The following is a 71,569-nucleotide window of genomic DNA, read 5'->3' as shown; positions in this document are numbered from 1 at the left end:
TCCAGACCTTCAAATTTATCTTCTAGTTTCCGGACAGCAGTGCAGTATTTTCCCATTGAATCGCTCGAACAGTCCCATTCTTTGTTTATTTGGCTTATGACTACCAGAGAATCTCTGTATACCATCAGTCTCTTGATGCCCAGTGATATAGCAATGTTCAGTCCATGAATCAGAGCTTCATATCCGGCTGCATTGTTAGAGGTTGGAAATAACAACTAGAGGGCATATCTGAAGTTGAGGATATTTTTTCTTCGAGGGACCCAGAACTTCACTGATGAAATAAACAGGATGTTGCACTGGGTAGGCATGTCCTTCTTCTGCTCGCTCGACTACCAACACGGTGCTTACCACGTGAGTCGTGCAAGAGATATATAGCAGCAAATCTTCAGCTGGTTGAGTTGACGTGGCCCGTCGTGGCGGTTTCAGCACTAGTGGTGTTGTCAAGAACCTTTTTTAATGCGTCTAGGGCTTCCTGTGCTTCTGAAGTCCACTGAAACTTGTCCACCTTCTTGAGTAACTTATAAAATGGTAAGCCTTTTTCTCCTAGCCTGGATATGAATCTGCTCAGGGCTGCCATACACCCGGTAACTCTTTGAACCTTCTTTTGTGATCGCGGTGCCTCCATCTTCATGATGGCTTCGATCTTCTCCGGGTTAGCTTCAATTCCCCGGTGGCTGACAATAAACCCGAGTAACTTTCCTGCTGGTACCCCAAAGACACATTTTTCGGGATTAAGCTTCCATCGATATCGTCGTAGACTGTTGAAAACTAGCTGTAAATCTTCGATGAAATTTTCCGAGTTTTCCGTTTTGATTACCACATCGTCCACATAAGCTTCCACACGCTTGCCCCAGTGATCGACTAAGCATGTTTGAATGGCTCTCTGATAAGTCGCTCCAGCGTTTTTGAGGCCGAACGGCATGGAGGTATAGCAGAAAGCACCGAATGGAGTGATGAACGCTGTTTTTTCCTCGTCTTCTTTTGCCAAGCTAATCTGATGATACCCAGAGTAGCAATCCAAGAAAGACAGCACAGAACATCCAGCGGTGGAATCTACCACCTGATCTATCCTAAGGAGCCTGAAGGGATCCTTTGGACAGTGCTTGTTGAGATCCGTATAGTCGACGCACATGCGCCAATCCACTTTATTCTTTTTGAGTACAAGAACAGGGTTGGCTAACCACTCGGGATGTAACACTTCTCTAATAAATCCAGCCGCGACCAAGCGAGTCAGCTTGACGCGAATGGCCTCTCTCTTGTCGGGCGTGAAACGACGTAATTTTTGCCGAATCGGCCTTGTTTGGGGATAGACTTTCAATTTGTGCTCGGCCAGTTCTCTCGGGACTCCCGGCATATCCGCAGGTTGCCATGCGAATACGTCTCGGTTATCTTGCAAGAACCGGACGAGCACGCTTTCCTATTTGTCATCCAGGCTGGAACTGATGATGGCGGTCTTGCGTTCATCAGCGAACCCGAGGTTGATCCTCTTGGTTTCTTCAGTCGGCCGCATAGAGGTCGCGGCTTGAGTTTCATTTGCAGGTACTGCAAAGTCTTCCTCAGGCTTAGAGTTTGCCTGTACCGAAGAAGTTGCCGATGGTTTGGTGGAGAGGGCCGCCTGGATGGCCACTCGGAAACATTCTGCGGCGCCTTGGAAGTCAGCGCGCACAGTTATGATTCCTTGCGGTCCTGGCATCTTCAATATCATGTATGTGTAATGTGGAATGGCCATGAATTTTGCCAATCCCGGCCTCCCGATGATGGCGTTGTACCCGCAGTCGAAGTTCACCACTTCGAACCTTAGGAACTCGATTCGGTAGTTCTCCGGAGTTCCGAAGGTGACTGGCATGTAGATGTGGCCCAGCGGGTATTCTCCTTCAGTCGGCACGATGCCGAAGAAAGGAGTATCTGACTCGTGGAGCTCTTTGAGGTGAACTCCCAAGCCTTGGAGTGTCCGGGGGAAGGTGACGTTGATGCTGCTCCCCCCGTCCACTAATACCTTCTTCACCCTGCTCTCTCGGATCACCGGATCGACAAGGAGCGGGTATTTGCCTGGGTGGTCGAAGTTGAGCCATTGATCTGCCCGAGTGAAGGTGATCGGGTGCTCCGACCATCGGTACGGAGCGGGAGGACCGGTGGTCGCCACCAGTATTTGGCGATCGTTGAGCTTTTGCTGTCTTCTGTTCTCCTGCGATCCGTGTCCGCCGAAGATGATGTTGACCTCTCTATCGACGCACGGGAAGGCTCCACCTCCTCCCTCCTCCTGTTGCTGGGGTTGTCGCGGTTCTCCTGGTCCTCCCCGCTGCAGAGGAGGAGGTAGAGGTTGGAAGGGCCGGCCGTGTCCGACGGAGTGCTTGAAGTCTCTGCAGTTCAGAAGGGTGTGGCGCATGTCCTTGTGGTACGGGCACTGGGCGTCGAGGATGTCGTCCAGCGTGCGTTCGCCTCCACGAGGCCCTCCCCGGGCGCGAGAGGCAGGTGGTCCGGCGGCGTGCACTTCTTCGCGAGGCCTCTTCTCCTAGCGTTTGTCGGGTTGCTGGTTCGTATCGCGTCGTGGTGCTGCTGGTGCAGGCTTCGCTCCTCCGATGAGGTCCTGAGCTCGCTCGTCGGTGGTGATGTAGAGGTCGGCTTCCCGGAACAGTTGCTCGGAGGTAGTCGGCGCCTTCTGTAATATGGTTCGGACGAAGGCCGAGTCGTTGGATCCTCTGTAGAAGTCCTCGATCACGGCCGCCTCCATGACCTCGGGGATACAATTTCTCATGGTCTGGAACCTTTTGAGGTACGACCGGAGAGTCTCGTCTCCCCGACGCTTGATGGATTTGAGGTCCCATGGTTGCGCTGGTTTGTCGGAGAGGGACTGAAAGTTGGCGGTGAAGCACCGACTGAAGTCGCCCCAGTCGTCGATGCAGTGTCGGGGTAGATGTCTTAGCCATTGCAGCGCGTCTTGCCCGAGGACTATGGGTAAGTATGCGGTCATCACGTCCTCGGATGCCCCAGCAACTCGAGCAGCGGTGGTGTAGACGGTCAGCCAGCCTCCTGGATCCTGCTTAGGTTCATATTTGTCGACATTGGATACCTTGAAGTTAGGGGGCCATTGAATGGCCCTAAGGCGTGGAGTAAGTGCAGACACTCCACACGTGTCTTCCTGTCGTCGGGGATGGTGTCTGTCCCGGGGAGGGGAGTGGTTATCGTGGTGCCTCGACCGTCCCCGGGTGGTACCACCAGTCGAGGCCGTCGCCGACTCAGCTCTGGTGGCCTGACTCTGGACTGGGATGTCGTGGTCCCTGTCGTACTCTTCCCGGCGGCGGATCTCGTTCTCATGTCGTCGTTCGCGCGAGGCATTGATGGAGCTCCGCGCGTCCCGGCGACTGTTGATGGCGTGTCGTAGGTCGTTCGGCGGGTGAGCGAGAGGTAGAAGATGGTTGGCTACTTGAGTGAACAGTCGTCGATAGCCCTCGGCGTCGGGAGTCCGAGGGAGCCCATCAGCTATCCGAGCCAGTACCCCTCCGACTTCACTCGGCGTGTTCATGGCTCGGGCGAAGTCGGGGTTCAGGTTGCGCCCGAAGAGTGGATTTTCCCGATGTTGTCTGGCCTCCTGCTCGGCTTGTTCCTGAGCTCGTCGGCGATCACGCCGTCGAGAATTCCTTCGTTCCCTGAAGACACGTTCCTCTGGAGTCTCTCCTATTTCTGAGACCTCGTCTCGCGATACAGGCTGCTCCGGGTCCCGCTCTCCGGCCTCGTGATGTCGCCGGATATTTCGGCGTCGGTTCCTCCGTCGGCGGGATTCCCGCTAAGGAGGTTCCTCTCCAGGTGCAGTCGGCTCGTCGTCAGAGACGGGGGGCGACTCCACTCTCCCGATGAAGAGGACTTCGGGGTAGAATGGTACGACTGTCGTGGCGATCTTCTTTCCGTTCTCCTTTGAGGGTGGAGGCACAGAAAGAACAACTTGCTTCCTCCTGGTTTTATTTGTTTCTTTCTTCCTTGCGATTTGTGTCCATTCTTTCGTCGGAGAGGTAGACAGTGGAGTTCTCCGGGTCAGCGGGCCCTCGGCCCCTGGCTTGCTGAAGGCGATCTTTTTTCGGAGCGCTGGAGGTTGCGCTTTTCCCTGCCTTACTCCGATATTTTCGGAGGTTGCTGGAGGAAACTTCTTCCTTGGCGGATCTGTGATGCGATGTAGAGTTCCTTCCTCATCGGCTATGGATGAGATAGTTCCGAAGCAGAACACGGATTCGGGGCGGAGGGTGATCTTGCGCTGGAAGGTGACGGCCATTGAGCTAGCTTAGATCGGCGACACACCCCCTACCTGGCGCGCCAGCTGTCGGTGTTTTGGGTCTGACCGCACACCCGGGGTTGCCCCTCAAGGTGTTTTTAGGAGTAGGACGGTGTTGCCGACTGTAGCTAAATGGTTCGTGCTGGACGCAGGAGGAACAATGGACAGTGGTTTACAGGTTCGGGCCGCTTTGAAATGCGTAACACCCTACGTCCTGGCGAGAGTGTTTTACTTGGTGGGTTACAAGAGAGTTCTCTGACCCTGAGAGCGCAGAGAATTGGGTGGGTGGCTAGTAGTGGGTTTGATCGTTCTGAAGGGGTGCCCCCTAGGCCTTATATATTCGACCGTGGGGCAATACATGCAGATATGATAACAATGTGCACCTAAGAAATAGTGAACTGATTGAGTCTATCTTCCTATAGTTCCGCCGACTCATCCTCGCTTGGTTCCGCTGTACGGGGTTCCAGCGCGGGAAGGTCGGGTCTCTGTTGTGATTACTCGCTCGAAGTCGTTGGGCCGTCTGGATTCGCGCTGGTCCGGCCTTGTGTCAATCCGCTTCACTGGTCATTCCTCCCCAGGCCCACGAAGGGATGACCTTACGATTTATTGGGCCCTTGGGCCTTTCGTGAGGTCTTTATCCTTCCAGTGGACCCGGGGGATATATGTCCCCCACAATAACTTATATACAAAATGTGTCTTATATTGTTATAAGAAAATGTTTCATAATTCATTTGTGATCCTAGCCATACATAAATTTTGTTATTTTAATTTAGTTGTTTCACTACTACATTGCAACCATCAGTATCATGCAGACTTCGATATATATCATGATTTGCTTGGTCTCATCATTAGAGAGCACATGCCACACCTGCCTGTAGAAGTTTCGTCGTACACCGTTAGTCATCTGGCACGCACCACCATACACGTTTGCTTAAACAAAAAGACAATCGTGTGTTTGTGAAGAGAATTAAAGGCAGACCAGCACAAAAGCTACCCCGACGATGGCGAGTAGTCATTGTTGTCAGTCCTCCTCTGCGTCACCTCCGGCGCCGAGATGACGCCACAATCCTTGATATAGTAGCCGTCGAACACGCGTGACATGGTGAGTACCAATGACTACATTGCAACCATCAGTATCATGCTTTTATTGTTGGAGATAGGGACCCATTAGGGACCCGATACCTGGATGGAAATGTGGATGGGATGAATTTTATACAATGATGGGTATGACTATGGAGATGGGGATAAGTATAGTTTCATGGGGATGGGTATGTGGTGCCTAAACCCGGTGGAGAATTCCCCATTGACACATCTACACGTTATTGGCTCTGGCACAGTTGTTGCGTGTTGAGAATCAGGTGAAAACATTGTTTATTACTTTTTTAGTTCATTCTAAGAGTCAGCTAAACTGATAAACAGTTACATAAACATATTGTTTAGTATAGCTTTAGCTTAAATCTATGAATAAGTTGTAAAATAAGTTATATCAAACGAGGCCATTGTGATCTTAACATGGCATCATACAGTGACGACCTTGTAGCCATGATCCACGACGTCGATCTCGGTGCCACGGTCCAAAGCGGCGAGCTCCAATTTAAACAGATTCAACGGTCCTTAATTGAGGTCGATCTTATTCATTTCTCATCTCTTACTTTTCAATCATTCCAACCTTTTTCAATTTATTAATTCAATCTTAGAAGCTTATATTTGATTCTTAGATCTTTGAGAGAAGATATATCCTCATCCCCTCCTTAACTCATATGTGTTGACTCGGTCTATGTTAGGTGTATTTTGCATCTCTAGTTATCTAGGTACGTGAGTTGAATCAATTTTGATTTTGGTGTATAAGTAAAGTTGTTTAAGTAGATTAATTACATTTATAAACACATGTTTAGCTTCTGTCCTCAATTGTACATGTACATATCAATGCATATGTTTACATGTTTAGCTTCAACCCTCAATTGTACATGTACATGTTTGTGCATAGGTTTTATGATTATATTTTAATGGTAGTTATTATATTAAGGTATAACATAAATAATAATTAGCTATTATTTGTAGATTTTTTTAACATTTAGGGTTTAGGTTTAGTTTAGTTAGTTAGTATAGGTTATATATCTATATTAATTTAAAATGTTTAGGTTGTGGTGAAAGGGAAATAGGGTCAAACCTTTTCCTAAATGATTTTTGTGGTTGAATTGCCCAACACAAACAATTAGACTAACTAGTTTGCTCTAGATTATAAGTTCTACAGGTGCCAAAGGTTCAACACAAACCAATAAAAAGTCCAAGATAGGGTTCAAAAATAAAGGAGCAAAACCAACTGAAGGTTGTCATGGTCTGGCGCACCGGACAGTGTCCGGTGCACCATCGGACAGTGTCTGGTGCACCAGGGTGGATCAACTCGAACTCGCCACCTTCGGGTTTCTGGGAAAGCCACTCCGCTATAATTCACCGGACTGTCCGGTGTAGCACCGGACTGTCCGGTGTGCCAGCGGAGCAACGACTACAGCGCAACAGTCGACTCCAACGGAAACCTGAAAAGCGCTACAGTGCACGCAGAGTCAGAGCAGGCGCAGAAGGCGCACCAGACAGTGAACAGTACCTGTCTAGTGCGGCACCGGACTGTCCGGTGCCCCAGGCTGTCAGAGCTCCAACGGTCGAACCCTAACGGTTGGGTGACGTGGCTAGCGCATCGGACTGTCCGGTGCGCCCATCGACAGACAGCCTCCCCAACAACCATTTTAGTGGTTAGGGCTAAATACCCACAACCACCACACTTCAAGGCATCCAAGTTTTCAGCCATTGCATTCAATACAAGAGCTCTATACTTCACTCCATGACACAAAACAAAAGATCAAATCCTCTCCAAGTCCCAAACTCATTCCATAGACTTAGTGGCTTGTGAGAGAGACATTTGTGTTCATTTGAGTTCTTGTCGCTTGGATCGCTTTTCTTCTTCCTCCATTCTTGTTCTCAAGCAACTTGTAATCAAGCAAGAGACACCAAGTTGTGGTGGTCCTTGTAAGGGGTCTAAGTGACCCGTTGATTAAGGAGAAAAGCTCACTCGGTCTAGGTGACCGTTTGAGAGAGGGAAAGGGTTGAAAGAGACCCGGTCTTTGTGACCACCTCAAAGGGGAGTAGGTTTGCAAGAACCGAACCTCGGTAAAACAAATCACCATGTCATCCGCTTTCATTTGCTTGTGATTTGTTTTTGCCCTCTCTTTTGGACTCGACTTTATTTCTAACGCTAACTCTGGCTTGTAGTTGTGCTTAAAGTTTATAAATTTCAGATTTGCCTATTCACCCCCTCTCTAGGCGACTTTCAATTGGTATCAAAGCCTGGTACTTCATTAGAGTCTAACCACTCAAAGTGATGTCGGGAGCATCCGCCAAGAGGGAGATCAGGACCGGTGGCGACAAGTCTGCAAGCTTGGGGAGAACCCATTTTAGGGAGTCCGCCCACAAGCACAAGGAGGAATCCTCTTCCTCCATCAAGTCACAACAGAGAGGTGACAAGAAGAAGAAGATGAAGAAAGTGGTCTACTACGAGACTGACTCTTCGTCACCCTCCACATCCTGCTCCGAATGGGGGTCTGTCACTTCTAAGCGCCATGAGCGCAAGAAGTATAGTAAGATGCCCATCCGCTATCCTTGTATTTCAAAACATACTCCATTACTTTCCATCCCATTAGGCAAACCACTGGTTTTTGAAGGTGAATATTATTCTATGTGGAGTGATAAAATGAGGCATCACCTAACCTCACTCCACAAAAGCATATGGGATATTATTGAGTATGGAGCGCAGGTACCAAAGAAAGGGGACAAGGACTATGATTCGGAGGAGGTCGATCAAATCCGGCACTTCAACTCCCAAGCCACCACTATACTCCTCGCCTCTCTAAGTCGAGAGGAGTATAATAAGGTGCAAGGGTGGAAGAGTACCAAAGAGATTTGGGACGTGCTCAAGACCGCGCATGAAGGAGATGAGGTGACCAAGATCACCAAGCGGGAAACGGTCGAGGGGGAGCTCGGTCGATTCATGCTGAACCAAGGAGAGGAGCCACAAGCCATGTACAACCGGCTCAAGACCTTGGTGAACCAAGTGCGCAACCTCGGGAGCACAAAATGGGATGACCATGAAATGGTCAAGGTTATTCTACGATCACTTGTTTTTCTTAACCCTACACAAGTTCAATTAATTCGTGGTGATCTTAGATATAAGCTAATGTCTTCCGAGGAGGTGATAGGAAAGTTTGTGAGCTTTGAATTGATGATCAAAGGATCCAAACAAATCATCGAGCGAGGTGCCACCTCCACACTCGAGGTGCAACCCGTCGCATTTAAAGTGACGGAGGAGAAGAAAGAAGAGTCTACATCAAGTAGGCTCCCGATCGACGCCTCCAAGCTCGACAATGAGGAGATGGCGCTAATCATCAAAAGCTTTCGCCAAATCCTCAAGTAAAGGAAGGGGAGAGACTACAAACCCCATTCCAAGAAGGTTTGCTACAAGTGTGGTAAGCTCGGTCACTTTATTGCTAAATGTCCATTATCAAGTGATAGTGACAGGGGCGACGACAAGAAGGGAAAGAAGAAGGAGAAGAAGAGGTTCTACAAGAAAAAGGGCGGCGATGCCCACGTGTGTCGGGAATGGGACTCCGATGAGGGCTCCACCGACTCCTCCTCCGACGAGGACGCCGCCAATATCACCGTCAACAAGGGTCTTCTCTTCCCCAACGTCGGCCACAAGTGTTTCATGGCAAAGGACGGCAAAAAGAAGAAGGTAAAATCTAGAGCTTCCACTAAATATGCAACATCTAGTGATGAGGCTAGTTCTAGTGATGATGGGGATGACTTGCTCACTCTTTTTGTCAACCTAAACATGCAACAAAAGGAAAAATTGAATGAATTAATTAGTGCTATTCATGAGAAGGATGAACTCTTGGATAGCCAAGAGGACTTCCTTATTAAAGAAAACAAGAAGCATGTAAAGGTTAAAAATGCTTATGCTCAGGAGATAGAAAAATGTGAAAAACTGACTAGTGAGCTTAGCATTTGCCATGATACTATCTCCAACCTTAGAAATGAGAATGCTAAATTAACTGCTAAGGTTGAGAAGTTAAATGTTTGTGATGATTATCTTGTCAACCTAAAAAATGATAATGCTAGTTTGATTTCTAAAATTAACAAGTTGAATGAATCACTTTCTAGCCTTAAGATTGAGAATGATAAATTAATTGCTAAGGCTAAGGATTTAAATGTTTGCAATGTTTCCATTTCCAATCTTAGAAATGAGAATGCCATGTTACATACTAAGATTGATGAATTAAATGCTTGCAAACCCTCTACATCTACTGTTAGCCATGTTTCCATTTGTACTAGATGTAGAGACATTAATGTTGATGCTATCCATGATCACCTAGCTTTAATTAAACAACAAAATGATCATATAGCTCAACTTAGTGCTAAAATTAATGAGCATAACTTAGAAAATGAAAATTTTAAATTTGCTAGAAGTATACTCTATAGTGGGAGACGCCCTGACATTAAGGATGGCATTGGCTTCCAACAGGGAGACAATGTCAAGCTTAATGCCCCTAAGAAATTGTCTAACTTTGTTAAGGGCAAAGCTCCCATGGCTCAGGATAACGAGGGCTATATTTTATATCCTATTGGTTATCCCGAGCATAAGATTAGGAGAATTCATTCTAGGAAGTCTCACTCTGGCTCTCATCATGCTTTTATGTATAAGAGTGAGGCATCTAGTTCTAGGCAATCCACTCATGTTAAATTGCCTAAAAAGAAATCTCCTATTGCATAAAATGAACCTAATGTTTCATTTAAGACTTTTGATGCTTCTTATGTGCTTACTAACAAATCAGGCAAAGTAGTTGCCAAATATGTTGGGGGCAAACACAAGGGCTCCAAGACTTGTGTTTGGGTACCCAAGGTGCTTGTTTCTAATGTGAAAGGACCCAAGACCATTTGGGTACCTAAGAACAAGGCCTAAACTTGTTTTGTAGGTTTATGCATCCGGGGGGCTCAAGTTGGATAATTGATAGCGGGTGCACAAACCACATGACTGGGGAGAAAAGGATGTTCTCCTCCTATGAGAAAAATGAAGATCCCCAAAGAGCTATCACATTCGGGGATGGAAATCAAGGTTTGGTCAAAGGACTTGGTAAAATTGCTATATCACCTAACCATCCTATTTTCAATGTTTTTCTTGTAGATTCTTTAGATTACAATTTGCTTTCTGTTTCTCAATTATGTAAAATGGGTTACAACTGTCTTTTTACGGATATAGGTGTTACTGTCTTTAGAAGAAGTGATGATTCAGTAGCATTTAAGGGAGTATTAGAGGGTCAGCTATACTCAGTTGATTTTAATAGAGCTGAACTCGACACTTGCTTAATTGCTAAGACTAACATGGGTTGGCTCTGGCATCGCCGACTAGCCCACGTTGGGATGAAGAATCTTCACAAGCTTCTAAAGGGAGAACACATTTTGGGACTAACCAATGTTCATTTTGAGAAAGACAGAGTTTGTAGTGCATGTCAAGCAGGGAAGCAAGTTGGTGTTCATCATCCACATAAGAACATCATGACGACCGATAGGCCGCTTGAGCTACTCCACATGGATCTATTCGGCCCGATCGCTTACATAAGCATCGGCGGGAGTAAGTACTGTCTAGTTATTGTGGATGATTATTCTCGCTTCACTTGGGTGTTCTTTTTGCAGGATAAATCTCAAACCCAAGAGACCTTAAAGGGATTCTTAAGACGAGCTCAAAATGAGTTCGGCTCAAGGATCAAAAAGATTAGAAACGACAATGGGACGGAGTTCAAGAACTCTCAAATAGAAGGCTTTCTTGAGGACGAGGGCATCAAGCATGAGTTCTCTTCTCCCTACACACCTCAACAAAATGGTGTAGTGGAGAGGAAGAATAGAACTCTACTTTACATGGCGAGGACCATGCTTGATGAGTACAAGACTTCGGACCGGTTTTGGGCGGAAGCAATCAACACCGCTTGCTACGCCATCAACCGTCTCTACCTTCAACGAATCCTCAAGAAGACATCATATGAACTCCTTACCGGTAATAAAAAGCCCAATGTTTCATATTTTAGAGTCTTTGGTAGCAAATGTTTTATTCTTGTTAAAAGAGGAAGAAAATCTAAATTTGCTCCCAAGGCTGTATAAGGCTTTTTTACTTGGTTATGATTCAAACACAAGGGCATATAGAGTCTTTAACAAGTCCACTAGACTAGTTGAAGTTTCTTGTGACATTGTGTTTGATGAGACTAACGGCTCTCAAGTAGAGCAAGTTGATCTTGATGAGCTAGATGATGAAGAGGCTCCATGTGTCGCACTAAGGAACATGTCCATTGGGGATGTGTGTCCTAAGGAATCCGAAGAGCCTCCACAAGCACAAGATCAACCATCATCTTCCATACAAGCATCTCCACCAACTCAAGATGAGGATCAACCTCAAAATGATGAAAATGAAGATCAAGATGAGCCACCTCAAGAGGAGGACAATGATCAAGGAGGAGATGCTAATGATCAAGACAAAGAAGATGATCAGGGTCCAAGACCGCCACACCCAAGAGTCCACCAAGCGATTCAACGAGATCACCCCGTGAACTCCATCCTCGGTGATATTCATAAGGGGGTAACCACTCGATCTCGTGTCGCTCATTTTTGTGAACATTACTCTTTTGTGTCTTCTATTGAGCCATACAGGGTGGAAGACGCATTAAGGGATTCGGATTGGGTGTTGGCAATGCAAGAGGAACTCAACAACTTCACGAGGAATGAGGTATGGCATTTAGTTCCACGTCCTAATCAAAATGTTGTAGGAACCAAGTGGGTATTCCGCAACAAGCAAGATGAGCATGGTGTGGTGACAAGGAACAAAGCCCGACTTGTGGTCAAGGGATATTCACAAGTCAAAGGTTTGGATTTCGGTGAAACCTATGCACCCATAGCTAGGCTTGAGTCAATTCGTATATTACTTGCCTATGCTACTTACCATGGCTTCAAGCTTTATCAAATGGACGTGAAGAGTGCCTTCCTCAATAGACCAATCAAGTAAGAGGTCTATGTTGAGCAACCTCCTGGCTTTGAAGATAGTGAGTACCCTAACCATGTCTATAAACTCTCTAAGGTGCTTTATGGGCTCAAGCAAGCCCTAAGAGCATGGTATGAATGCCTAAGAGATTTCCTTATCACTAATGGCTTCAAAGTCGGTAAAGTCGATCCTACTCTCTTTACTAAAACCATTTCAAATGATTTGTTTGTATGCCAAATTTATGTTGATGATATCATATTTGGGTCTACTAACAAATCTACATGTGAAGAATTTAGTAGGATCATGATTCAAAAATTCGAGATGTCTATGATTGGGGAGTTGAAGTATTTCTTAGGATTTCACGTCAAGCAACTCCAAGAGGGCACCTTCATCAGCCAAACCAAGTATATTCAAGACATACTCAACAAGTTTGGAATGAAGGATGCCAAACCCATCAAGACACCCATGGGAACCAATGGGCATCTCGACCTCGACACGGAAGGTAAATCCGTAGATCAAAAGGTATACCGATCGATGATAGGATCTTTACTCTATTTATGTGCATCTCGACCGGATATTATGCTTTCCGTATGCATGTGTGCAAGATTCCAAGCCGATCCTAAGGAGGTTCACCTTAGGGCCGTGAAAAGAAACTTGAGATATTTAGTTCATACACCTAAGTTTGGTCTTTGGTACCCCAAGGGATCCACTTTTGATTTAATAAGTTATTCTGATGCTGATTGGACAGAGTGAAAAATTGATAGGAAGAGCGCATCAGGGACTTGTCAGTTCTTGCGAAGATCCCTGGTGTCTTGGGCTTCAAAGAAACAAAATTCAGTAGCTCTTTCTACCGCCGAAGCCGAGTATATTGTCGCAGGCCATTGTTGCGGGCAATTGCTTTGGATGAGGCAAACCCTTAGAGACTATGGCTACAAATTATCCAAAGTCCCTCTCCTATGTGATAATGAGAGTGCAATTTGCATGGCGGATAATCCCGTTGAGCACAGCCGCACTAAGCACATAGCCATTCGGTATCACTTTTTGAGGGATCACCAACAAAGAGGGATATCGAGATTGCTTATGTTAGCACCAAAGAACAATTAGCTGATATCTTTACCAAGCCATTAGATGAGAAAACCTTTACCAAACTTAGGCATGAGCTAAACATTCTTGATTCTAGGAATTTTGATTGATAATTTACACACTTAGCTCAATTATATATGTCGGCGTTTCGACCCAGGGGGTCCCTGGACCGACGAGTAAATTGTCGCTGCGTGTCCCAGCCTAGATGGGTCGGCGCGAGATGGAACACAAGGGGGAAACAATAAGGGGAACCGCAACTTCGTGTTGTCCTGCGCCCAGGGCGGATGCGCTTGTAGTAGGGGGTTACAAGCGTTCGCGAGGGAGAGAGAGAGCCGGTCCGTCAGCCCGTCCTCCCGCGTGGCCACCTTCTCGTACGAGAGCCCTGGACCTTCCTTTTATAGATGTAAGGAGAGGGCCCAGGTGTACAATGGGGGGTGTAGCAGTGTGCTAACGTGTCCGGCAGAGAGGAGCCAGAGCCCTATGTACATGCCATCGTGGCAGTCAGAGAGGTGTTGGAGCCCTGTTCATGTGGCGTCGTGGCCGTCGGAGGAGCGCTTGAGCCCTGTAGAAGCACAGCTGTTGGGGCTGACAGGACCTTGCTAACGTCTCCTTGCTTCCGTAGGGGGCTGAGAACCGCCGTCGTCATGGAGCACGCGGGGCGCCATCTTTACCCGTTCACCGGGACGAGCCAGATGAGACGCCGGTCTTGTTCCCCATAGCCTGAGCTAGCTAGGGGTAGGGTAATGTTGTACCTCCCTGTAGCGTGGTCGGTCCGAGCCCAAGGTCGGGCGAGGCGGAGACTCCTCCAAGGTCGGGGCTGAGTCCGAGCCCGGGGGTCGGGCGAGGCGGAGACCATCGTCTGAGGTCGAGGTTGAGTCCGAGCCCGGGGGTCGGGTGAGGCGGAGACCGTCGTCCGAGGTCGAGGTTGAGTCCGAGCCCGGGGGTCGGGCGAGGCGGAGACCGTTGTCCGAGGTCGAGGTGGAGTCCGAGCCCTAGGGTCGGGCGAGGCGGAGACCGTCTTCCGAGGTCGAGGCTGGGGTCGAGCCCTAGGGTCGGGCGAGGCGGAGCTTCCTATGGTGCCCGAGGCTGGACTTGGCTGCTGTCAGCCTCACCTTAGCGGGTGGCACAGCAGTCGGAGCAGCGCAGGCGGCGCTGTTTTCCTGTCAGGTCAGTCAGTGGAGGGGCGAAGTGACTGCGGTCACTTCGGCCTTGTTGACTGAAGAGCGCGCGTGAGGATAAGGTGTCAGACGATCCTTGCATTGAATGCTCCTGCGATCTGGTCGGCTGGCGAGGCGATCTGGCCAAGGTTGCTTCTCCGCGAAGCCTGCCCGAGCTGGGCCTCGGGCGAGTCGAAGGTGCGCCCGTTGCTTGAGGAGGCCCTCGGGCGAGGCGTGAATATGCCTGGGTCCGCTGTTCCTGCCCGAGGCTGGGCTCGGGCGAGGCGAGATCGTGTCCCTTGAGCGGACATAGCTTTGTCCTGTATTGCGCCCATCAGGCCTTTGCAGCTTTGTGCTGATGGTGTTTACCAGCCGAGTTTAGGAGTCTTGGGGGTACCCCTAATTATGGTCCCCGACAGTAGCCCCCGAGCCTCAAAGGGAGTGTGGGTACTCGCTTGGAGGCTTTGTCACACTTTTTTGCAAGGGGATCGGCCTTTCTCGGTTGCATTTTGTTTCGATGGGTGCGCGCGAGCGCACCCGCCGGGTGTAGCCCCCGAGCCTCGAAGGAGTGGTTTGACTCCTTCGAGGTCTTAATGCCTTTCGTGACGCCTCGGCCGGTCTGATTGTTCCCTCATGCGAACTTGTCGTAGCCCGGGTGCATAGTCAGGTTTCGAGTTCTCGGGCTGGTATGTTGACGCTGTCAACGGTTTGGCCGGAGCCGGGTTTGCGAGAGCAGCCCCCGAGCCTCCGCACAGAGCAAGAGGACGGCCAAGGACTGACTCGGCTTTTATCATACGCCCCTTCGTCGCCTTTCCACAAGGAGGAGGGGGGGAAGTGCCATGTTGCCCTCGGAGGGCGCCGAACATGGTGTCTCCAGTGAGTTGCTAACGGGTGATCCGAGTGGACGCCCGTGCCCCGTTCGATAAGGGTTGGCTAGTGGCCCAGAGGCGCGCTCCAAAAGTATTTGCAGGTGATTTGCCGGACCCGGTCCCGTTTGATAGGGTCCGAGGGCTCGATGCCTCCCTCTGATGGGATTCCGTTACATAATCGCTCCTGCTGGTCTCGGAAATGTCCTAGGGTACCTCAGGAGCGTAGCCCGAGCCTCGGCCATGTATCGGACGTACCCAGAGTCATCCCTCGCTCTGCGTGTTCTGAGGTGGCTGTCGAACCCTTCGGGGGCCAGCCTTCGAACCACTGATCAGTAGTGGGCGCGGAGCCCGAGTGGCCTAAGGCGGCTGTCGAACCCTTCCGAGGGGCCAGCCTTCGAACCTCTGACCAGTAGTGGGCGCGGAGCCCGAGTGCTCTGAGGCGGCTATCGAACCCTTCCGAGGGGCCAGCCTTCGAACCTCTGATCAGTAGGAGGGCTCAGGGCCCGCTTCCTTCACAGAGAAGGATCCCTTTCAGAGTATCCCCTTTCCCGGTCCCTGTAGCAAGAGAGAGAAAGGGGAAGAGGAAAAGGATACGAAATTGAACGATGTGGCACACCTTTTTTGACGCGGTCATTATGGCGGAGGTGAAGCGTCGTCCGCTTCGCCTGCCAAAGGTGTCGCCTGCTCTGCCGCGGAGTTAATGCGACGGGACGAGTGGTTCGCGGGGCAACTGTTGCGCGAGCCATTCGAGGAACGGAACACGGGTGCGTCGTCTTCACGCCGTGGGAGAGGGCTCTCCTGCTGCTCCAGGAGGGGACGTGAGCCTGCAGACGATTTGACCGCCGCTTCCGCTTGCCTGCTGTCGCCATTACTGTCGGCCCACTTCTGGCCATATCGACCGTCGTGCATTCTCCCGCGGCTGACTGACCCGTGACCGGCGTGCTTGGCTGGCACTGTTGGTCCATGCGCAGGGTTGCCTTGAGTCGCGGCACCGACTCCGCAGTCGAGGAGGCGCGACAATGGCGCAAGTGGCGGTGCAGTTTTTCGCACGCAGTAACCGGCGCGCCGGTTACATGACGTGTGGGCCTGGGACTCCATGCTGGACGCGTCGAAGTCGAAAGGGTGCATCCCCGTGGTGCGGTTGCATGCCGCCTGCATGGCAGTCCGCCCTTTCACCCGCTGGTTTAGGCAAAGACAGAGGAGTGCTTGTAACCGCTGGGCAGTTACACGCTCCACGCGCGGCGGTTTGGTTTCTTCTGTCCTAGGCCAGCTTGCACGTCGTGTGGGACCCAGCCCCCGTGTCGTAGGGGGAGGACCTTTGAGCGCGTTGGTGGAAACTTAGCCCGCGACGCCTGAGGACGCGAGTGGGGTGAGTTGCCTTTAAAAAGGGATTGGCCCCCTGGGTGGCAGCCACGCCTTCGCACTCTCCTCATGCATCGCGCCCTTCCACCTTCCGAGCCCCCGGATGGGGAGCGCCGTGTTGCTTTCGTCTTGCTGTTGTTGGAGGAGCGCAACTTCGCAAAAGTTGGCACCTTTCAGCCATCGCTCGGCTTCAAGGATTTTCATCAGGCAGCCTGGCTGCATCCCCTCACCAATGGTCACCCAAGATGGTGACCACCAGTTCGATGGTGGGGAGAAGCAAGCCGGGCTGTGGCCTCTGCCCCGCCCTCAGCTTCAAGGATCTTCATCATCCTTGCTGGGGAGGAGGGCGAGGTGAGACGGGGCCTGCCTTCGCGCGGGCTGGCGTCCCGCTTCTTCCTCCGGCTTCTAGGGGTGGAAACCATCCTCCAGCTCTGCGGAGGAGGCGCCCTCCAGCCATGTCGGGGAAGGCGAACTGTTGCCGCCCAGTCTAGGGTGCAACATTTTGTCCTCTGTCCGGGCGACGGTGGCCAGCCGCACCGGGGGGTCTCACAACACGTCGTACGCCGCGAGGGCGGTACTCGTGTTCTGGGACGGTCCCATTCTTGTTTTCGTGGCGAGGACGGGAGTGAGGACCTGCCGGTGCGCTTTGGGGCGGCCAGCTCTCGCTGGTGCGGTGTTGGTGGGCAGGTGGACGCCGCCGCCGGTGCTGAGGTGGTGGCAGCTGGAGAAAGCTTCTCCGCCGACGAGACCGTCAGCGCCACCCGCGGACCTACCTCCAGCTCTTTGGCTTTAATGTCTGGTTCTCGTCCCTCGAGTAGGGACGCGAACGAGAGCCTTCCAGCGGTAGCGTCCGCCCCGGGACCAACGCTGCTGCTGCAGAGGTCGCTGGCGAGTCACCCGGAGTTTGTCGTCCCGCAGGCCCTCCGATGTGGGGGGTTGTTCGTACCTACGGGAGTGGAACCGGAGTTTCGTTTGTAATGGCATTTTGAGTGCCGGTGTCTGTTCATTGTGGCTATCGGGGCCTGAACATCTGGGTATTTTTGGTGCAATACCGTGTTTCTTCCTTATTTCGAGCACCAAGACTCGCCTGTAGGCTAGCTGGACCGCTTAACCAAGTGTGAGTTGCCCTGCGCGGAAGGTGACGAGTGAGGTATCCGTATCCTGGAGGCGTAGGAGTCCCTCGGCTCGGTTGGCCTTGCCACTCAAGGCTTCTCTTGCTCAGTTAAAGAGAACCCTCGGCCGCTCTGCAATGAGCCAGAGCCGAAGGCATCGGTGTGAGCGTGGACAGAGGCGGAGTCGGCTGGAGAAGAAACTTCGTCGGCCTAGGAGCGAGGGACTTCCCAGGCCGAGGAGGCGTAGCAGCAGCGGCTGGAAACTGGCCGGGTTGTCCACTGGCGGGACCGACCCTGGGGTCGGGCTGCCGAGGCCATGAGCCGGGCTGTTGTCCCTGGGGTATAGTTGGCTGAGGCTACGGAGCGGCCAGTTAAGTCGTCTGCTCGGGCCGGGTTCCTGGAGGAGACCCTAGCAGCGATGGCCCAGGCGCGGTGCTGACATCTTCCTTCGAGGTGGAGATCCTCCGACTGTGTTGCCGTCCGAGGCCGGGTCGGATACCGCTGAAGGTGGAGTCGATGCCGAGGGTGCTGCTGCTGCCCCTATTGACGTCTGAACCTGCAGGAACAATTTATCTGTAGTGTGCGTATGTTTTTTGCGGCCGCCGAGGCCCAAACATATCATCGTCGTGTTGTAAAGCTGTGTTTTTTTTCTCCTTGTTTCGAGTATCAGGACTTGTTTGTCGGTAGCAGAATCGCTCATCGAGCGAGAGTTACTTATCGCGGAAGATGATGAGTGAGGTATCCGTATCCCGGAGGCGTAGGAGTCCATCGGCTCGGTCGACCTTCGCCGCTTACGTGTACTCTTGCCCGTCCGCGGGATTCTGTTATCGATATAGTCGAGAAGGCACGAAAAATCGTTTCGGCAGAGAAGTTTTCGAGCGTTAAGACTTGTTCGGTTAGCAGAATCGCTTATCCGAGCGTGAGTTACTTATCGCAGAAGGTGATGAGTGAGGTATCCGTATCCCGGAGGCGTAGGAGTCCCTCGGCTCAGTTGGCCTTGCCGCTTATGTGTACTCCGTCGTTTTCAGGATCCCACTATCGAAGTAGTCGAAAAGCGCGAAAGATGTCCTGGCCGAAAGACTTTTTCCGAGGAAAATTTTGACGCAGAGGGGGTTCCCCCCTTCTAGCCCCCGAGGGAGGGTCGGGCTTTGCCGAGGCAAGGCTGACCCTTCCTTGATGGTTAGACTTTACTTGTGTATGTAAACGAGGTATATGAACGACTTGAAAACATCTTAAGGGTAAAAGCGACGTAGCTGTCGGATGTTCCAAGCGTTGCTGTAGACCTCGCCTTGATTGTTGGCCAACTTGTATGTTCCGGGCTTCAAGATCTTGGCAATGATGAACGGCCCTTCCCAGGGAGGAGTGAGCTTGTGGCGCCCTCAGGCGTCTTGTCGTAGCCGAAGCACCAAGTCGCCCACCTGGAGGTCTCGGGACCGAACCCCTCGGGCGTGGTAGCGTCACAGAGACTGCTGATACCGCGCCGAGTGTAGTAAGGCCATGTCCCGAGACTCCTCCAGCTGGTCCAGTGAGTCTTCTCGGCTGGTCCGGTTGCTTTGTTTGTTGTATGCCCTCGTCCTCGGGGAGCCGTATTCTAAGTCCGTGGGCAAGATAGCCTCGGCCCCATAGATTAGAAAAAACGGCGTGAAGCTCGTGGCCCGGCTTGGCGTCGTCCTCAGACTCCAGACCACCGAGGGGAGTTCCTTCATCCATCGTCTGCCGAACCTGTTCAGGTCGTTGTAGATCCTCGGCTTGAGTCCTTGTAGAATCATGCTGTTGGCACGCTCTACCTGCCCATTCGTCATGGGGTGAGCTACGGCGGCCCATCCCACCCGGATGTGGCGGTCCTCGCAGAAGTCCAGGAACTTCCTGCCGGTGAACTGGGTGCCGTTGTCGGTGATGATGGAGTTTGGGACTCCAAAGCGATGGATGATGTTGGTGAAGAACGCCACCGCCTGTTCGGACCTGATGTTGCTTAGGGGTCGGACCTCAATCCACTTGGAGAATTTGTCGATAGCGACCAGCAGGTGCGTGAAGCCCCCGGGTGCCTTCTACAAGGGACCGACGAGGTCCAGACCCCACACAGCAAACGACCAGGTGATGGGTATTGTTTGCAGAGCCTGAGCGGGCAGGTGGGTCTACCTTGCGTAGAATTGACACCCTTGGCAGGTGCGTACAATCCTAGTGGCGTCGGCCACCGCGGTTGGCCAGTAGAAACCTTGTCGGAAGGCGTTCCCAACGAGGGCTCGAGGTGCTGCGTGATGACCGCAAGCCCCCGAGTGTATTTCTTGCAATAGCTCCTGACCTTCGGTGGTGGATATGCATAGCTGGAGGATGCCTGAGGGGCTGCGGTGGTAGAGCTCCTTCTCGTCAGCCAGCAAGACAAACGACTTGGCGCGCCGCGCCAGTCGCCGAGCTTCGGCTCTGTCGAGGGGTAGCTCTCCTCGGTGGAGATATTGTAGGTACGGGGTCTGCCAGTTTCGATTAGGCGGGACCCCATTCCGCTCTTCCTCGACGCGCAAAGCCTCACCCTCGGGGGCCGAGGGCGCCTCGGGCAGGGCCGAGGCCTTCTCGGGCTCGGGTGTGTCGTCGGTCTTGATGGAGGGTTGATGTAGGTCTCGGGAGAAGACGTCCGAGGGGACTGTTGTCCGCCCCGAGGCTATTTTAGCCAGCTCGTCTGCAGTCTCGTTGTACCATCGGGCGACGTGGTTGAGCTCGAGCCCGTAGAACTTGTCTTCCAGGCGCCGAACCTCGTCGCAGTAGGCTTCCATCTTCGGGTCGTGGCAGTGGGAGTTCTTCATTACTTGGTCGATGACCAGCTGCGAGTCGCCACGAGCGTCGAGGCACCGAACCCCTAGCTCGATGGCGATGCGCAACCAGTTAACGAGAGCCTCGTACTCGGCCACGTTGTTGGACGCCGGGAAATGGAGGCGCAACACGTAGCGGAGGTGCTTCCCGAGGGGTGAGATGAAGAGCAGGCCCGCGCCCGCTCCTGTTTTCATCAGCGACCCGTCGAAAAACATGGTCCAGAGTTCCGGTTGGATCAGAGCTGCTGGAAGCTGGGTGTCGACCCATTCAGCCACAAAGTCCGCCAAAACTTGGGACTTGATGGCCTTCCGAGGGGCGAACGAGATTGTCTCGCCCATGATCTCCACCGCCCACTTTGCAATCCTACCCGAGGCCTCTCGGCACTGGATGATCTCCCCCAGGGGGAAGGATGACACCACAGTCACCGGATGAGACTCGAAGTAGTGTCGCAACTTTCGCCGCGTCAGAATCACCGCGTACAGTAGCTTCTGAATTTGCGGGTAGCGGATTTTGGTCTCGGACAGTACCTCACTGATGAAGTAGACCGGCCTCTGGACGAGCAATGCATGCCCTTCTTCTCGTCTCTCGACTACGATCGCGACGCTAACCACCTGAGTGGTTGCGGCTACGTAGATCAAGAGGGCTTCTCCGGCAGCGGGGGGGCACCAGGATGGGCGCGCTTGTAAGGAGTGCCTTTAAGTTTCCGAGGGCTTCCTCGGCCTCGGGGGTCCAAGTGAAGCGCTCGATCTTCCTTAAGAGGTGGTACAGAGGCAGGCCTCTTTCGCCGAGGCGCGAGATGAAGCGGCTCAGAGCCGCAAGGCATCCCATGACCCTCTGTACTCCTTTCAAGTCCTTGATGGGCCCCATGTTGGTGATGGCCGTGATTTATCTCCGGGTTGGCCCCGATGCTCCGCTCGGAGACGATGAACCCCAGGAGCATGCCTCGGGGGACTCTGAAGACACACTTCTCAGGATTAAGTTTTACGCCTTTTGCCTTGAGACACTTGAATGTCGTTTCAAGGTCCGTGAGGAGGTTGGAGGCTTTCCTCGTCTTGACTACGATGTCATCGACGTAAGCCTCGACCGTTCGACCAATGTGCTCTCCGAACATGTGGTTCATGCACCTTTGGTATGTTGCGCCTGCATTCCTTAGACCAAATGGCATAGTGATGTAGCAGTACATGCCAAAAGGTGTGATGAAAGAAGTCGTGAGCTGGTCGGACTCTTTCATCCTGATTTGGTGATACCCTGAGTAGGCATCGAGGAACGACAGGGTTTCGCACCCAGCAGTGGAATCCACGATTTGATTGATGCGAGGCAGAGGGTAGGGAACTTTCGGACATGCTTTGTTTAGACCAGTGTAGTCTACACACATCCGCCATTTCCCACCTTTCTTTTTCACAAGCACAGGGTTGGCTAGCCATTCGGGATGGAATACCTCTTTGATGAACCCTGCAGCCATCAGCTTGTGGATCTCCTCGCCTATGGCTCTGCGCTTTTCTTCGTCGAATCGGCACAGAGGTTGCTTCACGGGTCGGGCTCCAACTCGGATATCCAGCGAGTGCTCGGTGACATCCCTCGGTATGCCAGGCATGTCCGAGGGACTCCACGCAAAAACCTCGGCGTTCGCGCGGAGAAAGTCGACGAGCACTGCTTCCTATTTGGGGTCGAGCTCGGAGCCGATCCGGACTTGCTTGGAGACGTTGTTGCTGGGATCAAGAGGGACGGACTTAACCACCTCTGCTGGTTCGAAGTTGTCGGCGTGGCGCTTCGCATCTGGCACCTCCTTGGAGAGGCTCTCCAGGTCGGCGATGAGGGCCTCGGATTCGGCGAGGGCCTCAGCGTACTCTACGCACTCCACGTCGCATTCGTACGTGTGTCGGTACGTGGAGCCGACGGTGATGACCCCGTTGGGGCCCGACATTTTGAGCTTGAGGTAGGTGTAGTTGGGGACGACCATGAACTTGGCGTAGCATGGTCTCCCTAGCACTGCGTGGTAGGTTCCTTGGAACCCGACCACCTCGAACGTGAGGATTTCCTTTCGGAAGTTGGAGGGAGTCCCGAAGCAGACGGGCAGATCGAGGTTTCCAAGGGGCTGGACGCGCTTCCCGGGAATGATCCCGTGAAAGGGCGCCGTACCGGCCCGGATCGTGGACAGGTCGATCTGCAAGAGCCTGAGGGTCTTGGCGTAGATGATGTTGAGGCTGCTGCCTCCGTCCATGAGGACCTTGGTAAGCCTGACGTTGCCGATGACGGGATCGACAATGAGTGGGTACTTCCCCAGGCTCGACACACGGTCGGGGTGGTTGCCTTGGTCGAAGGTGATGGGCTTGTCGGACCAGTCTAGGTAGACTGGCGCCGCCACCTTCACTGAGCAGACCTCCCGGCGCTCCTGCTTGCGGTGCCGAGCCGAGGCGTTCGCCACTTGCCCACCGTAGATCATGAAGCAGTCGTGGACCTCGAGGAACTCCTCTGCCTTGTGGCCCTCCTTCTTGTCGTTGTCATGGGCTTTGCCACCTTCCGTCGGTGGCCCGACCTTGTGGAAGTAGCGCCGAAGCATGACGCACTCCTCAAGGGTGTGCTTGACGGGACCCTGATGATAGGGGCACGACTCCTTGAGCATCTTGTCGAACAGGTTGGCGCCTCCGGGAGGCTTCCGAGGGTTCCAGTGCTCGGCAGCGGCGACAAGATCTGCGTCGGCGGTGTCGCGTTTCGTTTGCGACTTCTTCTTGCCCTTCTTCTTCGTGCCGCGCTGAGCGGACGCCTCAGGGACGTCTTCTGGCGAGCGCCCCTGAGGTTGCTTGTCCTTCCGGAAGATGGCCTCGACCGCCTCCTGGCCAGAGGCGAACTTGGTGGCGATGTCCATCAGCTCGCTCGCCCTGGTGGGAGTCTTGCGACCCAGCTTGCTCACCAGGTCGCGGCAAGTGGTGCCGGCGAGGAAAGCGTCGATGACATCTGAGTCGGTGATGTTGGGCAGCTCGGTGCGCTGCTTCAAAAATCGCCGGATGTAGTCTCGCAGGGACTCTCTTGGCTGCTGGCAGCAGCTTCGGAGTTCCCAGGGCACACGTATGTGCCCTGGAAGTTGCCGGCGAAGGCTTTGACCAGATCGTCCCAGTTGGAGATCTGCGTAGGAGGCAGATGCTCCAGCCAGGCTCGAGCGGCGTCGGAGAGGAACAGGGGGAGGTTGCGGATGATGAGGTTGTCATCGTCTGTTCCACCCAGCTGACAAGCCAGCCGGTAGTCCGCGAGCCACAGTTCCGGCCTTGTCTCCCCCGAGTACTTGGTGATGGTAGTCGGGGTTCGGAACCGGGTTTGGAATGACACCCGTCGTATGGCCCGGCTAAAAGCCTGCGGACCGGGCGATTCGGGCGAAGGGCTCCGATCCTCCCCACTGTCGTAGCGTCCCCCACGCCTAGGGTGGTAGCCTCGGTGCACCTTCTCGTCGAGGTGGGCTCGACGGTCGCGGCGGCGGTGCTCGTGGCCGAGGCGACCCGGGGCTGTAGGCGTTGCGTCCCGCGTGCGCCCGGTGTGGACCGAGGCTTCCCGCATGAATCGGGAAGTCGCGGCGCGATGCTCCGGGGGGTACCCCTGCCTTCGGGAGGCAGAGCTTTCGGCCCGTCGGACCGCGGCATCCTCTAGGAGATTCTTGAGTTCTCCCTGGATACGCCGCCCCTCTGTGGTGGATGGTTCCGGCATCGCTCAGAGTAGTATTGCCGCTGCAGCCAGGTTCTGGCCGACCCCACTGGAAGCCGAGGGCAGCCTTGCCCTGGCATCGTCGGTGATGCGGTGGTGGACGTCCTGGGCCAGATGACGCGCTTCTCCGGCCGATGCTCGGCCTGCCCACTCCTGCCCGATGTTCTGCCAGAGTTGCACAAGTTGTCCTGCTTCCTCGTCGAGCCTGGCCTGCATCTCGCGGATTTGCTCGAGCTGTGCGTCCTGACCCGCAGGGACTGGGACCACAGTTAGCTCCCGAAGGATGTCAACGCGAGGCGCAGGCCTAGGGGGATCGCCGTCCTCTGGCATACCAAGATGGTTGCCTTCGTCGATACCCCCTAGATCGACGTGGAAACATTCGCGACTTGGGCCACAGTCCTCGTCGTCAAGGCTGTGGCCATCATCGGAGCAATCAGAGAGGCAGTAGTCACATGCGGCCATGAAGTCTCGCATGGCACTGGGGTTACCGAGCCCGGAGAAATCCCAACAAGAGTCGGGCTCGTCATCTTCCTCGGAACCCGGGGGCCCGTTGGTCGAGACGACCGTCAGTTGGTCCCAGGTTGACCACATATGGTACCCCAGAAGGTTCGGATATGCCTTTATGAAACCGTCCACCGAAGCAGGGTTGCTTGGTGGGTCGAAGCTGAATCTAAAAGGCACAGGGTGGAAAATGGACGGTACCTCTTGATCGACGAATGGTGACGAAGTCGTGTCGGGGACGGACTGCACCGTTATCTCTGGTACGAGGCTAACGCCTAGCAAGTGCTTCGCGAGCGTGCTGGCATCATCCGTCCGCCTGGGGTTGGCGTGTTGCGGGGAAACGACACCCGTCTTTGTCTCAGACGCGAGGTCGACGCTCGACGTGTCCCCCGCTGGGGCCCCGGCGTCGTTGACTCGCTCGATAGCTGACGAGGTGTCGCCTCCTGCTTGGCCATGGTTGCCCCACCTCCTCCTCCGTCGGTGGGGAAGGTGACGGGACAGACCCGGATGTTGCTCTTCTGCCACGTGGGGAAGACGTCGTCGATTCCGCCGCCGGCGGGCGGGCTGAAGGTCGCCATTGTCGTTGTCGCGCGGCGGAGGAAGGAGTACCATGTCGTAGCTGTCGTCGAGGGACATGAACTCGAGACTCCTGAAACGGAACATCATCCCGGGCTGGAGAGGTTGGTGGAGACTACCCATCTGGAGCTTGACGGGAAGCTGTTCGTCAACACGCAGCAGACCCCTACCTGGCGTGCCAACTGTCGGCGTTTCGACCCCGGGGGGGGGGGGGGTCCCTGGACCGACGAGTAAACTGTCGCTGCGTGTCCTAGCCCAGATGGGTCGGCGCGAGACGGAACACAAGGAGGAAACAATAAGGGGAACCGCAGCTTCGTGTTGTCCTGCGCCCAGGGCGGATGCGCTTGCAGTAGGGGGTTACAAGCGTTCGAGAGGGAGAGAGAGAAAGCCGGTCCGTCAGCCCGTCCTCTCGCGCGGCCACCTTCTCGTACGAGAGCCCTGGACCTTCCTTTTATAGATGTAAGGAGAGGGCCCAGGTGTACAATAAGGGGGTGTAGTAGTGTGCTAACGTGTCCGACAGAGAGGAGCCAGAGCCCTATGTACATGCCATCGTGACAGTCGGAGAGGTGTTGGAGCCCTGTTCATGTGGCGTCGTGGCCGTCGGAGGAGCGCTTGAGCCTTGTAGAAGCACAGCTGTTGGGGCTGACGGGACCTTGCTGACGTCTCCTTGCTTTCGTAGGGGGCTGAGAACCGCCGTCGTCATGGAGCACGCGGGGCACCATCATTACCCGTTCACCGGGACGAGCCAGATGGGACACCGGTCTTGTTCCCCATAGCCTGAGCTAGCTAGGGGTAGGGTAATGATGTACCTCCCTGTAGCGTGGTCGGTCCGAGCCCAAGGTCGGGTGAGGCGGAGACTCCTCCGAGGTCGGGGCTGAGTCCGAGCTCGGGGGTCGGGCGAGGCGGAGACCGTCGTCCGAGGTCGAGGTTGAGTCCGAGCCCGGGGGTCAGGCGAGGCGGAGACCGTCGTCCGAGGTCGAGGTTGAGTCCGAGCCCGGGGGTCGGGCGAGGCGGAGGCCGTTATCCGAGGTCGAGATGGAGTCCGAGCCCTAGGGTCGGGCGAGGCGGAGACCGTCTTCCGAGGTCGAGGCGGGGGCCGAGCCCTAGGGTCGGGCGAGGTGGAGCTTCCTATGGCGCCCGAGGCTGGACTTGGCTGCTGTCAGCCTCACCCTGGCGGGTGGCACAACAGTCGGAGCAGCGCAGGCGGCGCTGTTTTCCTGTCAGGTCAGTCAGTGGAGGGGCGAAGTGACTGCGGTCACTTCGGCCTTGTCGACTGAAGAGCGCGCGTCAGGATAAGGTGTCAGGTGATCCTTGCATTGAATGCTCCTGCGATCCGGTCAGCTGGCGAGGCGATCTGGCCAAGGTTGCTTCTCCGTGAAGCCTGCCCGAGCTGGGCCTCGGGCGAGTCGAAGGTGCGCCCGTTGCTTGAGGAGGCCCTCGGGCGAGGCGTGAATCTGCCTGGGTCTGTTGTTGCTGCCCGAGGCTGGGCTCGGGCGAGGCGAGATCGTGTCCCTTGAGCGGATAGAGCTTTGTCATGTATTGCGCCCATCAGGCCTTTGCAGCTTTGTGCTGATGGTGTTTACCAGCCGAGTTTAGGAGTCTCGGGGGTACCCCTAATTATGGTCCCCGACAATATACCTTTGATCATATCTCTTCATTTGCTATGACTAATGTGTTGTTCAAGTACATCTTATGCTAAGTCATAGATTGAAAGGAAAATGGAGTCTTCGGCGAAGACAAGGCTTCCACTCCACTCCATCGTATTAATTACCCTTCGCCATCACTCCGCATCGCTCTCCACTTTGGTATAATCTTCACTCATATTTATTACTCATACCATTGGGGAGAAAGACAAAGGGCTATAAAAGACTCTGTTTTTGGCGATTAATGCCAAAGGGGGAAAGAGTATTAGTCCAAAGCAAAAGGACCGCACCACCACACCCATTTCAAAAATTTTTGAAACAAATTTAAGTTTTAAAATGTTCTTCAATTGGTATCTTTGAAATTAGTATTCCTCTAAGAAATTCTATCTCAAACTATATCTATATTTTAAAGAGGAGTTTTTCAAAATTTGGTATCTAAAATATTTGACATTCTTGAACACTAAGAGGAGTATTTCATCCAGGGGGAGTTTTGTTTAGTCAAAGAAAAAGCATTTGAAACAGCGGGAGAAAATTTTAAATCTTAAAAAATGCTTCTCGAAATCTTATTCATATACCTTTGACTATTTGCAAAAGGACTTTGAAAAAGAATTTCCAAAAATATTTGCAAAAACAAAACAAGTGGTGCAAGCGTGGTCCAAAATATTAAAAGGAAGAAAGCAATCCATGCATATCTTATGAAAGTTTAAATTGGTTTAATTCCAAGCAACCTTTGCACTTGCCTTTTGCAAACTAGTTCAATTCCACACTTATATATTTGCTTTGATTTGTGTTGGCATCAATCACCAAAAAGGGGGAGATTGAAAGGGAAATAGGGTCAAACCTTTTCCTAAATGATTTTGGTGGTTGAATTGCCCAACACAAACAATTGGACTAACTAGTTTGCTCTCTAGATTATAAGTTCTACAGGTGCCAAAGGTTCAACACAAACCAATAAAAAGTCCAAGACAGGGTTCAAAAAGAAAGGAGCAAAACCAACCGAAGGCTGCCTTGGTCTGGCGCACTGGACTGTCCGGTGTGCCACCGGACAGTGTCTCGTGCACCAGGGTGGATCAACTCGAACTCGCCACCTTCGGGTTTCTGGGAAAGCCACTCCGCTATAATTCACCAGACTGTCTGGTGTGCCAGCGGAGCAACGGCTACAGCGCAACGGTCGACTCCAACGGAAACCTGAAAAGCGCTACAGTGCGCGGACAGTGCGCGCAGAGTCAGAGCAGGCACAGAAGGCGCACTAGACAGTGAACAGTACCTGTCCGGTGCGGCACCGGACTGTCCGGTGCCCCAGGCTGTCAGAGCTCCAACGGTCGAACCCTAACGGTTGGGTGACGTGGCTGGCGCACCAGACTGTCCGGTGCGCCCATCGATAGACAGCCTCCCCAACATCCATTTTGGTGGTTGGGGCTATAAATACCCTCCAACCACCACACTTCAAGGCATCTAAGTTTTCAGCCATTGCATTCAATACAAGAGCTCTATACTTCACTCCAAGACACAAAACAAAAGATCAAATCCTCTTCAAGTCCCAAACTCATTCCATAGACTTAGTGGCTTGTGAGAGAGACATTTGTGTTCATTTGAGTTCTTGTCGCTTGGATCGCTTTTCTTCTTCCTCCATTCTTGTTCTCAAGCAACTTGTAATCAAGCAAGAGACACCAAGTTGTGGTGGCCCTTGTAAGGGGTCTAAGTGACCCGTTGATTAAGGAGAAAAGCTCACTCGGTCTAGGTGACCGTTTGAGAGAGGGAAAGGATTGAAAGAGACCCGGTCTTTGTGACCACCTCAACGGGGAGTAGGTTTGCAAGAACCGAACCTCGGTAAAATAAATCACTGTGTCATCCGCTTTCATTTGCTTGTGATTTGTTTTTGCCCTCTCTTTCGGACTCGACTTTATTTCTTACGCTAACTTCGGCTTGTAGTTGTGCTTAAAGTTTATAAATTTCAGATTTGCCTATTCACCCTCCCTCTAGGCGACTTTCATGTGGTATAAGGCAAAGATATTTGTTTTTTCAAGACCCTTAATTTTGATATATGTAGGATATATGATAGGATAAAATGTGATGAAACTAGGATCATCCTGAAGATTTATAGCATAACACATCCTGCAAGGATATGCACATGTCCCTTGTGAGCTATCAGTGTCTAACTGTGACTATGGTAAGCTAGCCCACATATTCCAATAGAGACATCTAGACATAGTTTTAATGTAAGTAATTGTTTGTGAGTATTTCATTTTATTATTTTTTGAGATGTGTTCTTAAACTGCTAACTAGCTAGTTGCCCGTGCTTTGCTACGGTTTTTATATATCATATAAATAGGTATTAAGATATTTATTCAAATATAATTATTGTTTATTTTTAAACACTAAGGTATGTGTGGTTTGGTGGTTACCTCAAAATGTTTGGAGAAGGGGGTGTGGGCTTAAGCGCTCGCTTTGCACTATTTTTTGCACGATGCGGTAGCGGGAGGGTGAAGTCGTGGTATCACAGGTGCCCACATTAGGTTCTTAATAGATTATTAGTATATATAAGTTGGTGGGGTCAATTTGTTTTGGACCATAAGATGTGTTTTCTTTAGTTGGATCAATGATCTTATAAGTTTATCCTAAGGTACCTCCTTTCAACCACCAATGGAGAGAGAGAGAGAGAACCATATGAGCACTTCTAGTGGTAGGTTCCACCTCCCCCCACAATCCTCTACTAATGATAAATGAGGAGAAAGTTGTCAATAAATGACTTGAGAACCCTCCTTCATGTGATTGTAGATATTTATTTGTCTTTCCACTTAGGGGTTTGCTTGAGTTTGAGTGTCGTGACAAGAATGAAGTAACTACATCTTTGTTTCTCTTAAACCTTGTATTTGTTTGATTAAAATTAATAATTTGTTGTTGTTTGCAACATGGATATTGGAAGTGTAATTTTGATGAGTGGGTATATGAATCTAAATCTCTTTGGCTAAAATACAAATGGGTGGTATGTTCAGGAGATGAAAAGGAAGTGGGCTGCCAAGCAAAAGGCGGAGGAGAAGAGGACAAGGTGAAAAAAGTTCAAATGCAGTTCATAAAGGACCTTGTTATTGGATTACCTAGTGAGTGCTTGGACTATATAATTATTATGTTATCCTATTTTTATTTTCATGTATGTGTCTAATTTATTGTATTTCTCCTAGCATGGAAAGAACAACACGATGAGTGTGCCGCTAAGGTAGAACATGTCAAGTTTAAAAGATGAAAGGTATAAGTGAAAGAAAGAGAATGCTACTCACACTACTTGTCTCGGATTGTGGAAACCCATGTGGTGGCGAGGATGAGATGGGCAATTATAGACTTCGTGAGCTTGTTGATCTAGTTGAGCAGAGTACTACACACAAAAACTACAACAAGCAGAGAATGATGTCTAGATATGTGAGGCTATTGATCATTTTAAGGTTGAATCCTAGAATTGAAATAAAATGAGATGGAGGAAGATGTGTCTAGCAACATGAACCAGATTGTAGTAAAGGATTTGAACAAGGACGACGATGGTGACAAGTAGCATAACATATTCTAATTGATTTTTTGCATGTGGTATATTTTATGGTCAGGTAATGAAGGGTCATAGGGTCCTTGATTACCTTGTTTTGGTGAATACCTATGAGGAGTGGGATCATTGAACACATTACGTACAACCATGTTCAAACATTAGAAATGAGTCCTCATTGCCGATTTCACTTAATTCTTCCGTTGATCCTTAGAGGTAATTGAGGTCACCTGGCTTATAATCAAGTCTTTCAAACCCACGTAAAGTATCCCCTTAACTAAGATACCATCCTCATTTACATCATAATATATCTTCTCTCTAGTTGTAGTAACCAACTCATTAAACAATGATCAATCACTAAACACATACTCACTTTGCATTCTGATAACGAAAACATTATTTCACTCATTTATGTTCGTACTGCCTCTATGGTATAAGATTAGTAGATTGTCCATCTATTTCTTACATAGGTCCTGTTTGGCACAGCTTATTTTCAGCTTCTTCATAAATTTAAGCAGAAGTTCTGCCAAACAGCTAGCTTCTGCAGCAGCTTATCAGTTCAGCTGCTTCTCAGAATACACTAAAAGCAGCCAATAAGCAGAAGCTGCTTTTCACCAGCTTCTCAGATAAACTGCTTTTTCAACAAGCAGCAGCTGTGCCAAACAGGGCCATAGAACCAAACTTATTCCTTTTAAAACTAATTTAGACATAAGCAATTAAATACAAGTTGAACACTGCTGAATTACTAAGTAATTATCATCAACTAAAATTTACCTAACTTAATAACTACCTAAGTTATTAAATGCTAACTATCTAAGTAATTAACTACTACTAACTAGCTAACTGATAGGCCACTCACTACCTACATATATAACTAAGTTACTAAATAAATTACTAAGTAAATTATTAATGTATAAAAAAGTTGCCTTCACTAGTGACTAGGTGGGGCATGGTTGATGGCGTCGGGTGGGAGCACGTCCGGTACCAACGATGCAGGGGCAAGACGAGCGCGAGGCAATGAGCGTTGATGCGCAGTAGAGCAAGATGAAGAAGAGAGAGAGAACAACGAAAGAAATGAGATATTGTGTATAGGGCTGGAATGTTGACACGCTAGACTATGGCATCGAGATTGGTGCAAAAATACTGGTGCCTTGGTCTTGGCACCGACCTCAACATGCTAAAATCACGACACACTATTTATGATGTAATTACCTTTAGTTAAAAGACGCTATGGATTGAAGCCACCCCCGCATTTCACGCGCACGGTGGACATCGCATGCCAACACGTGGCGTGGGCTCGGACCCGAATAATTCATTCAATCCAGCAGCAGAACAATCGAGTTGCGTCCGCCCCTTGCCCCCTCCCTCTCCGTGTCTCCGATTCTGGATCTGCCCATGCCGTAACCCGCAGGCTCCCGGCATCTCGCTCTTGCCTCCAAAATTCACCTTCGCCGATTGCCGTCGTGGGCCGCCGCGATGGCGTTGCGGACGCCTCGTACCACCTCCGTCGCATTCTCCGCTGACTCCCCCCTCGGCGGCGTCCCAATACGCTCCTCAACAGCCTGCTCCGTTCCCACGCCACCTCCTCTCGCTCCGCTGCGACCACCGAGGACCACCAGAGCGGGACGCCGCGGAACTCGTCGGCCACGTCCTGGCCGTCGCGCATGCTGACGACGAGGCTGTTGCCCTCCCGGGCGCCCTCGGCGCGGAGCTCGCACGCGTCCTGCGAGCGCGCGGCGCCGCTGAGGTACGCCTTCACCTCCTCGTAGGTGTTGTCGTTGTCGGAGACGGGGCCATAGCGTGAGTAGCGCACCTCGCCGCCGGGCTCCGAGATGTCGATGGTCACGTAGGGGTCCACGACGTTGAGCAGGCACCGGGCGCGCCGGCGGAGGAACAAGTTGAAGTAGGTCCGGAACAGAGGACAGGGAGGGACCTAAAATTCAAGCCCAAAGGACCAAAGCCCGAAGTTTCTTTTCTTCCCCGCAAAGAAAGAAGGCAAGAGTTCTCGGCTTCTCGCAAGTCGCGACAGAGAAAGAGGCGGAGTTGCGGAGAAGATGCAGAGCAGCAGCATGAAGAGGGAGATCAGCGAGGCCCACGACACCATTCGCTTCGGCATCAACGCCGGCGTCAAAGCGGACCTCGCCCCGCCGCACCCGAATGAAATCCAGAAATCATTTCTTCGTTCTAAATTGTAAGTCGGATCAACTTTTACATACAAAGTTTTTCTTTTTCCATCTGCAAAACCAAAACGACTAAATTAAGAATGGAGCCAAAACGACCTCAATTTAGGAATAGAGGGAGTGGCTGGTTTCAATTACTTGAACTATATATGGAGGTGTTTGATGACAGGAAATAGGTGTTTGGTGACAGGAAAGTCTAGAAATAGGTGTTTATAGATTCATCGCGACACGAATTCACCAGAAAAGGTTACAAGAGAAATGCAGAGATTTATTCTATGGAGAAAGCATCAGGGCATTCTGCTTTGCGTCACAAAGTTTCAAACCCAGCAAAACCCCCAGTCGATATATCAGATAGGATGATTGGTGATACCAAAGGAAGCAAACTCAAACACACAAAGTTTCAGAAGCACAGCTACTGCTTGCTCCCTCAGGCGACCTTGACCTCGATGGTCTTGGGCTTCTTGGGCTCCGGCGGGGGCAGCTTCTCGACGGTCACCGTGAGCACGCCGTCCCTGCACACGGTGTCGCATCGGGCGGCTCGACGAGGCGGACAAAGCCGGTGGCAGACCATGGGTGCAATGGGTGCAGAGGTGAGTGCCTGGATGATTCCGTCTGTTCTGTTCTTATATAATATTGAACAAATATTCAGACATGATACAAGTGCAGACTTAGGTGGATGGTTCTAAATGTTCACGACAAAAAAATGTGTGGCGCATGGGTTTCTGTCCTGAGGGTGCGCAGATCGGTCGCCATTAGAAAGATGCAGCTTCAACTACTTTGGACCAGGTGCAAAGTCATGGCAGTTCTGATAGGGCACGTAAGTATTTTGCTTTCTTGATACACTTCAATCCTTCATTTGTTCCACTGCACTGACATTCGTTTCTGACAAACCCATCTCATAATCTCACTGATAAAATGGACTTTGTACTAGCTTGCTAATTTATGACACTAGATTCGTTTTGAGTACACATTGTCTGGACAAAATCTAATAAAATTACAATATCCAGATGAAAGCACAAACAATATTTTTTATTGCTACTTATGTTTACATTAACCAGTGGTGGTCATTCACTCCTGACTTTCTTAAGAAAGAACGCAGACGAAATATTTGCAACAATGACCCTTCTTGGAGAGGGCTCATGCCCATTCTTTGTCAGGAACAACACATGCTTTGACTGCCACCGTCCTCTGGCTTCCTTTCCCTCTCTCTCTTTATTTGTTTTTTATGAGGTTGTGTCCAAAATTGACGAAAGGTGATAATGTTTTAGCTGCAGTGTCAAATAGCCTATGGTACGTTTGTGGTATAGTGGTGTTACCATAGTTCTGTTTAGTTCTATGATCAAAAACTTTGACATGGTTTCCTTACGGTGCTTTCTTAGTGTTTCCTATCATTGCATTAAGTTGTTTGGTATAATTTGCAGTCAGCTAATACGATACGAAACGTCTTGACATCTTGCTCAGAGCCTTAGCAAGGGGGGCACTGTACTCCAAGAATTATAGAAAAAGTTTATAACAAGGGGGGCCACTGTACTCACAATTATAGTCTCCACGGCTTGATACTCTAATCACAAACAAATTCAAAAGCAATCTTTAGGATTCACTAGATCAGATGTTGCAACTGGTACTACCTCTTGATCTGCATGGCAGCACTCATGTAGTCTATCCATTCATTCATTAATATTATGTTTGCCTAGCCTGAAAAATCCCAAACATGGATATGGATAAAGAAACATTAAGTAAAGAACAGTGTGGTCTCTAAATGTTAATAGAATATTCAGTTAGGCTTGTTTTGTTGTTCAGAAGATTTTAAATATGCTGCTTCATTCAGTTGACTGAATTTTCCAAAAATTCTCACAACTAGGATTTTTTAAAATCCGCTTTCTGAAATCATCTAAAAGAAAGCAGGGAATCACAAATTAGTAGAGAATTTTGTGAAATTATTCAAAAAAATTCAAAGTATTCAATGAGTCACTGAGATCTTTGAATAATCGATGATGCTTCATTGCTCTTTCAAACAAGTATTACAGGAGTCATTTATAAAACCGTGGAAAACTTTAGATAAAATTCCCATGAAATTAGTGTGAAGCAACGCAGAACATTAACCTATTGTGCACTCATGCAAGGAACAGAGCACCCAGTACTACTGGTTCTTAGATAAATGGATTAACACCCAGTACTGCAAGGAACAGAGCATCCGTGCATACCTGTTGGCAACAAAGCCTTCTGTTGCATCATTATGCATTCACTTTTGCAATGATTTTTTTGCACTGATAAAGAGAAGTAGTCTTTTATGTTATTTTGCCACCATTTGCAATAGTTCTAGCTTTACTCGTCGGCCAATTTATCAGTTGCAGGTACTAACGGTGCCAGGCTACCAGCTTTGACTATGTGATTTCATTACTTGTTGTATTTAGAAAATCTAATATTATGAAGGTCAACTTTCTTATTTTACTGAAAGTCTAAAACACACTACCTATTAACATATTAGTGCCTGCTCAAGTGCAGAAAAATGGTCAAAATCTTCCTTGTGTTGTCTTAGCAATGCTTTAGCACTCCATATATTCTATTATAATTAGGCAGGGTTGGAGAAGAAAAGCGCATCACAGGGAATATCTATGACACTTTTATACTCATGTTCTTGTGTTTCTTGTTTGCAGCCTACACAAATCTGGAGTTTGAACACACGACAGGTGATATGCTTATCTTTTGTGGATGGACTGTTCGCTTGGCTTTTGCTGATTGAATTGGAGCTGCACTTGTAGTTTGGTAACGTTTATATACATAACTATGCGGATTGCGTTAGCTAGAATATGTCTTCCAGTACCTGGGTGACAATGGGCTCTAAATTTTAGAGTGTTGTAGATTTGTTTTGTTGCAAATGTGGCATGGCATGGCTTGGCTTGCAGCTTCGAGTACTGGTCGTTCGAGATCCTTGTGCTGTTTGCAGGGCTGATGCCCGACTCTCATCTCAGCACTTCCATCATTGCAATGTGGTAGTTAACTTAACTTACTCTAGCTACTACCATCATTCATTTCGACAATACATAAAGTGGTAATTTCTACGTGTTTGCTAGCAGCCAAAACACCGAAGCCATATCATACATGATCACCTATGGCTTCGCCGCTGTCATCAGCACAAGGGTGTCCAACGAGCTGGGAGCCCGGAACATCGCCAACGCCAGGAAGGCGCTCACTGTGTCGCTGGCGCTGTCCCTGATGCTGGGGGTGGCGTTCCTGCTGCTCCTGGGCCTCGGCCACGACCTCTGGGTGCGCCTCTTCATCACCAGCGAGGCCGTGGTCAGCGCCTTCGCCTCCATGACGCCGCTGCTCATCGGCTCCGTCGTGCTGGACTCCACGCAGGGGTACTCTGCGGCGTCGCCAGGGGCTACGGGTGGCAGCACCTGGCGGCGTGGACCAACCTGGTGGCCTTCTATGTCATCGGCTTGCCGCTCGCCATCCTCTTAGGATTCACGCTCGCCTTCCAAACCAAGGTACAATATCTGTTCTATTCTGAATGAATGAATGTTAATGTACCAAATTAACAATGCATGCCTGTGTCGTTCAGGGGCTGTGGATGGGGCAGATATGCAGCCTCCTCTGCCAGAACTGCGTCCTCTTTTTTATCACCCTGCGAACCAACTGGCAGGAGTTAGACCTGACCATATTCAACAAGGACAACGATTTTGTCTGCTAGGAATCTAGAAAGAGTTTTTCTTTTCTTTTTTGCCATGTGCTGTTGCTGAAACATTGAACCATCAGCATCAGGCTTCGACAGAGCTGTCTGATGTTTGTTCATCAATTCATCACCAGTGTAACACTACAGATTGTAACATTTGGAATCTCAAGGATAGGAATTAAAAATGTTCTGATACACCAATATAGTTGACGCTTTGTTGATAGGACGTCCGTAAGGGCGCCTACTGTTCTAGTATCTTAGAGTTATATCTATGGTACCGAATCATGTAGCCTATGTAGCTTCGATGTAGATCACGCATTCACGCGTCGACAAGAGTTAAACATAGTAATAATTCCACTAGTGATGAATAAGTGCAATTTTAATAAAAAGAAAAAATGCAACAAATCTGTCGATGCGAGGGGTCACGTGATGTCGGTGCTGTTGGAATCGGAGCTACGCCATCCGCGGCATAGAATGCCACTGCGTAGCGTTAATCTAGTGGATTGTGCATCGCTAACCATTTCAACTAGCGATAAATCTATGCGACATGGCAGGAGGTGATGGGTGCCGGCCATGTGCTCATGCATCGTTTGATGTTTGGTTCTGAGCATAGATCTTTCAACAAATATTTTTTTATTGAAAGTACCTTTTTTGTTTGCGGGACATGCAGCTAGTGTGACAATTCACACGAGTGATACAACGGAGTAGCAACTGTAGAGATTAGAGGTCATAGATCAACACATAAACAGATCTAGTAACATGCAGTTTCCCTTAGAAAACATACTCTTTTTTAGGGTAGTGAACTAATTTGTTAACCAGATTTATGTGTTTTATCTTTTTTCTTCTTCAAAATCCACTCATATGACTCAGCTACTATGATGTGATGAGCATACAAGTATACTGATGAGGTGGAGTTAGAAATGTCATTGCATACGAGGGACTGATTTTTTATTTGTTAGCTCTTTTAAAAAAATCATTGACATTTGGATCTCTTACATTTTAGTTTTAATGTACTTTTAGTTCTATACTTAGGGCCTCTTTAATAGGGCTCTTTCTCTGTCTCCTCCAGCTCTGGCTCTAGATTTGTCTCTTCTAGAAAAACAGTTCTCTCCTGATTTTCTAGAAGGGCTCTAGAAGAAGCTCCCTGCTTAGCCCCCTTTAGCTGGACGCCTTCTCCTTTGGCTCTTCGTAAAGCCATACCAAATAGTCTTAAAAAAACAGCTCCTCATCGAAAGCCATCAAAAAGCCAGAGCCGTTTTGCTATTGGGAGCCAAAGCACCAGAAAACAGGCTTCTACCGGTTCCTTCTATCCCATACACTATAATGTTTCACGAAATTACATTCTCTATCACCGTCTTTCGTGAGAAACTGTTCAAATGAATTGTAAAACGTCTCTGGCTCCTTTAGAAAAGCCAAGAAAGCGGAAGAGCTAGGGCCGTTTTGAGAATAGTTAGAGCTGTGCCAAAGAGAACCTTAGTTGGAAACACAGTTCCTCGCGTAATTGTGTAATTTCTTCCACACCTCTTTGGTAGTTTTTTTGAAAGAGCCCTTAGAAGATCTTCTGTAGGAGACATACGGACCTTACGATCATGGATCACAAATACGATGTAACATATCTCAGCATTATTTTATAGAGAAATTTAAATCTATACCATTAAAAAATTATAAACTTTATATATATCATTGCTATCTCATATACATGTAGGATCTATATGAGTCAATCAATGACATATGAAGCTAATAATAATATATATCTAAAGTTGTAATCTTTAATGTTATATATCCAATCATTTCTATATTATACGGTGTCAAGAGGTATGCTTCCGCAGTTCCGCTTCAAAATTCCGGTGAAAAAGGAAGACGACAGCTCCAGACCCCTAGGCCCCTAGCCATGGCCGGAGAGGCGGGAAAAGACCCCCAAGCGTGGCTAGCCGCCAACGAGACGGCGTCGGCCTTCCTCTCCCGTTCACTCTCCTCGCGGCCCCCCATCACCCTCCCGCCACCACTGCACCGCGCGCCTCTCCGCCCGGGCAACGTCGTCGAGATCGCCGGCCCGTCCAACTCTGGCAAGTCCCACCTCCTCCTCATGGTAAGCAAATCCACACCTCCTATACTCCTTCGGTCCAAAATATGATGCAAATGGCGCCAACCTGGTGGCGAGCTCGCAATATTACTGGAAGTGTCACCACTCACCAGTAATGGTCGCCGAGAGTATCGTCATAAAATCAGAAATCATTTAAGCTATAATTGTGTACGAATACAACGTTGGTTAAGTTCTATACTTATAACTGGAGATCTGCAGGACTTTTAGGAATGTCGGCAATTTTGATAGGCTACAATAGTTTCTGACTCTGGTGATGCATACTTGTATATCTTCAACGAACACAGCTGTTCCATCCTCTTGGCGCTTGCTCACTTGCAATGCTTCATACTGGAAATGAGGAAACCACTTTGGTTTTTGCATTTTGATACTGAGTTCCTTTAGAAAAAGAATATATAAGCATGAGGCTCTTATGTGGAAAAGCAAAACACTGGGACCAATTTATCGTTAAAATGGCATCCTTGTTCTAGTAGAATGGAACGACTAACATAGAGTAAGTTTCGTATCTCAGGCTGCAGTGCAGTGCATATTACCAAAGGAGTGGGAGGGAATCTACTTTGGGGGGCTGGGGAGGGCGGTCATGTACTTGGACTTGGACTGCCGATTTGATGTGCTACGGCTGGCTCAAATTCTGAGGAATCGTATTGCAGAGGGCTGCCGTAAGTTCCACTCACATACTCAAATTTGTATCCTTAACTTGCAGTGTTGTATATTGAAGAGCCTGGGTTCAACCTAAACCTTTTTTATATATTCTAGAATTTTATCAATCTGCACTGCATATCTTCATAGAGCCCCTTTCACATTTGACAGGTTTAGCACACCTTAGAAATGGAGACCCTGAAAATGATGTCACTAAAGATGAGTTTCAGTGTTCTCTTCAAAATACACTGTTTTCTGATTGTATGCAGCGCTTCTTGTATGCTCGATGTTGCAAAAGTCCTGAATTCATAGATGCTTTGAAGGTAAGTTCTCTGTGTTTGCGGCCATATCTCAGGAAATCACTACCTGGTTGGCATGCTCATATATTCCTCACTTGCTTGAGATGGTGTATAAAAAAACAGAAATTTATAGCAACTGGTCTACCTTAAATTGCTTACTGCTAACCTATAGAACCATTGGAATTTGAAAAGAACTGGCTGGATTATTTGTGGTTAGTATTTGGGAAATTTTTTTCTGTGGATAGCGTTGAAAGAGTATATAATTTCTTTTTCCTATCGGCCACACATGAAAATTTCACTGTGTGCTTGGAAAAGGATGATATTTGCTAGCAGCCAACTATGCTGTATGTTACACATTTATCATCAAACACTTCTGAAATCATTCGTGAGTTTTTTTCCTTTCGTTAGTCTTGTTGAAAAAATGGAATTTTACTAGCTCCAAATATGATAGGTGTTTTGAGCCAGCTGTTGCAAATACTTGTCTGAGACCCCCTTGTGTTGCAAATTCTTCATCTGGATGGTGGTACATAATTGGTGTTGGACGGTTGACCGCCTAGCAAAACGGGGTCTGCCCCACTCAGAGGTTTGCCCCTTCTGTGACCAAGCCAAGGAGTCGATTAATTACCTTCTGGTTGGCTGTGTTCTTCCTTGCCAAGTCTGGACCTCAATTTTTCAGCACCTGGTTATAACACAATTAGCACCTGATCCTTCAGTGGGTCGTTTCTGGATGTTGGAGAAAATTAATCACTGCAGTGCCAAAAGAAATGTGTAAGGGCCTCAGCTCCTTGATGATCTTGGTGGCGTGGGAGGTCTGGAAACACCGAAATGATAGTGTGTTTGAGAATTTGAGTCCAAGTACTCAGGCTGTGCTTAGGTCAGTAAGCATGGAGGTGGCCTCTAGTGTTCAGCAGGGGCATCGAAGCTCGAAGAGCTCCTGCTCAGGTTGCTGGCCCTTGGATTTTAAGCCCTGAGATCACTGGTTGTTTTTTCTTGTAGCCTGTGGCACGACCGTGATCTATTTTCTGGGGTGTTTGTGTGTGTGTAGTGTTCCTGTAGTCCGGGTTTGGGTCCTTCTGGACTCGTGTACTCTTTTTTCTACCTTAATTAAATAACCACAGCTCTCTGTAGTTCAGAAAAAATACGCGAAGTGTCAACAGCACTGGCTTTCTAGAACTGATTTCACGCTCCCCACCTTATGCCCAATCATCTTAATACCACTGTGCTTTAGGGTCCAAGTTTTGCCCAGAAATAAGATTTTTTTTCCTCGTGCCTGAAACTCTGAATTATTTGTTGTACTTTTTGTCATCCGTGCACGTATTACAGGAAAGGAACACTATCATGTCCAGCCCATTAGAGCCCAAGCGATGGGGGAAGGGTCAACTCCAGACCTCCCTAGGGTTGGCCCACTGTTCATGTGAATGGTACCCATATGTTCTTGTTTGGAAAAATTCTCTATGTGCCATCGGAATTTATACTCATCCCTTGTGTGCCATTGAGTGGCATATAGGGAATTTTTTGTGTGTGTATGACATGTGGAGCCACTGGCACACAAGGGATGAGTATAATTTCCGATGGCACACAAGGAATGGTTGTTTACGCTAGTTCCACATAGGGTTTGTTTAGATCAGATTGAGTTGTTTTTTCCTTAACTCTAGAGATTATTTTCTTAAGGGTCAAGTTTTCTCATCTATATAAGGATGACACTATATCTCCTTTGGATTAACCAAGAAATAGATCATGAGTTCCTACCCCTTCTCTATCCTGCCTTTGCGGTGCGGCCGACGGACATTGGCATGTCCGTGCAGCTTTGGTTCAGGTTCATTTAAAGTATGTTCCTAACAAGTACATACTGTAGTATCGAGTCTCAAGTATTACTGTAGATAGGCAATTGATAGGGGCATTGGAGGAAAATGAAACCTGACATCTTATTCTCTGATTTCATTACTTTAGACTGTACAGTCTCAATCAAGGAGGGAAGTGTCCGGCGCTGGTATATATTTTGTTATGATAGACAGGTATTTCACTATATATTTTATCTGAATTTCAAATTTTGTTAGAGTTGTCACACCCTTTGCTATAACTGGTCCTATTATTGTTATTGGCTTATTGTTGTTACATAGAAAATGACAAGTGATATTTAACCTTTCTTTAATTAATGAAGGCAGATAATTTTTGTATTTCCATTCCCATATCGATGGCTAACCTTTCATTGAAACCTACCCCTTTTTACAGCATTGGTGCGTTCTACTGGATAGATCGTGGTTCTCAAGCTTCACGAGAGAATAAAGGGTAGTTTGAAGAAACACTAACACTTATCATAACTGTTTGATTTTTTTTGATATGCTAGATTCAATGCAGCAACTGTCCATTTGGCATAATTTGTTATAATTTCATCAATTGTCTTAAAGTCACTGTTGAGGATGATGAAAAGAAGATTTATCTCTACTTTGTTGAAAGGAACTTTCTTGCAACATATGGGAGTAGAAGACAAGAGCCTCTGGGAAAGGAAAGGGAAAGTAGTTTGGCCAGGAAATCTAGCCACTCAGATACTGTTTGCATGTAAAAAACAGTGTAATAGTTATGTCATGTTATAGCCATGCTAACAGGGAGCAATGGCACCAAATTGTATTTTTAACTGAATCAGTTCAGTTCCACAATACCTTTTTAGCTAAAATGCTTACATCAGAAGTTTATCTCTGTGCTTTTGGTCTAATTAGAATTATTGGTGCAGGAAAACACTGCAAAGCATTTTTGAAAGTGTTGTCCACGAGTTACGCAAGATTTTGCAACTTGAACCTGCATTGGTTTTGGTCACAAAGGCATCCGTTTATGGGGAAGGCACCACAACAGCAAATGACTTCAATCGGTAATCAATATTGTAGCCTCAATTTTCTCTAAAAATTCTACTTTGCAATTTTTTGTTTTGTGCTGCCATGTAACTGCAGGATGTCAGAGCTATATACCAGTCTTAATTTTTGTAACTAATTATGCTAATCACTGTTAGTTATATTTTCAATTCAAATAATATATCATTTTGGAAACATTTATTCTCAAAGCTTGGGATTATTAAACACCAAGATTATATATTCTATTGGGACCTACATTTGAGTGTTCGGGCATCAGGTTTTGGCAGTGTGGGCTACTTTCCTTGAATATGATGGGAGGTGAATCATATTGCAATTTTATAGTATATAAAATGAACCATTAAATTATTATTACTTTTGAGCATGCGAAAGAGCCTCTAGCCGAGTTGGTTAGGTGGTCTGAGTAGCACTCTTTAGATCTTGGGTTCGATTCCTCATGGGAGCGAATTTCAGGATGTGGTTAAAAAAATTTCCTCGTATGTCCCACACCAAAGCACAGATCTAAGGCCCAGTCGCGGTCGTTTCTCACATGGGCTACGGTGCCGCTGTGTATGGGTGGGACAGGGGTTTCTCGACCTGCATGAGTAGGTCTTTTTTTTTAATATAATGTCCGGGGGCTGTCTTACCCCCCGCATGTCGAGTTTTTTTACTGTTGAGCATTTCAGTAATATTTGCCTCCGTGGCAGCTTGCTTATTCAAATCTATGGTTTGGGCACCCTACCTGAAAGTGTTAGGTATCTTGTATGGTATTTAGGGATTCTTCAAAATACATGCTGGAGGATCCTAGCGGTTTGGGATATTCAAGACGGGAGGAAGAAAGAACTCTCTCTAATCGGGAATATATGCCATCAATATGGCAGGTCTGATAAATTGACACTGAGGTTCAATCTTTATTGATGAGTACTCATGTATACAATGTCAATCTCCCTCTTCTTTAATGTGTTGGAATAATCATGACCGCGCAGGCTAAAATTTCTCTGAAATTGTGTTTTTGCAGTCTTTTGTCACACACAGGATAAACCTTCAAGGTATAGGTTGATGGATCTATCGTAAATTATTTGTAGTTTACTTTCCTTGGTCTCTATAATCTTATTAATTTAATTTTACAGTAGAAGCAGAAGTTCCCTCTGTGCTGGAAAGTGAGGTGCTTCCTTTGCATACTTCTGAGTGGGTGCAACCTTGCCTCAAAATGAAGGAGAAGTTTTCTATTATGGATGTAAGATTTTGGTATTCATATTCCTTTGGCCTGCTGCAAACATAGCAGTTTACTAATACAATTTGAACTTTTTTGAATGATACCGTGTTTGTGTTAATTGAGAATATTCCTTATCAATGACCAGGATGGTGTTAACCTTATCCACTGAATTTACCAGTCTGGCATTCTGTGATGAACATGTCGAACCTCACTGAATTGTTGTGATCTGATTAAGAAAACAGTATGCCCACAGCACGCCTACAGGATGTTATGTGGCAGTGTCTCTATCTTGGTTCTTTTATTCTTTGGCATGGCACACATACAGAACACAGAAGCATAGAACGTGTGATGGCTGAGTACTGTATGATTTTAAAGTTTATCCAATAGTACCAAAAAATGGAAACTGTTCTCACGTTCAAGAATTCTTAACATAGTGGAGCTGAGTAACCTCTACTGATGTAAGTCTCTTATTTTTAATTATTTTCTATTTGTGCGTGTGTAATTCGCTGCAAGGTGAGACGTGAGTGACTGGTGTTTTGTATGGGGGTCAATCCCCCTTTTTTCCCTTCTTAATATAATTATACATGGCTTCTGTGTGATGGAGATTTTTTCCATTTGTGGGCTTTACTTGCCAATTTCAAATTGTCCAGCTTTTGTACCTACTTTCAGTGTGCTTTTATATTGAGCTTGTTCGCTGCGGCTTGCTGCGGCTGCAATCCGGCTGCGGCTGCGGCTTCTACAGTATTTTTCTCTCTATGGATTGCAGCTGCAGCAGTCCAAACAGCTGCAACAGTGTCGGCTTGTAGCCAGCCGAACACGCCCAATTGCTATTTTGAAGTTTTTGATAGGCTTGCAGGTTGTGCATATCAGCTTTAGCATATTTGTTGTTTTGCACATATGTGCAGTATTATGAGCCAGGTGCTGTAAATCATGTTTTCATGATACTTGAAGATTATTAAACAGTCAACAATTTATTTATGCATGTATTTACTTCCAGTTTTCATCAGCGTGTTTGTTTCCATTTGATCATCTGCAGATGTGAAATTATTTTGAACTTTTTCTTGTTTTCTCACAGAAAATGTACCATTACCATGACTTTATCTTTAGCTTGTTGCAGTATCTAAGTAGGACCCTGAGGCCCAAAAATAAACTTGCATGACATAATTGCAAATTTACATAGTACTATTGTAGAAGAAATGAAGAATGACTCCTTAATAAAAGTATAAAACATGAATGTGATGATTAAGTAAAATGATGAGGTAACTTTTTTTTTCTTGGCTTGGTGTTTGGCATTACATAGTGCTACCTTGCACTATAATCTACTACAATGTTCCTTGGAAAAGAGAGCCATTTTATTTATACAATCATTTGTCTGGTCTATTTGCTGCTTTATATCAATGCCATGCAAGTTTATCTTAAAGGTTTGTTTATTCCGAAATCCAAGAGCATGAGAATATGAGGTTTCCATTTCTGTAGAAGTATAGATCATAGGAAGTGCACGAGATGCATAACCAGTCACCAGGAGAATAGAAAGCATCAGTATGATCTTGATTGGAAAGGTATACAAATTAGGTAATACCATCCAGTAAATCATGTGGCAGCCCATCATGTTGCAGTGATTTTTAAGGGTTAATGAACGTTGGAGCTCATCTCACCGCCAGAAACAAGGTGTGTTTGAACTGAGGCCTGAGAAATTTGGGAACTCATTTGGAGATAGCATAATAGTTCAATTTGGCACATTGATTTATGCAAAGTAACTGATTGGTTGGTTTCTGTGGAAGTGTTCACTTTGTTTTTCTAATGTCTACTAATTAATCGTCTTCTTCTGTATGGCGTCATGTACTATGCAACACTTTATTGTTGGAACATCTCATTTTAAGTTGTGAATCTTGTTTGCTTTCTAGACTAAAGTTTGTTTTTCACTCTGAGTTGTTACTGAAGATTTAATTCTTATAGTAGTTGTACTTTATCCCTTTTTTGTCAATGTCCCTGCAGATTCTTATCATCCAGCTAGTGTTTCCCGCTCCTTTTTCTAGGAAGAGATGTACCCCTTTTTGGTGATCACAAAGTTACCGTACTTAAATTGTTGTTATTGTTATTTTCTCATCCACTCCAGCACTGTATTTTTTTCCTCGTCTCTGTTTGTCAATCAGCATGTCGACAATGAAGGTGAGATCAAAGCAATCATCAGCAGTGGTCATTTTCTGCAGGCCTTACAATTGATGGGTGGGAACTCCCAATACCGATGATCAAGTTGCTGTTATCACCTTATTTTAATCATGGTGATGCTTGGTGCCGGGAATGATGAGTTAGCATGTCGCTATTTATTCTGTTTTTTTGTACATATTTGTTAGGGATAAGTGACCCTGTATTATATACATTCCTGTTCAGACGGGTACGTTTCGTTATCCATTTTGTCTCACACACAGAGAGGGAGTGAGTTCATTTTCCACAAGGACTAGGGATAATTTCCATGTTTCAGGGTTAGTTTGGAAATTTAAATCTCCTCCGGTTTTCTATGGATTGAGTGGGAAATTACCTCATTTTCTCACTCAATCACCTATCCTGGAGGGATTTAAGTTTCCAAACTAGCCTTAGATGGCAATTAAACTTTGTTCTGTTTCCCATGACTATCGTCCATAGAAGCGACCGTTTCTCATCAAATCGGGCATTGGGGGAGCCAACAAGCTGCCATTACAACATGGAAGTAGGAGAATTAAAGATGTGTTGCACTAAGAATTGAGGTTTCAGCCCGTCCGAGCGGTAGTCTAATGACAAGCCATATGTTGATGCCGTATACGGATATAGATGAGCCTACAGCCCGGCATGAGGCCCGTTTTTTTGGTTCGGCCCAAGCACGGCATGGCCCGTCTGGTTTCGTGCCTGGGCCAGCCTGGCCCGGTAGACCAGGCCGTGCTTGGGCTGCCGGATGCGCCCGCCGGGCGGCACGGCTCGGCCCACCAGAAACCGTAGGCACGGAGTCGACCCGGTACTAGGTGTGGGGGCATAAGGCCGCCCCTCCCCCGCGCCCGTGACCCCGTCCCGTTCAGTCACCTGCTCCTCTCCCCAGTCCCCACGCGATTCGCTCCGCTCGTCCGCCCGCCGCTCCCTCCCCATTCTCCGTCAACGCCGAACCGTCGCCATTGCCGTTGCCGGATCTCCGTCATCGACCGGCGAGATCTCCTCTCTGGCTCTCTCCAGTCTTCGTCACTGGAGTGAGGCGCACCGCGAGTTCGCAACCGCTCGTCCCCAATCTGTAACCCTAATCCCCTTTCCCTCACCTCACCGGCGACGCATCGGCTCTCCACTGCCGGATCTCCGTCACCGGCGACATCTGCACGCTTCTTCTGTGCGGCTCACCCTCTCCGGCTCTCCCTCCCCAATCCCGTCGCTCGTCGGTCGTTGGTCGTTGGCTTGTCGCGCATCGTCGTCCCCTAGACCCTCGTCTCCAGCTCCGGGCTCCGGCTTGGCAGGTACGTCCCTCTCCGGCTCTCCCTCCCCAATCCGACAATCCCTAACCCTAACCCTAATCTCTGTTGCTTGCTTGGTAGGTCGCCGGCCGACTACGTCGTGGTCATGCTGGTGCCGCCAGGGCCATTGAGGTACGGTACCGAGAGAGGGACCGGGCATGGATGACGACGACGACAATGACCGGTACCCTAGAACCATCAACGACGAGCTCGTTGAGTTAGGGCAGCTTCCCGATGACGTCGACGACATGGGAGATGCTGCTGCTGCCTTATTCAGTGTCGGTAGCAGTCATGGTGCCGGCGACCTGGAGGGGACAACTACCGGTCCGGTTGCGGTTAGTGATGCTGCTGGCTCTAACGAACTTGATTCATTGACTTCTTCCAGCACTGGTAAGTGTCGATCTGCTGTTTGGGATGACTTCACTGAAGTCACTGAAAACCGTAATGGTAAGAAGGTGCACATTACTGGTATTTGCAAATTTTGCAAGGCTCGGTTGAGTGCTAATTCTAATGCTGGCACTGGACATTTGCTTAGGCACCAGAAATCATGTAAAAAGAAGTCTGATCATGCTGCTATGGTTCAAACTAGACTAGCTTTGAACTCTGATGGGTCTTTTAGAAACTGGGAATATGATCCTCAGGTGGCTAGGACTGAGCTTTGTCGTTTGATTGCTAGACTTGATCTTCCTTTAGGGATAGCTGACACAGATGCTTGGGATAATTACATTCAACATGCTCACAACCCTAGATATGTTAGGGTATCTAGGTTTACAACTGCTAGAGACTTGGCTAAGCTATACAATGAAAAATTAAAGAACTTAAAAGATGATGTTTTTCCTGGTGTGTCTTCTATTTGCTTGACTTCTGATATATGGTCTGGTAATGCCAAGGAAGATTACATTACTGTTGTTGCTTATTTTGTTAATGCTGATTGTGAATTAAAGAAGTCTGTGATAGGTTTTAAATTGATCCAAGTGTATCATAATGGTGTTAACATTGCTGAACGCATTGCTTGTGTGATTCAATACTTTGGCATGTGTTGGGGACTTGTTCTCAAATGCTATGAATTAAGAACAAGACAACATAAAATGTTAAATAATAATGTCCTTCGTCCGCTGAAGCATTATTTCCCCAAGAATTTAATGAACTTCGGACGAAGGCCAAGAACAGAACACCACGAAGGTCATACCTTCGTGATCGGACATACAATGCGAAAATAAAATATAAAATATTAAACATTAGAGGAAGATCTATTAAAAACAAATTACATTATTCATATATTTCTTAATATGAACTTAAATATTAAAACATAATATTTAGGTACATTTATACCTTCGCCTTGACAGAAAATAATTCCAGCGTAATGCGTTAGCGATTACAGGATTGCGTGAACAGTGCAGGGGTACTGTTCACCTATTTATAGGCATAGGGCGCAGCCTGTGTAAAATTACATTTATGTCCTTTACAATCGATTACAATAATGACACAAAACATCATGGGTTTTTAAGTCAATCCATCTTTAAGTCGGTTCGTCCATTCGTCTTGAGATCTGTCATTATGCCGAAGCTCTATAAGTAATAGCTTTGACACTGTTCCTGAGAGGATCTGCCGAAGGTGTTCTCTTTCTTTAGGATCTTCGGCTACGAAGCATACCCCCAACAGCATGATTGATAAAGTGTTCTCTGTTACCTTAGATAACGCTTCTTCTAATTCAACTGCCATGCTTACATTGTCACCTATGCTTGCTGGGTATTTGGGTGCTGATGTTGATCCAACAGATCCTAGTAACAAAACTTATAGTGTACTTCATCAGCGTTGTGCCTGTCACATTATTAGACATGGATGTTAGATGAAATTCAACATATCTTATGCTAAAGCATCTCTTGCCATATAAGTCTGTGTTTTCTGTGTTCATTAATACAAACTATGGCTATCCTCTACTGAATGAACAACATTGGTATGTAGCTGAAAAGGTCTTGGAGTTCCTTGAGCTGTTCTATGAGTCAACTGTTGTCTTGTCTGGTGTTTATTACCCCACTAGTCCTTTGGTAATCCATCACATACTTGAATTTGCTAGCCATCTGCATGAACATGAACATGATACTAATCTAAGTGCTGTTGCTGTTCTAATGAAAGCTAAGTTCATGAAGTATTGGAAGTCTATACCAATGTTATATTCCTTTGCATTTGTTCTAGATCCTAGAGCTAAAATGAGGGGTTTGTATAATGTTCTTGAACTGCTTTCTCAGTCTAACAATTATAATTACAGTACTTATTTTGCTAATGTTAAGACTGAGTTGTATAAGCTATATGGCAAGTATGAAACTAAGTTTGGTGCTGCTAGGCCATCCAGAACCACACATCAATCAGGTATGACAGGTAAAAGGAAACAGGCATGGGGTAAAATTTTTGGAGGAACAAGTGCTTCTGGATCCTCAACCGCATCAGGTTCTTCAGGTAGTAGTGGACCTGGTGCAGGTCTTTATGAGATAACTATTTACCTTGACAGTGACAATGTGGCGGCCTATGAGGATGATTTTGATATATTAAATTGGTGGCATGAGCATAAACTAACCTATCCTATTCTTTCAATTATGGCTAGAGACATTATGTCTGTTCTTGCCTCAACTACTTCTTCGGAGTCTACTATCAGTTTGTCTGGCAGGATTCTTGAGGATCGGCGACAACGCTTAAACGCAGAGACAGTGGAGATGTTGGTGTGCATCAAAGATTGGGAGCTAGGCCAACAACAGGCACAACATGTTGTGGTGGACAATGAGTTAGAAGAGTCCTTCAAGGAGCTCTGGCTGGATGAAGAAGGATTACAAGGTGCTGGTGCTGCTGCCTGAGTTTGTATTGATCCTGTGACTCTGTGAGGCTGTGAGCCTATGACTGTGAGTTCGAGAGTGTAAAGTGTTTGTGATAACTTTGGCTTGTAATAACTTTGGACATTTGAATTATAAACTGAGCTGGACGTACTCTTTTTTCGTTTCTAGGATTTCTCATGAGGTGTGAGTTTTACCTAGAAAGGTTTTTAATGAGGCGGCATTGCACTAACAACTCAAAATTTTTGTATATTTTGTTGAACTATGTTGAATACTTGAATGTTTAAACTATGCATACGAAATTCAGTTTGATCTTTGTTTTCTAGTTAAACTGTGGTGAATTCTAAGTTTTCTGTTACCGGGCTTCGGGCTGGCCCGGACCACTTTTGGGCCTAGGCTTTCCGGGCTGGCACGGCCCGAAAAACGGCCCAAAGGGCCGTGCCTGGGCCTCTGGCCAGACACGTAGGACTGTGCAGGCTTGACCTGGCCGACCTGTGGGCCTGGTCGTGCCGGGCGGCCCGTTTTCTCATCTATATATACGGACAATTATATAGGCCACCTGATATCGTAATATTGCTAGTCTGTGCTACCGTTTTGTATGCCAGTTGTCTTTCACTTCGCCTCTCCAAGGTGCTGATAGGTAGATAGCACAAAATGCTGAAGGAACAACTTCAACGTGCTAGTAGGTACAACACTAAAGGCTAGTCTGAATTCACAGACAGCGAGAGCTCAATCCAAAGCTCAGAGCAAAGATCTAGTCTAAGATCTAAAGAAGAACATCAAGCTCCATTCATGTAGTGGTGGATACAAGTCAATTTACAAAACTAGAGGGCATTGCCTCTATTTATAGACTTGAAGCCTTAGACAACTCAGACTTGACAACTAGATAACAACTAAGTAACAACTCAAATACAGCTCATGTGTAACTCAATATTATCTAGGACATAACTTCTAGGAGAAGCAAGTATATTCTAATAATACAATGACATATGCAATGATATCATCTTCTATGTTTAGGTAACCTTCATGAAATATGTATTAGAGATCAAACTCAAGTTGACTTCACGCTCTTAGTAGCAAAATTAGATTTCTCTTCTAATTCTAGATATTAAAATTGAGTTTGAGTTTTGATACTTGGATGTTCATGAACCTTGCACGTGATGTCCTTCATCATTCTCCCCTACTTGATTCAAACTCGACCTCGAGTTTTCTTCATAAAGTGCTTGTTCTCGATGATAGAGTGATATATCAGCCACATCGAAAGTATTTGAAATATTCATTTCTCTTAGTAGATCAACTACATATGCATTATCACTTATCTTCTTCAAAATAGAAAATGGTCCATATTTTATTTGCCTTAGTTTTCCATGAACTCCTGTTGGTAGTCTCTTCTTTTTGAGATACATCATTACCCTATCACCAACTTCAAACGACATTGGTCTCCTTCTCTTGTCTGCTAGCTGTTAGTATTTCTGATTTGAGGTTTCTAGGACGTCATGAACTTCTTTAAACAAATCAGTATAGTTGTTAGCAAAGAATGTTGCTGACCTTGAATTCTCTCTTGAGGGTGGCTTTAATAAATCAACCGCATGTCTTGGAACTTTTGTGTAAACAATGGAGAACAGACTCTTGCCTGTAGACCTATGCTCAGAATTATTGTAAGCAAATTAAGCAAGAGATAAGGCTAAATCCCACTATCCCTTTTTGTTACCACATATGCAATGAATTAAGTTACCTAAAAACTTGTTCACCATTTTTGTTTGCCATCTATGTGTGGATGTGCTGTGCTTGAAAAATTCAATTCAGTGTTGAATTGCTTCCATAATGTAAGCCAAAATGTAGCTAGAAACTTATTGTCATGGTCTGAAACCATTGATCTTGGAACACCATGTATTCTAATTGTTTCTCTAAAGAAAAGGTTAGCCACATGATGAGCATATGTTGTCTTTCGACAAGGAATGAAATGATGCATCTTAGAAAATCTGTCTACTACAACATATACTGCATCATTCCCACGCCTTGTTCTTGGTAAGCCAAGTACAAAGTGCATCGATAGGTCCTCCCACGGTGCACATGGTACTGCTAGTGGCATATATAATCTAGTGTTTTGAACTTGACCTTTGTAGGTTTGACATACAGGACACCTTTGAACAAACTTTCTAGCATCTCTTTTGAGTTGTGGCCAATAATAACGTGTTTGCAGGCTGGCTATAGTCTTATCACGCCCAACACGACCACTAAGATCACTTGAATGTAGTTCTCTAATTAGCTTGTCACGTAGAGAACTTCTTGGAATACACAATCTCTCTTTCTTGAAGAGATATCCATCATGTATCACCTATTCTTCACCTAGTGGTTTCCCTTGTAGATGCTTTAACCAAACTTGGCCAAAATCATCATCATTCTCATACAAGTTCTTTATTTGCTCCATTCCTAGAAGTTCAGCTTCAAATGAAGTTAATAGACAAGCACGCCAACTCAAAGCATCAGCCACTCTTTGTTGCCCCAGACTTGTGAACAATGAGACAATTAAATCTTTGTAGATATGCTGCCCATCTTGCTAACATGCGATCCACATGCTTTGGATTTCTAAAATTCTTCAAGGATTGATGGTCAGTGTAGACAATAAACTCTTTAGGTAAAAAGTACACTTCCCAAGTCTTTAAAGCTCTAAAAGCTGCATATAGTTCCTGCTAATAAGTGTTCCAATTCTGTCTTTCATCGCTTAATTTTTCACTAAAGAATGCAATGGGCTTTCTCTTGAGACAAAACCGCTCCAATACCTACTCCACTTGCATCACATTCTAGCTCAAAAGTCTTGTTAAAATCAGGAAGAATCAACACATTAGCTTGGGATGGCTTCTCCTTAATCTCCTTGAAACTTGCTTCTATAGTTTCATTCCATTGAAATTTCCATTTCTTCAAACATTCAGTAATAGGTGCCATAATAGTGCTAAAGTTCTTAACAAATCTTCTATAGAAAGTTGCTAGACCATGGAAACTTCTAACTTTAATAATATTATTTTGAGTTGGCCAACCTCTTATTGCAACAACTTTAGAATCATCAACATGAATACCTTCACTTGTTATGATAAACCCAAGAACAAAAGTTTCTTCTGTAGGAAAACACACTTCTTCAAATTGACATAAAGCTCATTTTGCTTTAATGCTTCAAACACCTTTTGGACATGATCAAAGTGCTCATCTTCACTTTTGTTATAAATTAAGATGTCATCAAAATAAACCATAACAAATTGAGATAAGAAAGACAGGAGGACTTGGTTCATTAAATGCATAAAAGTACTTGGTGCATTTGAAAGTCCAAATGGCATAACAAGCCACTCATACAACCCCTCGATTTTGAAGGTTGTTTTCCATTCATCTCTAGGTCTGATGCGAATTTAATGATATCCACTTCTTAAATAAAGCTTAGTAAAGACCTTTTCCCCACTTAATTGATCTAACATATCATCTAGACGAGGGATAGGAAATCTATATCTTACAATAATCTTGTTGATTGCTCAACTATCCACATACATATGCCAAGATCCATCCTTCTTTGGTGTGAGCAATGCTAGTATAGCACATGGGCTAATGCTCTCACGGATAAGACCTTTATACATCAACTCTTGTACCTTCTCCTTTAATATTGGATGTTCTTTTGGACTCATTCTGTAGTGTAGTAGATTAGGAAACTTGCACCAGGAATAAAATCAATTCAATGTTGAATTCCCCTCATTGGTGGTAAGTATTGTGGCTCCTCAAGTATACTATGAAATTCAGATAATTGACCATGTACCTCTACTGGAATCTCAGTAATTTTAGCAATAGGTTGTGCTTCACCCTTCACAATAAGTGCAAGATATTTGTGATATCTTAGCATCTCGAGCCAAAGAGATAATTCAATTCTCGCCTCATAAATTCAGGGGGAGGCTTTACATCCATAACTGAAAATAAATCTGTGTATAATGCTTTCATGTAAGCTCTAATTGTGTTGTCATCAATTACTAAAAAGGGGGAGATTGTAAGTGCAATCAAGCTCTAATTGTGGGTTTTGGTGATAATGATCACATAATTTGAGGACTAATATGTTTACTAAGCAATGCGATAGGAAAATCACCAAAAAGGGAGAAAACTTATGTCAAAGAAGGGACCTCAAGAGTTTATAAAATCTGTTGTACATTTCATTTACTTCACTAGTGTACAGATGTCGTACTATCAAGGTTCTATGAGTTTGATTGTTGTTTTTGGTTCTACAATGCTCAAACTCCACAAAATATCTCTACCTAAGCCCAGTTAGCCAGTGCCAAAATCTCATATAAATCTGGCAGTTTGGGTTGCGCGACACTGTCGCGCCCCGAAAGTGCCGAACTTAATGCAAGGCACTGTCAGACATTAAATGACTGTTGGAATGTAAAATCTTTTGTTTTGACTATTCTATAGGTTTCCAATAGTAACATGCTGTTACGTATCTTGACACCTAGATACAACAGACAAGGTTACTTGTACCCCTTGCCCCCCTTCAAATCTCCCTCTCCCTCACTTGCTCCACTTTGGCTCAAATTTCAGTTGCTTCTCCTCCAAAGCTGAGAGAAAACTCCAAGAAGAGCAAGAATGCTAGGGTTTCCTCAGTCCTTTCATGTTGAGCATTGAAGCTTCTCAAGACCAACACTCTCTCATTGAATCTTGGAGCTTGCTCCTAGCCAGCTTGTGGATTTCTCCTTGAGCCGCAAGATTGTTGCAGCCTTGGTATGCTGTAAGTTTCCCAAATTCATAGTGAAAAACCTCTCATACTAAGAGCGAGAGCTCTTGGATTGAGATCGAGGAAGGGTTTGTGTAACCATTGGCCTTAGTAGCATTCCTCAACAATGTGGAGGTAGGCAAGCCTTTGTGGCGAGCTGAACCACGGGATAAATACCTTGTCCCATGTGTGCTAATCTATGTTGCTCATTTGAGTAGTTAGGGTTTAAGTCATGCTCATTTGAATCCCTCTCTACTCTATTCAGTCTGCTTACTGCGCATTGCTTGTCTGATCTTCATATTCTGAAAAGAAGTAGGAAATCATACTAATTTCTATCTGTAAAAGTTTGGATGCGTTTCAAGCTTTTTAGGCTATCCGGCAGTGCCGGACCTCTTAAAAGCGGCACTACCGCTCAAGGCTTTAATTGTTTCTTGAGCTAAAAATTTGCAGTACCTTATTCACCCCACTCTAGGCGTACTAGAACCTTACAAAGACGCACTTAGAGATCCAAACTGGGTGGTGGCAATGCAAGAGGAGATCAACAATTCCACGAGGAATGAAGTTTGGCACTTAGTACCACGTCCTAACCAAAATGTTGTAGGTACCAAGTGGGTATTTCACAACAAACATGATAAGCATGGTGCGGTGACTAGGAACAAAGCCCGACTTATGGATAAGGGGTAGTCACAAGTCGAAGGTTTGGATTTCGATGAAACCTATGCGCGACTTGAGTCAATTCATATTTTACTTGCCTATGCTACTTACCATGGCTTTAAGCTATATACAATTGATGTGAAAAGTACCTTCTTCAATGACCCTATCAAGGAATAGGTGTATGTTGAGCAACCTCTCGACTTCGAAGACTATGATTATCCTTCTCATGTCTATAAGCTCTCAAAGGCGCTTTATGGGTTTAAGCAAGCCCCAAGAGCATGGTATGAATGCCTGAGAGACTTTCTTATTGCTAATGGTTTCAAAGTCAGAAAAGTTGATCCTACTCTATTCACTAAAACATTTGACAAAGACTTGTTTATATGCCAAATTTATGTTGATGGTATTATCTTTGGGTCTACTAACATGTCATCTTGTAAAGAGTTCAGTAGGATTATGATACATTAATTTGAGATGACCATGATGGAGGGAGTTTAAGTATTTCCTCAGATTTCAAATCATGCCACTTCAAGAGGGCACCTTCGTAAGCTAAACGAAGTACACTCAAAACATACTCAAGAATTTTGGGAGGATGCCAAGCGCACCAAGGCTCCTATGGAGACAAATGGGCATCTCAACCTCGACACCAGAGGTAACTCGGTAGATTAAAATGTATATCAGTCTATGATAGGTTCACTTCTTTGCTTATGTGCTTCTATACCGGATATTATGCTTTCTGTATGCATGTGTGCAAGATTCCAAGCCGACCTTAAGGAAAGCCACCTAAGAGTCGTGAAAAAGATCTTGAGATATTTAGTTCATACTCCTAACTTTGGTAATTAGTACCCCAAGGGTTCAAACTTTGATCTCATTGGGTATTCAGATACCGATTATGTCGGATGTAAGGTAGACAGAAAGAGTACATCAAGGACTTGTCAGTTTCTAGGGAGATCTCTAGTGTCTTAGGCTTCAAAGAAACAAAACTCAGTAGCTCTATCCACCACCAAAACCGAGTACATTGTTGCAGGGCATTGCTATGCGCAATTACTCTAGATGAGGTAAACCCTTAGGGACTATGGCTACAAAACGATCAAAGTCCCTCTCCTATGTGACAATGAGAGTGCAATCCACATGGCAAAAAATCCTATTGAACATAGCCACACAAAGCACATAGACATCTAGTATCACTTTCTGAGAGACCACCCGCAAATGGAAGATATGGTTATTGATCATGTTAGCACCCACAAACGGTTAGCCGATATCTTCACCAAGCCCCTGGATGAAAGAGATTCTGTGGCTTAGGAGAGAACTGAATGTCTTAGATTCTCGGAACCTTGATTTAAACACTGCACACATGGCTCATTTCGTACCTTTGATCATGACATGTCTCATTCAGTTGGTACAAATGCATATTTCTTATTCTTCTTGTGCCAAGGCTAAGACTAATGTGCTTCCAAGTTTATTTCAATACTTAGTCTTAGACTGAAAGGGAAATTGAGTTGATGGCAAAGGCAACGCTTCTACTGCATACTCGTTTGGTATAAAAAACACTCTTTATCTAACTCATGCACTTAAATTCATATCTTTCTAAAAGCACCCAGAGGGTGAATAGGTGAACCTACAAAAACTTTAACTAAAAACAACAAACTTGGTCTATAAATTGGGTTAGTGAAATGTAAAACCAAGTTTCAATGAAGTATAGAAGGGGGATCTCTTCAATTAATTGCTCTCACAATATGTGTATTGAAACTAGAGCAACAATCAAAGTAAAGTGGAGAGCTCGGAAGAACAAAATGGCAATGCAAGTAAGTGGACAATGAGTCACAATAATTTATCCCATGGTTCGGTTGAGGCCTACCTCCATGTTGTGGTGTCCCAACGGATGAGTGTTGCACTCAACCCCTCTCAAGTGATCTAGAGATCAAACTTGAGTACCACGATTGTTTTCCTTAAAGTATATTCCCGTTTGTGAGGAATCTCCACAAGTTGGAGTCTCTCACACCTTACACAAAACGATCACAATTACAAACAAGAGTAAGAGCACAAATGCAGCAAGACCACACACACAAGTGAGGAAAAGAGCGCACGAATGAAAACCAACTGAGTTTCAAACCAAAACGCACTCATATCTCTCTCGAATGAACCAAGGCGTGATCGAAGTATCAGAATATATTGTATGCTCTTGTGTTTGTTTCAGTGTGTTGCACGGTTACTGCTCCATGGCACCCAAGGGACCCTTTTATAGCCCAAAGGAGCCTAGGAGCCGTTGGATCTTCATTTGGGAAGCAATCAACCTTCCCTATCATCTTGCACCGGATTGAACAATCTGCGATCTGTTTCCTTAATTGGTCGAGCCATCCATTGTGCGCCTTCGGTCGTATAACACAACAGAGACGACTCGCCCGAGGCCACAACGTGCCCGAGGCAGCAATGCGTGTGAGGCCACAACATGCCTGAGGTAGTAATGTGCCCGAGGCAGCAACGCACCCGATGACACGACTCATCTGAGGCAGTCACGACTCGCACGAGGTAGTCACGACTCGCCCAAGCTAGACACAATTCGCCCGAGCGCATCACTAGCTTGCCCGAGTGCAGTCCTTGCCCAAGCGCTTCTCTAACTCGCCCGAGCGGAGTTCGAGTGAATGTTCGATGAGGCTGATGTAAGGAAAATGGACCCCGAGCCATTTGGCTCAAAAGGTTTTAGTGTTTGATGATCAACATAACCTGTGAACTAATAAATTTGCTAGTATCTATGTTTGTAGTTCACAGGATGCGAAGAGGATTGGACTAAGGCACTGAGGATGCAACACCTCAAAAGAAGACATGAAAAGAGCTTAGAAGTCCAAGACTCAAGAACAAAAGAAGCCTAAGGAAACAAAGAAGAAATCCATGTAGTGGGCAGTCAGCCAGTGCCCTGGTGGTGCACCGGATAGTGAACAATACCTTGTCTGGTGGGACACCGGACAAACAGCGCTGAGGGGCCCGTAGCGAGGCGCCCTCGGGCTGTAGCACCGGACTGTCCGGTGTGCACCAGACAGTCTGAGCAACGGTCGGATCCAACAGTCTACTGCTATAAACCCCAACGGTCGGCTGACGTGGCCAGGGCACCGAACAGTGAACAGTGCATGTGTGGTGTGCACCGGACTGTCTGGTGTGCCTGTCGATAGAAAGCTACTGCTTCTGTCCAATGGCTATAGTTGTGGGGGAGGCTATAAATACCCCCAACCGGCCATTTCAAGGTGTGGGAGCGCAAGCAACATACGAAGGCATAGTATAGACATTTCCAAGTGCTCATACACCCAAGTGCTTAATAGAACCACTCGGTGATTAGCGTAGGTGCTTTATGAAGTGCTTAAGTTAGTTAGACCGCTCTAGCGCTTGCTCTAGGTGAATCCTTGTTAGTTGAGTAAGTTTAGAAAAACCACACAACCCCTCGACTCTTGCGTGAACCATTGTAATTGTACCGAGTGGGGCGAGAGTCTTGCGAGACCGTGACAACCGCGTTTGTGTCACGACCGTCACCGTGTACGAAAGGGAATGAGGCCTGTGGCGTTTCGGCCGGAAGCTCGATAGTGGAGACAGTGGGGAGCGTCCAATAGTAGCCAAAGCGGAGCACCACTTGCGCGTGGAGAAGGCCCGCAACTCTCTACGGAGTTACTCGACCATGGTGCTTGGCCCTCATGTGGGCTTCCCTTTGCGTAGGGGCATCAACGAGGATTAGTCAGAACCTTGCGTGGTTCCGGATACCTCAGTAAAAATACCGGGGTCATCCACGAGAGTTTGCATCTCTACCTTGCTTTTTAGCTTCCGCATTTATATTAAGCATTTAAGTTTAAATCTTGTCTTTATACGTAGATTGTTTAGGATTGAAACTTAGACATTGCGGTAGAGATAGCAACACTTAGACAAAACCTAGTTTGCACATTCTAGATTGTTTATTTGCATAGGTTTTGGTCTAGGGATTTATTTGTGGCCTAGTTTAAAGAAAGTTTTAGAAGTCCTAATTCACCCCATCTCTTAGGCGTCATCATTTCCTTCAGCCGAGACTAGCCCAAGTTTGGCTATACTTAGCCAATCTTCTTCACTACACTTTGACTCGACTTGAGAAGTTCCCTAGCACTTAGATGAACAATGTTAGCACCTAAAACATATGATTAAGTGCTAGAAACATACGTTTGCTTCAATTTGCTTTCTAAACACATGTGTTCATGCTCATAGGAGTAGTGTTAGTTCCTAGTAATATGTTGAGCATTTAATCACCAAAACAAATAGAAATGGCCCAAGGGCACATTTCCCTTTCAATCTCCCCTTTTTGTTGATTTATGCAAACACACCAAAAGCAACTAAAAGAGGCACTAACATATTCATATGAGCCAACTTTTGCAAATTGAAGTCAAATCAACCATTAATAGTATATGATTTGACATATTTGGATTATGTTACCACCACTTGGTTTATTTTCTCAAAATAAATTAATTTTCTTACTTCTATGTAAAAAACACTTTAGTTTTGCAAATCAAAACATTTTTCAAGACTAGTTTTGAAAAGCCAAAAGCCCCCCTTTTACCATAATAAAGATTTCTTCCTCACGAGAGAGTAGTTTTGCATTAAGAGGGTTTAGATTAAGAGACAAGTATTAAATTTTTTTGAAATTCACAAGTGGCGGTTGATCTAGTTGCTTTGGTCTTAATTTCTCTCCCTTTGGCATTAAGAACCAAAAACGGAGAAACTAGTGGCCTTAAACCTCATTGCCTCCAAAACTTGCGAATTAAGAGCAATAAAGCATATGAACACCAAGGGCAACTTGAACATGGTACAATGATATCGTTATGCAGTGGAAGCCTTTTTTGTTGTTCAAGTCCACCATTTCCCTTTCAATTTACCTTTGAGACTATACCAAAATCACTTAATGCTAACACATTTGTCTCAAAGGGTCAAGTCCGGGATGATGTTTTACAACTTGAACATAAAAATACACAATTAAGCTTAAAATGATATGATCAAAAACATAAAGGACATATATGTCATAGATCAATCTAGGTTCCGTGAATCTAAGACATTTAGATCACTATTCGACCTACAAAACCTTTTCTCATCTAAAGGCTTGGTGAAGATATCGGCTAGCTAGTGATCGGTGCTAATATGACAAACATCAATATCTCCCCTTTGCTGGTGATCTCTCAGAAAGTGATGTCGGATGTCTATATGCTTAGAGCGGCTGTGTTCAACGGGATTATCCGCCTAGCGGATTGCACTCTCACTATCACATAAGTGTGGGACTTTGCTTAGATTGTAGCCAAAGTCTCGGAGGGTTTGCCTCATCCAAAGTTGTTGCGTGCAATACTTACCTACGGCAACAAACTAGGCCTCGGTGGTGGATAGGGCAACAGATGTTTGTTTCTTTGAACTCCAAGACACCAGGGACCTTTATAGAAATTGGCAAGTCGCTTATGTGCTCTTCCTATCAATCTTGCACTCGGCATAGTCGGAGTCTGAATATCCAATCAAGTCAAAGATAGACCCTTTACTATACTAGATCCCAATGTGAGGCGTATGAATTAAATATCGAAGAATACGCTTCACAGCCACAAGGTGGCATTCCTTGGGGTCGGATAGAAATCCATCACATATGCAAATAGAAAACATAATATCTGGTCTACTTACACAAAGATAAAGCAAGGATCCTTGCCGGTGTTTTGACATGAGGATCTCACCAACTAGTGAAATGATGTTGCATGCCCTGGCCTAGATGGGTGATGCAAGGTGACACAAGTCTTTTATTCTAGTTCGAGATAGAGAGAGCCCTACTTCCAGTAGAGGGGGATGAGACTTATATTTCTTGCACCTAAGCGCTTGCAGTAGGGAGTACAAGCTGGTCGGGAGAGGTAGGAACCCCAAGTCCCTGAGGTTGATTGAGGAAAGCGCCAATATCACCGTGGAGGAGAAAACCATGAAGTGTTCGCCCCCTGCCTAAAGCCCTAAGCGCCTCTATTTATAGGCTCAAGGTGAGCCTTCAGGCGTGCCGAGGTTTGTCGCGTATGGTGAGGAGGCGTGGCCATGCCCCCGCAGCTGGTATGGCATGTGGTGTGGCCTTTGTACTTGTTGTTGACATGTGCTCGGTCGAGACATCTGGTTCCTGTATTTGCATCTTTGACTATGCTAAGAGCTGAGGCTAGAGCCCAGGGCTTGGTCACGTACCTGAGCCAGCCTGATGGGGAAGTTGCCCATGCCGTAGTGGTTGGAGCAGTGCTAAGTATGGCAAAAAGCCTTTGGTATTACGTCAGCTCTGCTGTTTCTGGTAACGTCAGACGTTCCTTCATTGGTTTTATCGAGGTCGAGGCCGTTCTCGAGCGAGGCAGAGATCTTCTTGAGTCTATGGTTGAGCCTACTCTGGGGCTTGCAGCCGTGTAGGACACAGTGGGAGGAGTGGTCATCTGCGGGATTCCTAGGGAGCAGGCAGCCGAGACCGGGCTCGGGCGAGGCAGAGTTTGTTCCGAGGCTAAGGCCGACCTCGGGTGAGGTGTAGTTTCCTCCCGAGGACCAGCCCACGCATTGTCGTATGCGCGTCCAATCAGGAGTTGGTAGATGAAATGGGGGAACAGTAGTCGTTGCGTCATCATTGTTGGTGAAAGCCAACGGGACCCAGTCCTGTCGTTCCTATTCGCCTGCGACGTTGCATGGGGTAGGTACGCGCATTGAATGCTCATGTCCCCTTCGGACTTTGGCTAAGGCATGGTTCGGGTTGTCTTCTTTGCCCAAGATGGGCTTGGGCGAGGCAGAAATGGTGGTTCCGTGGAGAGGAGACCTCGGTCTGGACGAGCATTTCCCCGAGTTCGTACCTTGTCCGAGGGCAAGCTCTGGCGAGGCGGAGTTATGAGTAACCGCTGAGAGGGCCTCGGGCGAATCATGGTTTACTCTTTCTTGATCTCGGGGAATGTGCCTGATGGTGGTCTTGGGGTTGAGCGCGTATTAGGGCGTAATCCAGGTACCCCTAATTACAATACTCGACAATCCTATCATAGACCGGTACACCATTTGATCTACATACTTACCTCCTTCATTGAGGTCCAAATGTTTGTCAGTTCCCATTGGCGTCTTAGCAGGTTTTACGTCCTTCATCCCAAACTTCTTTAGTATATTTTGCGTGTACTTTATTTGAGAGAGGAATGTCCCTTCCTTAAGTTGCTTTACTTGAAATCCGAGGAAGTAAGTCAATTATCCCATCATGGACATCTCAAATTTCTTTGTCATCGCCCTGCTAAACTCTTCACATGACTTTTGATTAGTACAACCAAATATAATGTCATCGACATATATTTGGCATATAAACAAATCACCATTGCAAGGCTTAGTGAAAAGAGTAGGATCAACTTTCTCGACCTTGAAAGCATTAGAAATAAGGAAATCTCTAAGGCATTCATACCATGCTCTTGGGGCTTGCTTAAGTACATAGAGCGCCTTAGAGAGCTTGTACACATGGTCGAGGTACCTGTCATCCTCGAAGCCAGGGGATTGCTCCATGTACACCTCCTTTTTGATTGGTGTCGAGTACCATAATTAGGGGTACCCCCAGTACTCCTAAACATGGCTGGAGAACGTCTTTAAAACAAACCATAAAGACTGGTAAGCATGGTTCAAAGTCAAGGCCTCGTCTACCAAGGGACGCGGACTCGTCTCACCCGAGCCCAGCCTCAGGCAAGAACAACAGTCCTGTACAGATTCACGGCTCGCCCGAGGGTCCCCTCAGGCAGTGGGCGCACCCCCGGCTCGCCCGAGGCAAAGCTCGAGTAAACTTTGTCGTATAGCGGCCTCGGCCAAAACCGCCTTGCCACCGACCGTATCATGTGCGCATTTAATGCAGGGATCACCTGACTCCTTATCCTGACATGTGCACCGCAGTTGGCAAGATCGAAATGACCGCAGTCACTTCACCATTTTACTGATTGTTCTGACAGGATAACAACACTATTCACCCCGTTCCGACCACTGTGCCAACCACCAGGGTAAGACTAACAACAGTAAGTTACCGCCTCTCTCGAGTTCAGCCTCGGGCGCAGCAGGGAGTTCCGCCTCGCCCGACCCTAGCCTCGGCCTCGGAAGGAATCGTCGCCACGCCCGACTGAGGCCTCGGCCTCAGCCTTGGCCTCGGGAGGAGGTCTTCGCCTCGCTCAACCTAGGCCTCGGCCTCAGCCTCGGCCTCGGGAGGAGATCTTCGCCTCGTCCGACCTAGGCCTCGGCTTCGGGAGAAATCACCGCCTCGCCCGAGACGGCCTCGGACTGACTACGCGAACAGGGAATACAACACTACCCTTCCCCTAGCTAGCCACCTCAGGCTACGAAGGTACAAGACCGGTGTCACATTAAATTACTCCAGTAACAGGACACAAACTTCAAGGCCACCTCGACGACCAGGCCATACCGCCGGCCACGGCGCTATAGAGCTCGGCTTCAACTCGGCGGTGCCGGCCGCACCGCTACAGGGGTTAGGACCTGGGGCCGCACCGCCGGCCATGCTTCTACAGGGCTCAAGCACTTCTCCACCGTCCACATTAGCGCATAGCTACACCCCCATATGTACAACTAGGTCACCTCCTTGTACCTATAAAAGGAGATGCCCAGGGCCTTCCCAGGGCAGGCTTTGGAGGCTCACCCAACATCAACAAAAACACTTCAGGGCAAACCTCCTCTTCACAACACTAGACCTCTCAAGAGACCTGGGATCCGTTCCCTCTCTCGCAAAGCTTGTATCCCCTACTACAAGCACCCCGGTGCAAGATAATATAAGCCTCATCCTCCCTCTACTGGAAGTAGGGCCTTCTTGGCCCAAACCAGGATAAACCTTGTGTTTCATCTTGCATCAATCCATCCGGGCAGGGACACGCATCATAAAATTTACTAGTCGGTTTAGGGTCCCTCGGGTCCAAAACACCAACAATTGGTGCGCCAGGTAGGGGATCACTGTGTGTTGACAATACTTTCCTGTGAAGTTCCAAATGGACAATCTTCAGCGGCCTCTTCAGCCTAGGACGGTGTTCCTCTTTGGGAGTCTCGAGTTCATGTCCCTCGATGGCAGCTACGACATGATACTCCTCCCACCGCAGCACAGCACCAACGACGATCATCGGCTCGCCCGGCGAAGGCAAACCCGACGACGTCCTCTCCCCAGGTCAGAAGAGGGACACTCGGGTCTACCCCGCCATCCTCCTCGCCGAAGGAGACATAGACGGGAAAACCATGGCCAGGCAAGAGGTAGCACCTTGTCGGCTGTCGAACCGGAGCGAGTTGACGGCGCCGGCACCCCTGCAGGGGACATGTCGGGCGTTAGCCTCGCGCCTGGGACAACGACGGGTGTCGCTTCTCGACAACGTGTCAACCCCAGGCGGACTGATGACGCCGACTCCCTTATGAGGGACTTGTCGGGCATTAGTCTCGCGCCTGAGATGGCGACACGTTTCATCTCCATTGCAACCTCACCACCATCCACTGACCAGGAGGTACCATCGGTTTTCCATCTTGTTCCTTTTAGATTCAGCTTCGATCCGCCAGGCAACCCCACTTCGGCGAGCGCTTCCACAAGGACATATCCTGACCTCCCGGAGTACCATATGTGGTCAACTTGGGACCTACTGACGATCGCCTCTACCTCTGAACCCGCGGGTCCCGAGGAAGAGGACGACCCCAACTTCAGTACGGATTTCTCTGAACTCCACGATCCCAGAGCCATGCGAGACTTCATGTCCGCATGCGACCACTGCCTCTCCGGCGACTCTGACGATGGCCACGGCCTTAACGACGAGGGTTACGACCCAACTCGCGAGTGCTTCCACATCAATCAGGAGGAGCACGACGGAGACAACCACCTCGGCATGCCAAGAAACAACGACGCCCCTGCACCTGCGTCTCGCGTCGAGATACCACGGGAGCTAGCTGAGGCCCGGCCCCCGGCGGGGGTCAGGACACGTAGCTTGAGAAACTCCACGAGATGCAGGCCAAGCTCGACGAAGAAATGGAGCGACTTATGCAGCTCCGACAAAACCTCGAGCAAGAGTGGGCAGGTCGAGCCCTCACCGGAGGAGCGCGTCATCGAGCCCGGGACGCCCAGCGCCGTATTATTGATGATGACAGGGCAGGGCTGCCCCCGATCTTCAACGGGGCCAGCCAGAACCTAGCTGCAGCGGCGATGTTACTCCGAACAATGCTGGAGCCATCCACCACCGAGGGGCGACTTGTCCAGGGCGAACTCAAGGACCTCCTGGAAAACGCTGCAGTCCAACAAGTCGAGAGCTCTGCCTCCCGAAGGCGGGGATGCCCCTCAGAGCATCACGCCGAGCCCTCCCGACATGTGCGAGAAGCCTCGGTCCATACCGAGCACACAGGAGGCAGGACCCCTGCGGTCCTGGACCGCCTCGGCAACGAGCAACACCGCCGCGACCGTCGAGCCCGCCTTGAGGAAAGGGTGCGCCAAGGCCATCCTACCCACAGACTTAGAATACGGTTCTTCGAGGGCAAAGGCATACGACGACCAAAACAACCAAACCAGCCAAGAGGATTCATTGGACCAGCTAGAAGAGGCTCAGGACGTAGCCTTACTGCACTCAGCGCGGTATCAGCAGTCTCTGCGACGCTATCACGCCCGAAGGATTCGGCCCCGAGGCCTCCAAGTTGGAGACTTGGTGCTTCGACTACGACAAGACACCCGAGGGCACCACAAGCTTACTCCTCCCTGGGAAGGGCCGTTCATCATCGCCAAAGTATTGAAGCCCGGGACATACAAGCTGGCCAACGATCAAGGCGAGGTCTACAGCAACGCTTGGAACATCGAACAACTACGTCGCTTTTACCCTTAAATGTTTCAAGTCGTTCATGTATCTCGATTCCTTTACATGTATAAATAAAGTCTAACCGTTAAGGAAGGATCGGCCTTGCCTCGGCAAAGACCGACCCACCCCCGGGGCTAGAAGGGGGGAACCCCCTCTGCGTCAAAATTTTCCTTGGAAAAGTTTTCTACCAAAACGACTTTCGTGCCTTTCGACTATATCGATAACGGAATCCTAAAAACGAACGAGAGAGACCTCGAATGGCAAGGCCGACTGAGCCAAGGGACTCCTACGCCTCCGGGATTCAGATACCTCACTCACCACCTTCCGCGAAAGGTAACTCACGCTCAGATAAGTGATTCTACTACCGAACAAGTCCTAATGCTCGAAACAAGAGGAAAGAGACGCAAGGAAAACACGACTCAAGAGCAACGCAACTTTAGACTCAAACATCCAAATGTTCAGGCCTTAGCAGCCGCAGAAAACATACACATACTTAAAATAACCATTCTACATAGGCTCAGGCATCGGCAGGGGGAGGAGCAGCACCCTCGGCGTTGTTTCCACCTGCAGCAGACGAAGCAGCCTCGCTGGCAGGGGTGGCAGAATGTGGGCCTCGGACGGCGACACGGGCGGAAGGATCTCCATCTCAAAAAAGGAAGCCAGCGCCGCGCTTGGACCCTCGGCAACCGCATTAAGCCTTTGGGCCTCAGCCAAGGTGGCATCCTCGTCATCGGGTAGGCAGTAGCCCTCTCTGACCCGCTCCAAATCCACGTCGTAGTGGGAAGCGAGGATGGCGAAGGCCCGCCTAACACCGTGATGAAGCGCCCCGCGGAGTCTGCTGCGCATGTGGCTGCCCAAGGCCCACAGGCGACTCTGGGGGGAGCTGCCCGAGGGGACGTCGTCAAGGCCAAAGGTCCGGCAAAAGGCCGAAATGGCCTCGGACATGGCCGTGCGGTCAGCCTCCTTCTGCTCGGCCGCCTGGGCAAGCGCCTTGCAGTTCTTAATGGACTCATTAAGAGCCATCTCGAACCCTAAAGGCAGCCAGACAATATTCAGACACGAGGAAAAGAGTTAAGCTAAAGCAAACTCACAAAGCAGGCAAAACATACCTTTGGCCCGGGCACGCTGCTGTGAAGCCATAGCTTAGACGGACCAGGCTGACCCGACGGCTACAGCTAGGCCCTTTGAAAGGATCCCGACCCGAGCAGTCGCCTCAGCTAGCTGCTCCATGACCTCAGCTAGCTATCCCTTAAGGGTCTCAGCCCGGCTCGCGGCCTCGGCAGCTTGGCCCTGGAGTTGGTCCCGCTCACTGGTGACCTAGCCAAGCTCCTGCTACCGCTACTGCATCTCCTTGGCCTGGGAAGCCACCTGCTCCCGAGCCGACGAGGCCTCCGTCCGTGTCGACGCTGCCGCTGCCTCCGACTTCAGCTCCTCACAGAGCAGCCAAAGGTCCGCCGCCTCGGCGCTCTATTGGGCGAGGCGCTCATTGGCCTCGGTAAGCGCGACCCCCTGGAGCTACAGCGATTCCCAAACGCTGCTCTCACGACGGAGGAACAACGACTTAGCGGTGCTCATGTCCACGAGCTCCTGAAAAGAAAAATAGAATATCACAAAGAATGCTCTGACCACACGAGGTATGCGTCTAAATCCTTACCTGGAAGACCCTGGGAATGTCCTTGGAAAGGACTTTCGTGGCCGTCTTAAGCGACCTCATCACCGCATCGCTATAGTCACAGAAAACTTTCTGCAACCTTTCCTCTCCCTTATCATTAAGGGCAAGGAGAGGCTCTGAGGTATCGTGGCCCTAGAACACGAGCGGCTGTGCTCCCCACTCATTGGGATTGAGCTGCGTGGGGATGAGGCCGCTGCTCCCCACGACGGGCCAAGGATCTGCGCGCCTCGCGACCGAGGCATCACGTCCCTCTGCAGCCGACACATCGGGCCTCTCCTCGGTCAAGGCGACAGGCCTCTGCTCACCAACCTCGGCGACAACGGCCGCCCCCTCCCCATGGTCAAAAACGGGGGAATCAGGGATGACCAGGACCGAAGGAGCCGGAGGCGGAGGCACCTCAGCCATCTCGACATCGGCGGCGGCGGGCGGCTCCGTGGGCGCACCAGCGGCGGCCCCGGCAGGAATCGACGTCGGCGTCGGCAACGAGGAAGGCGGGCTCGAGGCCGTAGTCGTGTCAACGGCCTCCCTTGGCACGATAGCCACTCCAACAGGGGGGTCAACCTTGGAGGCTTGCCCCATGACAGCCCGTGCCTCCTGGGCCCCCCACCGGAGGGCGCCTTGCGCGGAGGCCAACCAACAAGCATGGCGTGCCGCAACTCCGGCTGAAGAGGTCGGCCCCGTCTTAAGGGCCTTCGTGGGGGTCAGACCAGTCGAGCCCTGCCTCCGCTTGCTGAAAGGAAGAAAAGACAAAATCAAGATACACAGAAAAATGGCTGAAACAAGGGTACCCTTAGATACTTACCCGCTCCGGGGCAAGGCCAATCGTGCCTACGGGGAGACCTCTCGGACCCCGGTCTCTGCAGACGCTACCGAGGGTTGGCCAGCGGTCGGCTTCGACGCCGCCTCCGCCTCGGACGCCCGAGGCACCAAGGGGGCGGCCTGCCCGGGCGATGTCACGACAGCCGAGGGAACAACTTCTCGCACGGGTGGCACAGGCACTTGCTCTCAGGGGGCATGGAGGTCGGCCTAATCCCTCGGAGTCACCCCAATTATCTCGGCCAAGGGGTCAAGTACCCCCTCGGCCCGCCTCCACTCCTCGGACCGGGACCCTAGCGTCCCGGCCCCAAACACTGGTGGTGCCAGCCCACCTGGAGGCTGGCTTGATGACCCCTGGCCCAGCCTCGGATCCGGACTAAGGCCAAGTCGGGCCACCATGTCATCGTCCTCATCATCATCGTCGTCGTCGTCGGGCGTGTCCGGTGACGGCTCCAACGGGAGCCCGTCCCTTTCTTGCCTCCGACGACGCTTCTCCAAGGCTTCTTGAGCCCGCATCCTCTCGCGAGCTCAGGCCTTTTCCGCGTCTTTTTTCTGCTTATCCTTCTCCGCGGCGAGCCTACTCGTGGTTTGGCCCACCGCGTCCTCCGGGACCGGTGGTCGGGAGGTTTTAAAGTTCCTCAACCCCTGGGGACGAACAAAAATCCCAAGGGTAAGGGCTAAAAATGTAAGAAGCACGGCACAAAACAGAAGAAGGGTCGGACACTTACCAAGGACACATACCCGTGGTCGGGATGTGTCGGGGGCTGGTTAAGGATGCCAACGTCCAGCCTCCCTACCGTGCCCGCTATCCGTCTAAGGAGGTCGTCGGTGGAGAGGGGGGTCGAGGACATCCATGGACCCCTCCAAATCGACCCCTGGCTTCATTTCTGAAAGCCGCAACCGCCGCTCTGCCAATGGGCGCACCCTCCGGCGGTGGATAGCGGCGACGACCCCCGCGGCGGTAAGGCCTCCGGCTTGGAGCTTATGCAGGGCACGGAGAATGGGCTGGAGCTTCTCCTGGTTCTCGCGTGTGGCCCCCAGCGCCAGTTATTGACGGCGGCGGTCACCACTCGTTGAGAAAAGGGCGGCAGCACCCCGTCGTCATTCCGGAGATAAAACCACCGGTTTTGCCACCCCTTGTTTGAAGACACAAGGGAGGCAGGGATGTACTGCTGTGCGCGCCCCGACCTTAGCTGGAGGGTGCAGCCGCCAGCCCGCACCGCCATACGGACCTTCTTCACGTTCATCGACACGACGGAGAACTCCGCGTAGAAGAGATGGTTCCACAAGTCCCAGTGGGGGTCAATCCCCAAAAACCCCTCGCAAACCACCGCGAAAATGGCCGCCTGCACGATGGAGTTGGGGTTGAAGTTGTGAAGCTCCACCCCGTAGTAGTGCGGGAGCGCCCGCATGAAGCGGTTCGCCGGCATCCCAAACCCCCGCTCATGAAAAGGGGTGAAGCTGACCACGTAACCCGGCGGCGGAGTCGGGTCGGCCTCACTCCCGGGGGCCAACCACTCAGGCTGCGGCTCGTCGGTGAGAGAACGGAGCAGACCCTCGGCAACGAGGGCCTGCAGATCCTCCGCAGTGACGGTGGAGAAGGGCCACGGGTCGCGCGACGGAATGACAGTCGTCTTGTCAGCCATTACCGAGCGGAAGCGATGGAAGCGGAGGGGACGAGGTGCGCGGTTTTCTCTTCTCTCTGTCTACTCTCTCAAGTTGCGAAAGCAAAGGCAGAAGGCAAGGACGGAAGCGCAAATGGCAAGGTAAATAATCGATGCCGATCCCTCTCCCAGGTATATAAAGGCCCGAGCAAAATCCACCCAAAAACTTCGCCCGAGCCCCTCGTGAATTTTAAATTCAAAATCAAAACGGTTTTTTCCGTTCCTCGAATGGCTCACGCACGCGCAACGGATACCCCTTGAGTCGTCTGTCCCGTCGCATTAACTCTCTGGCAGGACACGCGTCACCCTTGGCAGGCGAGCGGGCGTCGTTCCGCCTCCGTCATGATGACCGCCTCAAAAAGGTGCGCCACACTGTTTTAGTTTATTTACTTTCTTCCTTTCCCCTCTCTCTCTCTCCGCAGGGATCGGGAAAGGAGATATTTCGAAAGTGTCCTTCTCAGCAAAGGAAACGGGCCCCGAGCCCTCCTACTAATCAGGGGTTCGAAGGTTGCGCCCTGCGGGATTCGGCAACCGCCCCAGAGCACTCGGGCTCCGAGCCCTCTACTGATCAGGGGTTCGAAGGCTGCCCCCTCGGAAGGGTTCGACAGCCGCCCCAGAGCATGCAGAGTCAGGGATGACCCTGGGTACGTCCGTTACATGGCCGAGGCTCGGGCTACGCTCTCGAGGTACCCTAGGACATTTCCGAGACCAGCGGGAACGATTTGTAATGGAATCCCACCGGAGGGAGGCACCGAGCCCTTGGACCCTATCAAATGTGTCCAGGTCCAGCGAATCACCTGCAGGTACTTTTGGAGCGCGCCTCTGGGCCACTAGTCGGCCCTTATCGAACGGGGCTCGAGCGTCCACTCGGATTACCCGTTAGCAACTCACTGGAAACACCGTGTTTGGTGCCCACTAAGGGTAACATGGCGCGTTCCCCTCCCCTTCCTCCTTGCGAAAAGGCGATGAAGGGGCGTACTATAAAAAGCCGAGACGGTCCTTGATCATCCTCTCGCTCCGTGCAGAGGCTCGGGGGCTGCTCTCGCACCAGGCTACGACTAATTTGTTGACCGCGTCAACAAACTAACTTAAAAACTCGGAGCCTGACTATGCACCCGAGCTGTGGCCAGGCCGCAGGAGAAAACAACAAGGCCGACCAAGGAATAACAAGAAGAGCATTAAGACCTCAGAGGAGTCAAACCACTCCTCCGAGGCCTCGGGGGCTACACTCGACGGGTGCGCTTGCGCGCACCCATCGGAACAAAATACTACTAAAAAAGACCAG

At 48.5% G+C, this 71,569-nt stretch overlaps 2 protein-coding genes across 8 annotated transcripts; both read left to right on the top strand.

Moving 5' to 3' along the window:
• Nucleotides 1-32,101: 32,101 nt before the first annotated feature.
• LOC100279897 (uncharacterized) lies at nt 32,102-36,727 on the top strand. Its single transcript, NM_001152849.1, is given in 8 exon segments — nt 32,102-32,418; nt 32,542-32,862; nt 33,042-33,441; nt 33,518-33,668; nt 35,509-35,844; nt 35,929-36,118; nt 36,212-36,342; nt 36,417-36,727. Coding segments are annotated over 4 exon segments (558 nt in total). The 5' UTR covers nt 32,102-32,418; nt 32,542-32,862; nt 33,042-33,441; nt 33,518-33,668; nt 35,509-35,736; the 3' UTR covers nt 36,546-36,727.
• A 1,619-nt stretch (nt 36,728-38,346) lies between these two features.
• On the top strand, nt 38,347-46,033 carry LOC100383265 (uncharacterized). Of its 7 annotated transcripts, XR_563533.4 has the most exons (11): nt 38,347-38,616; nt 39,140-39,287; nt 39,439-39,590; nt 41,517-41,581; nt 41,799-41,855; nt 42,298-42,432; nt 43,185-43,290; nt 43,428-43,458; nt 43,540-43,646; nt 43,771-44,083; nt 45,836-46,033. XR_563533.4 is itself a non-coding variant. In XM_008674952.4 (10 exons), exons 1-10 carry the CDS (start codon nt 38,419-38,421, stop codon nt 43,792-43,794), a joined length of 1,020 nt encoding a protein of 339 aa, XP_008673174.1. In that variant the 5' UTR covers nt 38,351-38,418; the 3' UTR covers nt 43,795-44,237.
• Nucleotides 46,034-71,569: the final 25,536 nt, after the last annotated feature.

Source organism: Zea mays, chromosome 3 (genome assembly GCF_902167145.1).
Source record: "Zea mays cultivar B73 chromosome 3, Zm-B73-REFERENCE-NAM-5.0, whole genome shotgun sequence".
Classification (NCBI taxonomy): Eukaryota; Viridiplantae; Streptophyta; class Magnoliopsida; order Poales; family Poaceae; genus Zea; species Zea mays.
This window is presented reverse-complemented; position numbering and strand designations above follow the sequence as displayed.

What these genes read in the sequence shown, in the direction of transcription:
- LOC100383265 (XM_008674951.4), top strand. Translation starts at nt 38,419, where the DNA reads ATGGCCGGAGAGGCGGGAAAAGACCCCCAAGCGTGGCTAGCCGCCAAC. An exon ending in TCGTATTGCAGAGGGCTGCC is followed by an intron (nt 39,288 to 39,438) that starts GTAAGTTCCACT and finishes CACATTTGACAG; the next exon opens with GTTTAGCACACCTTAGAAAT. An exon ending in TATTTTGTTATGATAGACAG is followed by an intron (nt 41,582 to 41,798) that starts GTATTTCACTAT and finishes CCCTTTTTACAG; the next exon opens with CATTGGTGCGTTCTACTGGA.